This window comes from Clarias gariepinus, chromosome 21, assembly GCF_024256425.1.
Source record: "Clarias gariepinus isolate MV-2021 ecotype Netherlands chromosome 21, CGAR_prim_01v2, whole genome shotgun sequence".
Taxonomy (NCBI): domain Eukaryota; kingdom Metazoa; phylum Chordata; class Actinopteri; order Siluriformes; family Clariidae; genus Clarias; species Clarias gariepinus.
In genome coordinates, this window is record NC_071120.1 from 22,658,215 (window position 1) to 22,715,713 (window position 57,499).

The 57,499-nt window shown below is 38.7% G+C and overlaps 3 protein-coding genes and 1 pseudogene across 3 annotated transcripts; all 4 read left to right on the forward strand.

Annotated features, from left to right (window-relative positions):
- The window catches only part of LOC128509084 (plasma serine protease inhibitor-like), a 12,283-nt pseudogene extending 9,480 nt beyond the window's left edge, over positions 1-2,803 (forward strand).
- Positions 2,804-9,488: 6,685 nt separating this feature from the next.
- On the forward strand, positions 9,489-16,158 carry LOC128509678 (alpha-1-antiproteinase-like). Its single transcript, XM_053481502.1, has 4 exons — positions 9,489-10,104; positions 10,188-10,455; positions 11,089-11,233; positions 15,927-16,158. Exons 1-4 carry the CDS (start codon positions 9,489-9,491, stop codon positions 16,137-16,139), a joined length of 1,242 nt encoding a protein of 413 aa, XP_053337477.1. The 3' UTR covers positions 16,140-16,158.
- Positions 16,159-44,886: 28,728 nt separating this feature from the next.
- Positions 44,887-49,737, forward strand: LOC128509677 (alpha-1-antiproteinase-like). The gene is made up of 5 exons (XM_053481501.1): positions 44,887-44,974; positions 45,771-46,393; positions 46,477-46,744; positions 47,402-47,546; positions 48,277-49,737. Exons 2-5 carry the CDS (start codon positions 45,778-45,780, stop codon positions 48,487-48,489), a joined length of 1,242 nt encoding a protein of 413 aa, XP_053337476.1. The 5' UTR covers positions 44,887-44,974; positions 45,771-45,777; the 3' UTR covers positions 48,490-49,737.
- A 1,659-nt stretch (positions 49,738-51,396) lies between these two features.
- Positions 51,397-53,510, forward strand: LOC128509536 (serine protease inhibitor A3M-like; the record flags this gene model as incomplete). The annotated part of the gene is made up of 4 exons (XM_053481308.1): positions 51,397-51,904; positions 51,978-52,245; positions 52,624-52,768; positions 52,906-53,510. Coding segments are annotated over 4 exons (1,131 nt in total), but the record flags the coding sequence as incomplete, so codon positions are not given.
- Between the last annotated feature and the right edge of the window lie 3,989 nt (positions 53,511-57,499).

The window sequence follows — 57,499 nt, forward strand, 5'->3', positions numbered from 1 at the left end:
GGAAACTTTCTATCTCTTGCATTCCAGTGATTAAAAAATGGAAACAATGTCAGTTTTAGAATCCACAGAATCTCAGTGGTCCGAACACAACCTCTCGCTTTTTTTTGAATACTCTGTTCACGGAGGTGGGGCTAAGAAACACGAATTTTGTTTTATTAATCCACACCTTCGGTTTAGATTTAGTATTCAGTGCGCCCTGTTTGTTTTGTTTGTATATCTGTCACAGCTATAATATAACACTCAAAAAGACCTTTTATTTGTGGTAAAGTGACTGATGTGCCTAACTTTTTTCAGCAGAACCTCTGTTTTACTACATAATCCACAACTTTTCATGAATATGTAAGACTTATTGACACTTCTCAGGTGACACTACACACACAGACACACAAATCTTCATTTCTTCTATTCCAGGGATTAAAACAGTAACAATGTCAATTTTAGAATTTAGTGCATTTCAGTTTTTCTGAATGTATAGGTAAAAACAGCTGATTCACACCTGGGGAGGGTGAATTATTTGCATCTGAATGTTGTCTGACATTGTAAAGCACACAACTCTAAAAGAACAACAACCCAGGATAGATAAGAATAAGAGGCCCTTATTATACTGCATAAATATTTAGTACAACAAAATTCCTCCACACTCTGGAAAACTTTATGCGTGAAGTTGATCACTGATTAGACTACGTAGGAAATTAAAGAGGAGGAAGTAAACAACAATATAGCCTACGTTTAGAAAAGCACTATTATTTAGACTATAAAAAATAATCCTGCATCTATTTTTAGGCGTGCCAGCTGCCACTTTTTAGTTAGAAATTTTCAATACAAATCTTACAATGCTCACATGACATCAAACATTCCCTTTTTTATTTTAATTATTTAAACCATTAAACAATTTATTTGACTATTTTAGCTCTTACTGTTTTATTTACCTAAAATAACATTAAAAACAAGATCAATAAAACATTTTTTAATATTATTGATTACATTTTGATAACTGTTGTCCTCAAAAATGTAACAGATGAGGACTCCATAAATCTGATATAAGTCCATAAATCTGATATACAGTGCGCTGGAGAAACTTCCAGGTGGGAAGACACTGCTTTGTGTAGTTTAAAGACAAGAAAACCTTTAAAACAAACAGCCTCCACCAAAGAGTCTGGAATGCAGAGTACAGGATGCATCACACAGCCATGATATATTATACCATAAGCATATTATACTAAAGAATACCCTTAAATAAAATACCTATATAATAAAGCTATATAAGCTACATAGACTTTATAAGACTCTTTTTTTATTTAAGTGCATTTACAATGACGAAATAATGTTATGATTTTGTAAAATAACGAAAGCAAACAGTAAATCAGTAAAAAACAGCAAATTGTGCAATCCTGTATTGTTTTCGCTGAACTTGAGCGCGTCAGAAAATGAATCGAAACTCATGTATACTCACAGACGTGAAAAATATATGCTTATAGGAAGCAAAATTAAAAGCTTTTAAACTACTGGAAAACAAATATGAGATAATGTAATTCGTATGAAAAGTGAATTATATGTGCATCCACCGCTTCAGAGACGGCGAGATGACATAATTAACTCCATCGCTACAGCCGAAACCAAAAAAAATCACTAATTTATCAAAGAATTATTAAAAAGGTCAGTCTCCTTGCTGTTTTTCCCCCCGACGCATTTTTTTAACCTTATGCGTGCGGTTGAGCACTGATTAGACTAGTAAAAAGTTAAAGAGGAGGATCACGATGCCAAAACAAAATCCCGACCCTAAACCTCATTTAAATTAACAAATATTGTAAGTAAACAACAATAGACCACGTTTAGAAAACGTTTAGAAATCCTTTTTGAGATGAGGGTGTGTTTGGCCGATGTTATGTGCAGAGCGCCGGGGAATTTCCTGAAGCTCCGAAATCATTGGGGCATTGTTTTTAAATAGATGCTATCTGAAATAACCGATGGAGGTTTTGAGCTGTACACACACATGCAGTCTCGCCTAAACAACTCTTAAAACTACACCTGTGACACAATAACAGAATATTTCTAACATTTTGCAGGCTGCCGTTTGGAAAAACCAGAGAATAAAGAATAAACCAGTTGTTGGGTCAAAATAACCCAACCAGGTGTTCATTTGTAAATGACTCATTACAGATATCTAGATTTGAATAATGGCCTGCGGTAGTCCGCCCTGTTCTCCGCAGAGAAGTACTCGGACCACCTTACTGACTCCCTGACAAGTGCACAGGCCCCGGTATTACACTTACTACAGAGTTAGGAGCCTCAGGACCCCCAATAACTGTGGTCCCCTCGTTAGCATTTACAAGCCTACTAGGTGACCTAATAGTATCCCGGGAAACCTGTACCTGGGGAACTTGTACCGGAGGAAATTCTGGCACCACAATAAACAGATTAGTTTCATCCCCTTAAACTTTTGGTGCCGGCACCTTGTTCTCCAAAGAGGGGGAACAGGTGGAGACTAAAACCGGACTATCCTTCCGGATCCGGGCCTTCAAGGAAGACCGATGGACACATCTAACCTTCCCCAAATCATCCACTGGTGCGATGGCAATATACTGCCCCACCCTCCTTGGGGGCCTCCTTATTACCTGATACACCACAGGGCTTCACAGATCCTGATTCTTATGACGACCTCTGGTGCCATATTTGCGCAGATAAACCAACTGACCCTCCCCCAGTGGTGTATCATGGACATGGGCATCATGTTGTGCCTTACGACGGCCTGCAGCAGCTTCCAGTCGCCCCTGTGCCCCTTCAAATGCCACGCGAAGCCTAGCCTGGTGTTCCCTCACCCACTCATGCACACCACCAACTCCAACCTCCTGGGCTCTACCCAAGAGGAAGTCCACAAGGAGCCTGGGTTCTTGCCCAAACATTAAAAAGAATGGGAATTCACTAGTTGTCTGATGAGGGGTAGTGTTATAATAAAACAGCACTTGTGGGGGGCATGAGGCCCAGTCCCTTTTTCTGGACACCGGCAGGGCACGCAAAAGGTTGTGCAACATCCTATTAAAATGCTCGCACTTACCGGATGGTAAGGAGTGGTATGCGATTTTTCCACCTTATACAGTGCACAAAGCTGCTGTACCAAGAAAGACTCAAAATTACGGCCCTGATCTGGATGGATCCAACTAGGGATACCAAATCTGTAGAACCACTCCCCCACCAAAACCTGGGCCACTGTCTCTGCCCGTTGGCCTCGTGTAGATACCGCCAAGGTATACTTTGTAAAAACATCCGTTATTACCAGCACGTTTTTCAATCCTGATCGTGTGGGTTTTAACACAGTAAAATTAAGGGCTAGTATTTCATTTGGCCTCGAGGCCAACTAATGGCCCATAAATCTATTGGGAAGATGTTGTGTATCCTTTGAAGGCTGACACCTTTCACACTCTTGACACCATTGCACCACATCGGCTGTCAGGCCGGGCCGAAAACAACGCTGTCGTACCAACTCAGTGGCGCGTTCCACCCCCTGGTGCCCGTGCTCCTGGTGTAACTGTGTCAGTACCTCATGATGCAATAGTGCTGGTAACACCACTTGCAACACCTCTTCTCCCCCATCAGAACAAAACACTCGGCGGTACAATACCCCGTCCTCCTCACACAGCCGACCCCATTGTCGCAAAAGAGTCACCACAGCCTTGGGTAACTGTCGACGTTCCAAAACCTTAACACTTCACCTATAACAGGGTCCTCATCCTGTAATGACTGCATATCCACAGCCAAACCAGGCAGCACCGTGACTGCTGCTTGAGAACCCATCCCCATCTCACCAGCCTGCTGTACCACAGTGGGAAGCGCTGTACCAGGTAGTACCCCCGCCAAATCACCCTGACTGGAAGGACCCTGTCGCGAAAGAGCATCCACATTCGGGTTGCTCCTCCCAGAACAATACCTTAGCTCAAAATCAAAAGAGGCCAACTGCGCAGCCCACCGCTGCTCTGTAGCCCCAAGCTTAGCAGTAGCCAGGTGGCTAAGGGGGTTATTATCAGTAAAGACGACACACCCCTGCCCCAGCAAATATTCTCTAAACTTCTCAGTCATGGCCCACTTGAGCGCCAAAAATTCCAACTTCATGGAACTATAGTTTGACGTTGCGCTCGGTGGGCCTAAGGCTGCAACTAGCATAGGCTAAAGGCCGCACCTTCCCTTCCTGTTCCTGCGACAGAACTGCTCCCAAACCTCCATGACTAGCATCTACCTCCAAGATAAAGGGAAGGGAGAAATTATCATACGCCAATACTGGGGCAGTTCCTCAAAGTTCACCTGGCACTGCTCTGTCCAAGCCACTCCAAACCTCGACTCTGCTCGACCCCTGGACTTACGACCCGCAAATTCAGCTACCGGACGGTGTAGAGGAGCTGCCAATTTGGCAAAGCCTTCTACAAACCGCCGATAATAACTGGCAAACCCCAGGAACGATCGAAGCTCTGCCACCACCGTCCACTATTCATTTAAACAGACCAAAAGGTGTACAAAAGGCAGTCTTATGTCTATCCGCCTCAGTAACAAAAACCTGATTATAACCACTGGCGAGGTCCATGGTGAAAAACCACCGGGCCCCCGTCAGTGAATCCAAGGTTTCCTCTATCCGTGGCAAGGTAAAGGCGTCTTTTCGAGTTTTTGCATTCAGCTGATGGGAATCAGAATCAGAATCAGAAAGAGTTTTATTGCCAAGTACGCTTACACGTAAAAGGAATTTGTTTTAGTGACAGAGCTTCCAGAACAGAAAACAAATGACAAGACAAAAACAGCACGACAAAAAACAAACAAAAAAACATTTGACATCAAATGGAGTAGGGTGTGAGATACTTTTTAAATAATATATATAAATATCTGAAATCTGTGGTATTATACAGTATATTGCACTGTGATACTGTACACAATATTGCACATATATTTATTGACAGTTGATGTTTAACTGTTCATGAGGGAGATTGCCTGGGGAAAAAAACTGTTTTTGTGCCTGACTGTCCTAGTGTTAGGTGCTCTATAGCGTTCAAAAAGTTCAAATAAAAGGTGGCCTGGGTGTGTGGGGTCCAAAGTGATATTCCGAGCCCTTTTCCTCACTCTGGATGTGTACAGTTCTTGTGGCGTGGGCAGGGCAGTGCCAATAATTCTTTCAGCAGTCCGAACCATCCTTTGTAGACTTCTGATGTCTGTTTTCGTAGCTGAGCCAAACCAGACAGTTATTGAAGTGCACAGGACGGATTCAATGACGGCTGAGTAGAACTGTGTGAGCAGCTCCTGTGGCAGGTTGAATTTCTTTAGCTGGCGAAGGAAATACAACCTCTGGTGGGCCTTTTTAACAATAGAGTCAATGTGAATGTCCCACTTCAGGTCCTGAGAGATGGTCGTGCCCAGGAACCGGAATGACTCTACTGCTGTCACAGTGCTGTTCATGATGGTGAGTGGGGGAAGTGCAGGTGGGTTCCTCCTGAAGTCCACAATCATCTCCACTGTTTTGAGCGTGTTCAGCTCCAGGTTGTTGAGACGGCACCAGACAGCCAGCTGCTCAACCTCACTTCTGTAAGCAGACTCGTCACCGTCCTGAATGAGGCCGATGATTGTGGTGTCATCTGCAAATTTCAGGAGCTTGACAGTGGGGTCTGTAGAGGTGCAGTCATTGGTGTACAGGGAGAAAAGCAGTGGGGAGAGAATGCATCCCTGAGGTGCTCCAGTATTGGTGGTGTGGCTGTTGGACATGAATTCCCCCAGTCTCACTAGCTGCTGCCTGTCTGTCAGAAAGCTGGTGATCCAGTGACAGATAGAGCTAGGAACAGAGAGCTGGTTTAGTTTGGTCTGAAGCAGTGCTGGGATGATCGTATTAAAAGCTGATGAAAAGTCTATAAACAAGACCCTTGCATAAGCCCCTGGTTTGTCCAGATGTTGGAGGATGAAGTGCAGTCCCATGTTGACTGCATCATCAACAGACCTGTTTGCTCTATAGGCAAACTGCAGGGGGTCCAGTAAGGGTCCTGTGATGTCCCTCAGATAGGCCAACACCAGTCTTTCAAATGACTTCATGACCACAGATGTTAGGGCGACTGGTCTGTAGTCATTAAGTCCTGTGATTTTAGGTTTTTTTGGAATGGGGATGATTGTGGAACGTTTAAAGCACAAAGGCACTTCACATTGTTCCAGTGATCTGTTGAAGATCTGTGTGAAGATGGGAGCCAGCTGGTCAGCACAGGATTTCAGACAGGCTAATCTACACACATGCGCAATGTCCCATCCTTCTTTTTGACCAACACAATAGGAGAGGCATACGGACTACAACTTTCTCTAATAATGTTATTTTCTGGGAGCTTGTTTATGTGCGTTTTTACCACATCATACTCTGATAGTGGTATCCGTCGATACCGTTGACGATGTCATGAGAAAGCAGCTGGGTACATCCCAAATCACCTTTGTGTGCCGAAAAAACTGTATGAAATTTCAACAACAGAGATCTTACCTGATCCTGTTCAGACTCTGACAACACAGACAGATCAAGACTCTTAAATTTGGTCCACTACTGAAGGAAGAACTACAGAAGTCTGTAAATTCATGGACACAGAAACGGAATTACATTCAGAAACACCACGGGGCAAGCTTACAATGAATGCATGATGCAAGGTGCCCAAAACGGAGTTCAGAAAAAGCATTACGTCAGTCTCACCTACATTGACAACCGGTACATAAACTGTATCACGGGTCACTCGCAGTAAGGCGGCAGATGCCAAAAGCCCGGCAGGCAGACCTCATGATAATGTTGTAATGCTTGGACCACCAACTGAGAGGCCCCTGAAACCGATGGTGCATCAAAAAGGGCAGCCCCGTGCAACCCAAAGAGCTCCTACTATTCATCCCTAAAATACCTGGGACTTGAGCACCGGTGCCCCTAGGGGGATCTCTGACAACCAGCACACCACCCCCTGGAATTACCTGACCGCAAAGTTTAACGTTCAACTCAACATAACCAACGTACGGAATTAATGACCAAGTGGCCGCCTGAAGCTGCAACCAATGACATGCCCTAAGATGATCCTGGCCCAGTGGTACAAATAGTTCCACAAAACAACTTTCCGTAATCGTAGATACCATAGAGCCAGTATCGATCAAACAGGGTACCTGTACACCTCCCATACAAACAACAAGGTGCGGACATTACGCCATTAAATGTGGCAAGGGAGCTAATGTCATTGAGTCATGATCTTTTCCTACCGAACAGTATAGTACAGACTCTGTAGGACCTAGTTTTACGACGGCTGAGCAAAAGTCTGTCCCACCCTCGTCGAAGAAGGTCGTCGAGCTAGGGATGGAGCACGTTCCCCATCACATTCACTGGCAAAGTGACCTGGTTTTTGGCACTGGTGACAAAGTAACACTTCAGCATGAGCGTGCTGGCGAGCCCACTGAGGAAACCGCATATCTGCAACACTCCAAGTAAGTTAATCCAACTGCCGCTGCTGCAATTTCAACATCTCTCGCAACTCTCTCAGCTCTGATTGAGAATGCCCTAGCACCTTGCCCTTGCTATCGGCAACATACTCTACAAACTGATCTTGCAACACAACGTCGGAATTAGGAATAGCATCGGGCGACTGTTGTTTAACCCTCTCCAAGAGGGACATCAAGACCAGAGAAAACTCTAACGAAGATTCCCCATCCTGTTGTTTCCTGGAGAAAAAGGCTTCTTGGAGAGCTACATACGACTGAGAGCACCCATACAGCTCATGTAAGATCGCAATAATCTTGTCCGGATCCCCCCGTTCCCCACTGGGACGGTGTCGAATCTCCTCCAGGGCTTCACCTTCCAAGTGGTCAAAGAGGAAAAATGCCTTATCAGCTTTAGACAAACAACGAACCCGCATACATGCGTCAGCTTCTTCCACCCACTCCTCAATGCCTATGCCCGATTTTCCACTAAATTTGGGACACCGTCGATCTCTAGGCACAAAAACAAACCATTCCGGTACAACCGAATCAACCTCCACTGGCTGGGATGGGCCAGGTGCGGTTACAGTGGCAATAGGGACAGTATTGGAACCAGAAAACTCACGCTCACGACGCAAACGGTCATTGTCCGTCCTCAACTGGGCCACCAGTTCTCGCAACTCCTGCATCTCATCCTCCATACTTGCCCACAAAATCTAAACGCACACTGCAGTTTTGCTTATGGAGGAGACAAGAAAAACTCTAAAAAAAAAAAAATTACCAAATATAAATTCCTTGCCTAACCAGGTGGATCCTGCCGATTACGCCAAAATGTGGCAACCGGTCTTTCTCCCTCTCTCCCTCTCTCCCTCTCCCCCTAACTCGAGCCAACATCTTGTGATCTGTCTATGGACGGACACCTCTCTATCTTCCTCTCCTTTAATTCTTCAGGATCTCACCAGGACATTTACAATGGTTCATGTTCTTTGTAGTAACATATGTCTATGGCACAGGCGTTTGGTCAAACATATAAAAAACCCATCTTTTGCTGTTAATAAACAAAGACCTTTCTGACAGACAATGTGTGTGTGTGTTTGACTGAGTCTCTCCTGGCGCCAGAGAAGCTTAACGAAGCACAGCGGCAGAGTGAGCAACTCGCTTCTTTTACTACGCAACTTTAGAAAAACTTTACACTCACTTTACTTTATGTGTGTTTAAAATTACACATTATGTTTCATAATTTGTTAATGTAATAATGCAATGTACTAAAGCTAGGAAAGTAACTTGAGTGGTGTAAAACAGGGTTACTCCGGGTTCAAAACTGGATTTGAACCTTTAGGTAATCGATTTGGGCTCATGTCCACTGCCCAGAGACTGTTTCAAAGCAGTTAATGATTTAAGATAAATAAATTGAACAGGTTAAAGGGTGGTGTCTATGCATATTTAGTGTTGTGGACATTTTGGCCACATTTTGGTAACGCGACAAGACTTTGCAGAAGGTGGATACAGTTGAGTAAGTTTTTTATTATCATTTATTATATGTCACATTTTTTATTGCACTTTCTTCTCCACCTTGGCCAAACATAAAATCCTTTGCCATCTCTTGTCTTATGTGATGTTGCATGTTATGTGATTTTGACTTTTGATTTGGATCAATAAGGTACACAGAGAAAAGGACTTTTTGGCATTTTGATAAATTATGAAAAAGGTTAAACAGTGGCATAGTGGTTAGCACTGTCACCTTGCACTTCGGATTCCTGCAGATGAAGTGATATAAATGATAAGTGAGTTGAAATTTGGAGATCTTAGAAAGCAGTCATTGGAAAAGTCTAGTGCTTGCCAACCAGTGCAAACTTGCAGTATAAAGTGTCCTGCCATAAAAACTTCCCCAAAAGGTTAAAGCATCATTTATTAATTCTATGCAAAGGATTAGACAGTTTAGAAACTCTTATAACCTTGCAAATTAATTACTTACTTATTGTTTATAAATATTTATTTTTCCATTAAAACCTGTTATTTGCTTTCCTCTTAGAACTGCCATGGCGTGGAGAGTTCTGTGTTTGAGGTGTTGTCTTTCCTTGGCATTAATTTACACCAGCATACACGGAAGTCCAGAACAACAATCTGTCTCTGATGGCGATAAAAGTAAAATACAGGCACTGAGCGAAGTGAACAGCGATTTTGCTTTCCGTCTGTACAAAAGCGTTGTGTCTGGTGCTCAGTCCCAGAACGTGTTCTTCTCTCCACTGAGTGTGTCCACAGCATTGGCTGCAGTGTCTTTAGGAGCAGGTGGTGAGACTCATCAACAGCTTCTCAGTGGCCTCGGCTTTGAGGGTTCTGCCTTCATGAATCAGGAGATGCACCAAGCCTTCCTCGATCTCCTGCAAAACCTCAATCAGAGGTCAGGGGTTGACCTGGATGTGGGCACTGCTGTCTATGTGAATGACACCTTTAAACCGTATCCTGAATTTCTGGAGAAACTTAAACGTTTTTATCTCTCTGATGGCTTCTCTGTTGATTTTACAAAGACCACTGAGACCACTAATCAGATCAACAAATATTTAAATGAAAAAACACATGGCAAAATCAGCAATTTTATTGAAAATCTGGATTCAAGTACCATCATGAGTCTGCTCAGCTACATATATTTTAAAAGTAAGATCATTCAGTTATGTTGGGTTCTCTCCATGGGAATTGATTATGTTTTCAATAACTATACAACATTTTGTCTCATTAAGGTAAATGGTCCATCCCATTTGACCCCCAAGACACTAGAGAAGACCAGTTCCATGTGGATAAAGAAACAACCGTTCCTGTTCAAATGATGTCTATGTGGGGATATTTCGACAGCTACTATGATCAGAAACTGTCTGTCAGAGTCCTTCGTCTAGATTATAAAGATTCATTCTCCATGATTCTGGCTCTTCCTGATACAAACATTACCCATTTGGAAGAGACTTTGCATCCACACCACCTAACCAAGTGGCAAAAATTGATGTCAGTAAGGTAATTCTTAAGGTGTTTTTTTTTACCAAGTACATAATTTGTTAAATAAAACATCTTTGTTAATCTGTAAACTGTTCAGATTCAGAGTGACTCTCAGACCTGTTGGACAGCAGCTGAGCTTATTGAATCTTTTTTGTTTGTTTGTTTGTTTAAAAACAAACACTGAGGGCTTTTGATTACTAAATCACTTACTTATCTTCTATACCGCTTTATCCTGTATTTAGGGTCGTGGGGGCCTGGAGCCTATCCCAGGAGACTTTGGGCGCGAGGCGGGATACATCCTGGAAAGGGTGCCATCCATTGCAGGGGGAGTTTTGATTATGATATTTAATTAGTTTCTAAATGTTTTAAAATGAATATTTTAAAGCCATTTATAATCATATGCAGAGCTATAATGCTCCTTTAGGAATGGGAATTAATATTCCATAGCATATTTTATTGACCTTACATCACCTTACATTTTGCTTCATCGTTTGTTCATGTAATATCTACAGTATGGACATCAATTATTCAGAAAAAGTACATAAAATTACTTGTTTAAAATATGTATTTTGATTTAGAAATATACAAAATGTTTTTAACTGACTATTATCCAATGTAAAACAACATTTTTTGATGTTTCTCTTTTTCTAGCGAGCATGACATCTATCTCCCTAAACTGTCCCTAAAAACTTCATATTCTCTAATCAACATTCTGGCTGAAATGGGGTGTAAGGATATGTTCACTGCTAAAGCTAACTTCTCAGGGATTTCTGATGAAAATCTGTTAGTTTCTGAGGTAAGAACATTACTTATACTGAATGTAGCAGATGTGTCGTAATCAGTGTTGGGTGAAACTTGATACAAAGTAACATTAGAGTGCTCAGATTACTATTTTGATGTAACGAGTAATATAACGCATTAAGTCCGCCATTTAAGTACTCAGTTATTTAGTTACTTTTTCAAAAATGTAATACATTATTCCGAGAATTTATGCAATCTGTGAGCCAGACAGCAGTCAAGGACCAGAAAGATGGAAACCTAATCAAAGCGCCAAAACTCACATTGAATCATGAACCGTACTTACGGCCACCATGCAAAACCGCGTAGGTGAAATAGGGGTATTAGCAGTTAACAGATTATGGGACAAACTTCGCTAAGTGATGATGGTAGTATAATTATAAAGGTCTGGACTAAAACAACATGCATTAGGAATCACAAAGAAGTTTTCATTTTCTACAATGAAAATTTTTTTCTTTCTGATAAAAGTAACTCTAACTAGTTACTTTTATCAGAAAGTAACGCTGTAATGTAACTGATTACTTTTTAATGACAGTAATTTTGTAATGTAATTAGTTCAATTCAATTCAATTCAATTTTATTTGTATAGCGCTTTTAGCAATTTTCATTGCCGCAAAGCAGCTTTACATAGTCAAAAGAATTATTTAGGTTTGTATGAAATGTGAATTTGTATGAATCAAAATGGTCAGTTTGTCCCTGGTGAGCAAGCCGAGGGCGACAGTGGCAAGGAAAAACTCCCTGAGATGGTAAGAGGAAGAAACCTTGAGAGGAACCAGACTCAACAGGGAACCCATCCTCATTTGGGTGAAACAAAAAGCAGTAAATGATCTGCATTTATACAGTGTGTAGGGTGGGAGGCAGTTCAGCTATAATAGCTGATGTTAATTGATGTTAATATGGAGTCCAGGTAGTTATTGAAGACCCAGGTAGACTTGTAAGAAGTTCCAGTCATGAACTATCGAACTGTCAAGTCCCCAGAGAAACAGTTGCCAACACCAGTCAAGGCCAGAACCATTTTCTAGGTAGAGAGAATCATTCCCAGACACCAGACGCATCCCAGAGAGACACACGGGGCATCCATGTGACGAGATCTTCAGCCAGAAGCGGGGCACCAGGATGGGTCAGACAGGTCTGGAGGGCAGAGGGAGTCTGGATCACTGGCAGCTCAGGAACGACATGTGTAGCTCGACAGAGAGAGAGAGAAAGAGTGAAAGGGGGGGACAGGAGGAGAGAGGAAAAAGAAAGAGGGGGGAAAGAGAAGAAGAGGAGAGATGGCAGTTAGGTATGGTCACAGTCACACAATGTATAATGTGAATGTATATTAACTGTAGCGTGCAAGCAGAGACTCCGGCAGGACTAACTATGACAGCATAACTAAAAGGGAGGAGCCAGACGGAAACACAAACATGAGGGCTTCCTGACATGTAAAGCAAACAATCACCTCACCATCAGCAAACATGAGTGATCAATGAGAGTGAGGAAGACAGCATCCAAACATACCAGTTTACCATAATACTCTACGTCCATGAGTCCCCCAGATCTGCTCCTTTACCTATGGCAAATCTATTTATAAAAATGCTCGGCTAAATAAATAGGTTTTTAGCCTGGACTTAAACACTGAGACTGTGTCTGAGTCCCGAACACTATTTGGAAGACTATTCCATAACTTTGGGGCTTTGTAAGAAAAAGCTCTGCCCCCAGCTGTATTTTTCATAATACGCGGTACTGACAAGCAGCCTGCATCCTTTGATCGAAGTAGGCGTGGCGGATCGTAAGACACTAGCAGTTCGCTCAGGTACTGCGGCGCGAGACCATTTAATGCTTTATATGTCAAGAGTAGTATTTTAAAATCAATGCGAAATTTCACAGGGAGCCAATGGAGTGAAGATAAGATAGGGGTGATGTGCTCATATCTTCTGGTTCTGGTGAGGACTCTCGCTGCTGCATTTTGGACTAGCTGAAGCTTATTTATGCATCTAGCTGAACAACCAGACAGTAAGGCATTACAATAGTCCAACCTAGAGGTGATAAAAGCATGAACTAGTTTTTCTGCGTCGTTTAGCGACAATAAATTTCTTATTCTGGCAATATTTCTGAGGTGAAAGAATGCTATCCTGGTAATATTATCTACATGTGCTTCAAATGAAAGGCTGGAATCAATAATCACACCAAGGTCTTTCACTGTTGCATTTGATGGAACAGAAAGGCCATCTAAAGTTACGGTATGATCTAAAATTTTACTCCTAGCTGTATGCGGTCCTATGACTAGAACTTCTGTCTTATCCGGATTTAGCAGAAGGAAGTTAGTTAGCATCCAATTTCTTATGTCCTGCACACATTGCTCAATTTTAGTAAGCTGTTTTTTCTCATCAGGTTTTGCTGAGACATATAACTGTGTATCATCAGCATAACAATGAAAACTAATACCATGCTTACGGATTATGTTGCCCAGAGGAAGCATGTAAAGGGAAAAAAGCAGTGGACCTAAAACTGAACCCTGCGGAACGCCAAACTCCACTAGAGAACATGCAGAATAATCACCATTTAAGTCTACATACTGATAACGATGGGTCAGATAGGATCTGAGCCAGGAGAGGGCTGTACCCTTAATTCCCACTACATTTTCTAATCTGTGAAGAAGAATAGCGTGATCAACAGTGTCAAAAGCTGCACTGAGGTCAAGTAATACAAGCATAGTTACACAACCCTGATCAGAGGCCAATAGAATGTCATTTACTACTTTAACGAGCGCCGTCTCTGTACTGTGATGAGGCCTAAATCCTGACTGATACAGTTCATGTATGCCATTCCTATGTATATATGAGCATAGCTGCTCCGCTACTATCTTTTCCAGGATCTTAGAGATAAAGGGGAGGTTTGATATTGGTCTGTAACTGGACAGCTGACAGGGGTCGAGGTCAGGTTTCTTAATTATTGGTTTGATAACTGCTAATTTAAAAGATTTTGGAACATATCCAATGCTGAGTGAAGAATTAATTATTCTCAACAGGGGTTCTATTATTGCTGGTACTATCTGTTTAAGAAAATGTGTCGGTACAGGATCTAATATACAGGTTGATGAATTTGAAGAAGAGATGAGTGAAATTAGTTCATTCTCTTCAAGGGGAGTGAAGTATTCTAGGTTCTGGTCTGACATGGCTAGATTAACATCTGCATCAATTACATTGTTCGGTTTCAAAACCTCAATTTTATGCCTAATATTTACAATTTTATTATTAAAAAAGTTCATGAAGTCCTCACTATTGCATGATGTTGTTGTGGAGATTTCTGCAGTGGTCTTATTTCTGGTTAATTTGGCTACAGCATTAAATAAGAATCTAGGATTATTTTTATTTTCTTCTATAAGAGTGGAGAGATATGTTGATCTAGCTACACTAAGAGCTTTTCTATAGTTCAGGATGCTCTCCTTCCATGCTATTTGAAATACTAGTAATTTAGTTTGACGCCATTTACGTTCTAATTTCCGAGCGGTCTGTTTTAAAGTGCGCGTGTGATCGTTATACCAGGGAGCAAGTTTTTTATCTCTAATAATTTTTCTTTTGACTGGAGCTACATTATCTAGGGTATAGCGAAATGTCGACTCTAAATATTCAGTCGCCTGATCGAGTTCTGTGGGGTCAGACGGTGATCTAATCGAAGTTGGGAACTCTGGGAGATTACTGATAAAACTCTGTTTGGTAGTTGATGTGAATGTACGTTTCATACGGTAGCGCGGCGCTGTGTGTACATTATTATTGTGACACACTTGCAATGAGACAAGATAGTGATCTGAGATAACTTCAGATAGTGGTATTGTGAATAAATTTCTTATACTTAATCCAAATAATATTATTAAATCTAAAGTGTGACCTGCTTTATGAGTGGGTCCTACTACACACTGATTTACTCCTACCGAGTCCAGTATAGACATAAATGCAGTTCTCAGAGGGTCTTCTGGGTTTTCAAAATGAATATTAAAATCTCCAGCAATTAACACTTTGTCTACAGAAATGACTAGGTTTGAGAGGAAATCTGCAAATTCACTAAGAAATTCCGAGTACGGCCCTGGAGGTCTGTAAATGACAATTAGCGGGATCGACTGAGCTGACTTAATATAGTTAAATACACTTATGTTACTATAAAGAATTTCAAATGAATTAAATTTGTGTCCGTGTTTTTGTACAATAGTCAAATTATCATTGTGAATAACTGCGACGCCTCCTCCTCTACCAGTTAACCGAGGCTGGTGTATGTAGCTGTATCCAGGAGGACTAGCTTCATTTAGAGCTACATACTCGTCCTGTTTAATCCAGGTTTCTGTTAAACAGAGTATATCAAACTCCTGATCTGTGATAATTTCATTAACTATAACTGCTTTAGATGCGAGAGATCTAATATTTAACAGTCCTAGCTTCAGATCAGAGGTGCCGGCTGCGCATTCAGTCTGATCCAAGTTTGTGGTCTTTATGCTAATTAAATTACTAAAACAGACTTTCTGAGTCTTTCTAAATTTGTTTTTAGTCACTTTAAAAAGTAATGTCCCCCAATATTGGTCATAATGGATGTTGCTATTGCTTTTATTTAATCAAAAGACATTGCATTAATGTAATTATTCACTGTGTTTTAGCTAGATGTGAAAAAACATCTAGGAAACGTAAAGATTAGACTCACTACCCTCTTTTTTTCCTCAGGTTGTACATAAAGCTACTCTAGATGTGGATGAAGCCGGAACCGAAGCAACAGCGGTGACTGAGATAGATTCAATCATAGGTTCTTCTGGACTAACTGTAACACTGAAATTTGATCACCCATTTATGAGCTTTATAGTTGACCAAAAAACAAACAATGTCCTCTTCATGGGGAAAATTGTAAATCCAGCTAATTCCGGGGTCAAACAGCAATAAATGTTTCTCTGCATCTACAGTGAATAGTATTTATATCCCTTGAACTCCACATTCTGTCAAGTTACAACCACCAATGTTCTTGTTTTTTGTTTTTGTTTTTACAAATTTGAAAAGTGCATTTTATTCAGCACCCTTTACTCTGATACCCCTAACTAAAATCCAGTGAAAACAATTGCCTTCAGAAGTTACCTAAGTAGGAAAGTCCAGCTGTGTGTAATTTAATCTCAGTACAAATGCACATGTTCTGTGAAGCCCTCAGAAGTTTGTTAGAGAACGTTAGTGAACAAACAGCATCACAAAGTCCAAGGAAAACACCAGGTCAGGGATAAAGTTGTGGAGAAGTTTAGAGCAAGGTTAGGTTATAATAAAATATCCCCAGGTTTAAACATCTCATGGAGTACTGTTTAATTCATCGTCCGAAAATGTAAAGAGTATGGCACAACAGCAAACCTATTAAGACATGACCATCCACCTAAACTGACACTGGGAGGAGAGCATTAATCAGAGAAGCAGCCAAGAGGCCCATGGTAATCCTGGAGGAGCTGCTGAGATCCACAGCTCAGGTGGTAGAATCTGTTCACAGAACAACTATTAGTCAAGCTCTCCACAAATCTGCCCTTAATGGAAGATTGGCAGGAAGAAAGCCAAAGGATTCTTGTCTGCAGTTCCACATGGCTTGTCACAAAGTGCAAATTGGGCTTCATAATTATGTGCCACTTTGTGTTTGTCTATCACATACAATTCGAGTAAAATACATTCATGTTTGTGGTTGTAATGTGGAAAAGTTTAAGGGGTATGAATGCTTTTCCAAGGCATTGTAGTTTTCTAGTTTAGCATACAGGGTTGAAGTGATAAAAAGGGTGCTATTAAATTAAATTGAATTGAATTCAGATTTATTTGCATAGCACTTTTAACAATGGATTTTGTCACCAAGCAGCTTTACAGAAATAAACATTTTGAGTATAAATTAAAAAATGCATAATTCCTAAACTTTGTCAGTTTTGCCCTAATGGGCAAGCTCGAGGTGACAATGCAAAGGAACTCCCTGAGACAACACGAGGAAGAAACTTTACAAGGAACCAGTTTCAAAACAAAACCCCCTTTCTCATTTGGAGAGCAGAAGGGGTCAGCACCAGTGGTATCTCAGGAGTGCCATGTGCAGATAGACAGAGAGAGAAAGGTATGCATTGACGGACCTTATGACAAAAATATGAAAAAACAGATATATAAACATATGTATTATTTTTATTTCAATAGGAAAATAAAATCTATATTGCAAGCAAGGTTTCAAGTATTGCAGTTGCCCTTTTTGAAATAAATACATAAATTAATAAATGACATATTAGGAATGGCAGATAAGTGCTTATACACTACCAGTCTGTTAGTTCTTTAGGTATTTGCTAAGGATTTAAAATAGCTGCATACGTAAAAATGCTTTGTACTGTGGGTAGTTGCACAGGTCACAGGAGCATCAGTGAAAACAATGTGTGCAAATAAACGAAATTTTATTTCATTTTAATAATTACTTAATTAGTTAGACCATTGGTTACATTCAGTTTATTTAATCGAGTTCATCAGTGTGGGAAAAAAAATATAAGTAGTCAATTAAACATTTTGATAGGATGCCCTAAGTAAAGACGCATATTTTGGGGAAAATAAAAAATAACTTGTTAAGATATGTTTTTTTTAACTGCTAACATAAACTAGCTTTTAAAATTAGTTATTCTATTTTGTTTGTTAACGCCAGGTTGGACTAGCATCCAATAACTAACATATTTGGTTAGACCATATGTCAAAATCTACCTGTTTTAATTATTGCTTATTTATGTAATATTTCACTTTTGATTATACATCATATTAAATCATATTATATTTTAAAATATAAGCAGAAGTAAAATATGAGCATATCAAAACAATTGGGGTACAGCTGAACCTTTGCTTCATTTTTTTCAATTCAATATTATCTGTATAGCGCTTTTAACAATTGTCATTGTCGCAAAGCAGCTTTACACAATTAAAAAAATGATTTAAGTCTGTATGGAATGTAAGTGTGCATGAATCAAGATGAGCAGATCGTCCCTGGTGAGCAAGCTGCGGGCAACAGTGGCAAGGAAAAACTCCCTGAGGTGGTAAAAGGAAAAAACCTTGAGAAGAACCAGACTCAACAGGGAACCCATCCTCATTTGGGTAAAACAGAAAGCAGAAATAGATCTGCATTTATACAGTGTCTTAGGTGGCAGGCAGTTCAGCTATAACAGTTAATGTTAATTGATGTAAATATGGAGTCCAGGTCGTTATTGGAGACAATTGCAATCTTGAACTATCGAGCAACCGCAGCCAAGTCAAGTCCACAGAGAAACAGCTGTCAACACCAATCGAGGCCAGAACCGTCTTTATGGTAAAGTGAAACCATCCCCAGACACCAAACGCATTCCAAAGAGACACAGAGAGAGAAAAGAGAGAGAGGGCGAGATAGGGGGAGGGAGAGCAGAAGAGGGAAGAGCAGAAGAGGAGAAATAACAGTTTACATATGGTCGCAGTCACATGATGTATAATGTGATTGTATATTTAGTGTAGAGTGCAAGCAGAGACTCCCGCAGGACTAACTATAACGGCATAACTAAAAGGGGAGAGCCAGAAGGAAACAAAGACATGAGGGCTCCCTAAGATGTAAAGCAAACAATCACCTCACTGTCAACAAACTTGATGAGATGAGAGTGGGGAAGACATCTAAACATACCAGTTCACCATAATACTCTACGTCCATGAGTCCCCTAGATCTGCCCCTTTACCCAAGACAAAACTATTTATAAAAATGCTTGATTAAAGGTCCTACATATCCCATTTTTCATTAAATGTTAATATGATCTTAAGGGTCCTAATGAAAAGTTTGTATTATACGTTAATTAAAAATTCAAAAGGATTGTGTAAAAAAAACACTACTTTTACCTGGTAAAAACTAGCTCTGTTCTCAGCAACCTGTTTCAGTACATGCTAATTTAAATGCTCATGACCTCTGCTGAGCCCGCCCCCCCAGTTCTGTGTCTTCACAACACACGTGGGGTATAGCCACGGAAGTGTAGTCCAGTGCGGGCAATGCTTTGGACTGCATTACCCACAAAGCATTGCCCACAACGCAGTGCTTTGTGGGTAATGCAGTCCAAACTGGAAAACGCTGGAATAGGGAGCCTGAGCCTGTTTTCTTCAGTCGTTTTTGGTTTGATTTAAGTAAGGAACCTACGCGGAAGCTTTAAAAACTAAATTTAGCCACTGCGTCCTCAGTGGCTCAGATACCTAACCCTAGGTAGGTACCCTAGGTCACTAACCCTAGGTAGTGAATGATGACTGCTGTGTTCGCTATTACACCCAACAACTGTACACAGCACTCGCTTAGGCGCCATTTTGCTCCAGCGGCGAAAAACAGTGGCCGACAGCTTCTTCTTACTCAGGCCGGGTCTTTGCTAAAACACCAGTGTCAATCAACTAGTGTAGGAGCGGCCTCTTGTGGTGTGGCGTCACATCGACAGGCATTTGCGATTGGCCTGATTTCAGAAGGGGCATGTTATTGTAATAAATAAAAAGAAAACCACTGGGCGGCTCTTTATCATCGTAGAGTGGTTGTGTACGCACTCTGTTCAGTCCAAACAGCTTAAAAAAGTGCATGTAGGCCTGTATGACCCCTTTAAATAAATAGGTTTTTAGTCTGGACTTAAACACTGAGACTGTGTCTGAGTCCCGAACATTATTTGGAAGACTATTCCATAATTTTTGGGCTTTGTAAGAAAAAGCTCTGCCCCCAGCTGTAGTTTTCATAATACGTGGTACTGACAAGCAGCCTGCATCCTTTGATCGAAGTAGGCGTGGCAGATCGTAAGACACTATCAGCTCGCTCAGATACCGTGGGGCAAGACCATTTAATGCTTTATATGTCAAGAGTAGTATTTTAAAATCAATGCGAAATTTCACGGGGAGCTAATGAAGTGAAGATAAGGTAGGTGTGATATGCTCGTATCTTCTGGTTCTAGTGAGAATTCTCGCTGCTGCATTCTGGACTAGCTGAAGCTTGTTTATGCATCTAGTTGAACAACCAGACAGTAAGGCATTACAATAGTAAAACCCAGAGGTGATAAAAGCATGAACTAGTTTTTCTGCATCGTTTAGCGACAGTATATTTCTTATCTTGGCAATATTTCTGAGGTGAAAGAATGCTATCCTGGTAACATTATCTACATGTGCTTCAAATGAAAGGCTGGAATCTATAATTACACCGAGGTCTTTTACTGTTGTACTCTATGGAACAGAAATGCCATCTAAAGTTACAGTGTGATCTAAAATCTTACTTCTAGCTAAATGTGGTCCTATGACTAGAACTTCTGTCTTATCAGGATTTGTTTGTTCTTATTTACATTTACATTTACATTTAGGCATTTGGCAGACGCTCTTATCCAGAGCGACTTACAAAAAGTGCTTTAATGTTTACAACATTGGATACATACTTACACTGGGTTAACTAGGTTAATAATTAAGTACCATTAGTCCAACACATCTGAGAAGAGTTTTTTTTTTTCTTTTTTCTTTTCGGGGGGGGGGGGGGGGGGTTAGTCCAAGTACTGGAGAAACAGATGCGTCTTGAGTCGTCGTTTAAAGATAGTCAAAGTCTCTGATGTATGGACATCTAGAGAAAGTTCATTCCATCACCTAGGTGCCAGAACAGAAAAGAGCCTGGATGAATGCCGCCCTCGATCCCTGAGAGATGGTGGGATGAGGCGAGCAGTGCTGGAGGATCGGAGGGAACGTGGTGCAGTGCGTGGTGTAATTAGCGCAGAGAGGTAAGTGGGTGCTGGGCCATTTTTAGCTTTGTAGGCAAGCATCAGTGTTTTGAATTTGATGCGGGCAGCTACAGGAAGCCAGTGCAGGGAGCGGAGGAGTGGGGTGGTGTGGGAGAACTTGGGAAGGTTAAAAACGAGTCGTGCTGCTGCATTCTGGATCAGTTGCAGAGGACGAATCGTGGACAAAGGCAGGCCTGCCAGGAGTGAGTTGCAGTAGTCCAGTCTTGAAATAACAAGGGACTGAACAAGCACCTGAGTAGCTTGTGAAGAAAGAAATGGGCGAATTCTTCTGATATTGTAAAGAAGAAATCGACAAGAGCGAGTAAGGTTAGCGATGTGTGGGGAAAATGACAGATGATTGTCCACGGTTACCCCAAGATTGCGGGCAGTGGTCTTATGTAACATATATGTAGGCTACACATCATAAATAAAAATACTTATGTTTAAATTTAATCCAATAAACACAAAAATATGACAAAATGGTCATCTCTAAGCTTTTATTTTTTATTGATCATATGATTTGTTTTCTTTTTGTGGCATTAGATTTCAGTCTGTTCACGCTGTAAGGTGTACATATGTAAATTTAACTAAGGTAAAGGAAGCATGTCTTGAAACATAATGCAATAATGCAGATCAAACATAATACACCTGTCCATAAATAAAAAGAAAAATTTAGACCTTTATGCAAACTATATTTCTCTTAAATACACAGATTAAAATGAAAGAATACGAGGAATGAATGGTGATGTGGACAAATGGAAGGAGGAAGGAAATCAGTTTTCATTATTTTACAAAAATCTGAAGATATTCAGTAAATGTATGAATTATACTCAAAGTATCAAATCCAACTATGAAGCCTGATTTAATTGGTACCATCTAACATTTTATTTTTTTATTTATTTTATGTTTTGCTGGCGAAATACATTTTAGGCAGAGACGTCAGCTCGGTCTTGTTATTTTGTTTGAAAACCCCCAATACAGCCAATTCCCCCATCAGCAAAACCGGTTTGATGACTTCACACCTATCGTGGATGAAAGCATTACAGTAATGGGGGGGCTGCGGGTGTTCGGCTCAGAGCGAGCTGTTGCATTTTATTCAGCGAGTAGAGTGTCTGTAGTTTTATCGATAAATCTGCTCATATCTGCGTGCACGTTTATCAGCCTTTTGATCAACGGCACTCATTTTCACTTTGCAAAAGGCAGTGTTTATTGTTTACTTTATATTTAAAGTGCATACACACACTCAACATGAAACATTTTTTACCTGAAATTTACCTAAAACTCTATGAGGCGCTGTATAGGGCTTAAATCAAACTTCAGTCATGCACACACACATGAAACACTTGCATACACATATATGAAACAGTCACACATACATATATACTACTAACTGCTTACTGTAGCGAACTGTGGTGCTGTAGGGAACTAGTAAACAACGGATCTTCACTTTAGCGGAAAAGGGATTGAAAATTTGTCATTATATATCGCTGGAGCGTGAAAAAAATTAATTTAGAAACATTATTTATATATTTATTATAATCATTATCGATGACATCATAAATAGGACACAATAATTTACATTTCAACTTAATTTGGAAACCCTCAGCATTACTGTTGTTGGTCACTGGCTGGGAATCGAACACGGGTCTTCCACATTTCCACATTCCCGAATAGGCGCGTGGTCCGTTGCCAAGCAGCAACACCGAACGAAACGAGGCATAATTGTAGTGTTTGCTTCGGTTATGACATACCATAGTTTATTATCTGCTGTGGTAGATCTAATTTATTCAAACACAATAATAAAGCTTTATATCCTCAGGAGGGGTCATTACATTGTTTTAGCGATAATTTCACGGAAGCGAGTTCAGAACTAATCTAAAGCACTGTCACACTAAGAAAACATCCGAGAAGTTCAAAAGCTTTACATAAAATGAATGAACTAATTAATTTTTTAAAAACGTTATAAAATCAAGTAGAGACTTAGTGACTCCCCTCTACTCTGTAGTAGGTTTTCTCAGTTGAATATGAAAAAAAAAATACAGCTGATTATCAACGCGGGAATAAAAGGCGCATTGCCCAAGTGCAAAATAATCTTGGAGCTAAACTATTTGCTTTGGGTGAAAGCACCATCTAGAAATTATTGTTTGTCAGCAACAGCTTCCCATTCAAAACAATAGGCGGTCAAAATGACCGGTGAACCGCGTTATAAGTAGGTCACACTGGTGCGGCGCTTCTAGTGTTAAGCAGAAGGAAGTAAATTAGTATCCAATCTCTTTTGTCCTGCACACATTGCTCAACTTTAGTAAACTGTTTTTTCTCATCTGGTTTTGCTGAGACATATAACTATGTGTCATCAGCATAACAATGAAAACTAATACCATGTTTACGGATTATGTTGCCTAGAGGAAGCATGTATTGGGAAAAAAGCAGTGGGCCTAAAACTGAACCTTGTGGAACACCAAAGTCCACTAGTGACCATGCAGAATAAACACCATTTAAGTCTACATACTAATAACGTGGAAGAATGCCATGATCAATGGTGTCAAACGCTGCACTGAGGTCGAGTAACATCACATTCTGTGATGAGGCCTAAATCCTGACTGATACAGTTCATGTATGCTACTTCTATGTAGATATGCGCATAGCTGCTCCACTACTATCTTTTCGAGAATCTTAGAGATGAAACCTCCCGTTCATGTCCTGTAATTGGACAGCTGACAGGGGTCAAGTTCAGGTTTCTTAATAATTGGTTCAATAACTGGTAATTTAAAAGATTTTGGAACATACCCAATGCTGAGTGAGGAATTAATTATTCTCAACAGGGGTTCTGTTATTGCTGGTACTATCTGTTTAAGAAAATGTGTCAGTATAGTTCAGTATAGTTCATTCACTTCAAGGGGAGTAAAGTATAGTGATCTGATATAACTTCAGATAGTGGAGTTGTGACAAAATTTCTTATGCTTAATCCGAAAGATATTATTAAATCTAAAGTGTGACTTTATGAGTGGGTCAGCTACACACTGATTTACTCCTACTGAGTCGAATATGGACATAAGTCCAGTCTCATCAACTAAATAAATTTTTTTATGAACATGTGCAGGAAATGCAGTGTGGTTAAATTTATTTAAAAATTACAACCTGTTTCAGAATTTGCTACTATAATGTATCTACTGTAGAGCTAAGAAAGTACCTTGACTGGTGCAACCCAGGGAAGTTAATGATTTAAGATAAATAAAATTAACAGGTACAATAATGAGTTAAAGAAAAAAAACATTGGTTAAATATTGTTTAGACAGACGATCAAGTTCACTGGCTGACAATTTTATTTGTACAAAGAATGAACTGTTATATAGTGTATCTCTATTTGTATCTGTTTATTGTTATTATTTAAAAGAAGTTACATTTAAAGACATCAAACTTTGCAAATGGTGTCAAACTTAATTTTTAGTATTCCAAATAGCATGGAAGGAGAGCATCCTGAAATATAAAAAAGCTCTCAGTGCTGCTAGATCATTGTATCTCTCCACTCTTATTGAAAATATCAAAAATAATCCTAGATTTTTAAACCGTAGCTAAATTAACTAGAAACACGACCACTGCAGAAATCTCCACAACAACAACATACAGTAGTGAGGACTTCATGAACTTTTTCAATAACTAAGTCATAAATATTAGGCAAAAAATTCAGGCTTTGAAACCAGACAATCTACGTGATACAGATGATAAACTTACCACACCACATCAATTCCTAGAATACTTTACTCCCCTTGAAGAAAGTAAACTAATTCCACTCATCTCTTCTTCAAAATTGTCAACCTGTGTATTAGATCCTATACCGACACATGAGTCCACAGCTGTCAAAATGGTACTACTCGCATGTTTACAGGCCACAAGTGAAATAGCTGAGGTTCACCATTCTCACACAAAATTATGGCTAGAATTGTAATTGCCACATATTTCTGTCCCTTATGTTATCTTTGTCTCTCTTTATTGTTCTCTCTCTCATTTTCATTTCTGCAAATGTTCCAGCATGGTTGGAACAGCCTCTTAAGTACCATGACCAACTGTGTAAAAGTGAACCTAAAACATTTTATTTCTTTATGTAAATAAATAAATAAATACAGTACAACGAGTTATTGCATTCTGTTTCAAGACATTCTTTCATTAACTTTAGTATAGTATATATCCACAAATATTTTGACAGCATACACTTATCAGAAACAACATTCACACCACATAACGGTAAAACACATTTCCATTGATTACCAATTATACTTCACTTAATTGGTAACAGGATCATTGGCACCCAAGGGTCACACATGCCTGGGGTCCAAAGGCCACACCATCTAGAACAGTCCTACAGAAAAGCTATTGCAACCAACATCCCACCTCGGGTGATTGATTCTAAGTTAATATTTAGAATACAAACAAACTAAATTAAGTACAATATTTCAATAATATGTCTTAAGATATAAGAGGTACTCAAGAGGAACGGTGAGGCTACATGGAGCAGAGGTAAAGAAGGTGCAGAATTTTAAGTACTTAGGGTCAACGGTCCAGAGCAACGGAGAGTGTGAAAAGGAGGTGAATATTATTATTAATATTGTTGGTTTTTTATTTAAAAAACAAAAGGAGTTAAAATTGTTAAAATTATTTGAACATTTTCGTTATTTTCATTAATTGCCACACACTTACCCGCAATTCTTCGCAAACGACACATGGATGAATTTAGAGTAATTAACAACTTTAGTTTGGAAGAAGTAGCTGGGCAGTGAACATTCAACGTTTTGACTTCTCAATCTCTAAAGGTACATAAACCTACATAGCTAGAAAGTATTACCTCTCGTTGCATGACTTTTTTTAGAAAGTCTAGCTAATTATGGTATTTATTTCCCCTGATAGACAAATGGATCCTGGGTTGTATGAAGAACTTGAAAATTATATAGCACGTGGGACCTATCCAGAGGGTGCAACTAAATCCCAAAAAAATGTTATAAGAAGGAGGGCATCAGACTTTAAGTTTGACGGTAAGTTAAAAGAGAATGTATTGCTAAGGCAGGCACGTGCACACATAGACATCAAAGAGGTGCTGGAGCACCTGCCTTTTTTCTGGGGATGTTTTTCTTTTTGCGCAAAGATTCCCCTGTCAAACAAATAAAAAAAATCTGGTCAGGTCGTGTGTTTGTCTTAGTGTGGAGGTGAGTGTGTATGTGATGTAAAATAAAACAACATGAAGAATTGGTGAGTGTAAGGAAATTTAAAGAAATTGGTAAGTAAGCCAGGGTTGTGTTAATATATTTAACGTATTGTTTGGAAAAAATATATATGAGAAGTGCCCTTCTTTCCACTTGAGCCCCTGCCCATCAAATTGTCTGTGCACGTCCTTGGTAATAGATTTTACTTACTGTATTTGTATACAAGTGTCCTGACAATTAAATTCATCTCGCAAGCGAGTGGAAACTAGTAGGTCGCATACAGCTTTTCTCCAAGCATGCTTGTTGTTTTGATTTGTCATGTTAGAGCTCAGCGCAAAATAAGAACGAAATGTGCTACTTCTAATAAAGATTTCAGGTTTTGGTCAGTAATAAATGTCAGTGGGTGTTGCAACCGCACCGGTAAATAAAAATCAGCTGGTATGACACGAAAGTTTTTGTCCATTTTTTTGTGCTTAGCTATTACTTTTAAATTTCACATTGGTTAAGTTATTTTACAAACACATATTACAAGTTTTTCTAAGCACTTGTTCCCTAAGAATGTTGTATGAATGGCCGGGTCTGCATAATAAACACACATCAACACAATTACTGATCATGTGGAATATTAAAACTTTTTGACACACGAATATAATTAACATTACGCCTGGTCATATTAATTTGGTACTTAATATTCATTTGGTACGTTAATAGCAAACTTTGCCAACAGATGGGTCATTATATTATATAAAGGGGAACCCTGGGGAGAAGAGTAAATCGGTTTGCGGCACAGAAGAAGCGAATGAAATTTTCCAGGAATTTCATGACAGTGCGTTTGGGGCCCACTGTGGAATTGTTAAAACAAGAGATGCAGTGCGGAAAGAATCTTACTGGCCTGGAATGATCTGTGACATTGATAAATGGGTAAGTAAATAGAGTTACAACACATACACATAACAGCATTATTTTAAGCCAACCCCCTCAGCGGCGATGTGACTGTCACAGTTCTCACCCCTTCCGCTGTGGACCTCAGTGCGCTATGCGTTTGTCAGCCGCTTAGATTGGTGACATTTTAGCGCGTGTGTTTGTTTTTATTCTTGTTCCTCCTCTTCATAACGCAGTGATTGAGGTGCGTCGGATCTTCTTGCGTTTAAAAATGCACGTATAGGCATTGGAGCATGGCTCCTATAATGAGTAACGTGGTCAGTGAGCAGTAAATGGTTTTATGGACTTTTATACTCCTGCTTATTTTCGGGATGCGTGTGAAGTGGTGAGCGCCGCTAGTACAAAGTATGCTGGAGTGCAAGAATTTAAGTTGTGGTCGCGCGCTACATGTTGTTTGATCCTGTTGTTTCGTTCCCTTGTTTCAAGTAACTGTTGTTTGTTGCTTGCTTTAGATGTGTCGTATATTAATTGTATGTTGTTTTACTGGTTTATTCGTGCGGCTGACTAATTAAGGCATCGCTGCATGGATGCCATTGTTTACTGAGTGTTATAAAACGTTTTTTGTTTTGCTTTATTGTAAAAGTCTTAATGGTTAATCGATGATATTGTTAAATTTGTAGACCCTTTTACATAATATTCTGTAGGTTGGACAATGTCCAGAATGCCAGGCCAGTGCTGCAAATATTAAACACAAGCAGGAACAAAGACCTATACAGGTGATTCCAAACTTGGGCCCTACACTTTGATCATACATTTAAAAATATATATTTATTTAATGCTGGTTTATAAATGCAACTTGTACTGTATGTTTGCTTTTTTTTATTATTCTGCTTCATTAAGGTTACACGACAATTCGAGCTTGTGGGGATGGACCTCATACATTTTAAACAAGTTAAAACAGATCAAGGCAGTATGTATATATGTGTTATGGTTGACTATTTTACAAAATGGTCTAAAGCATTTGCCCCCCCATCCAAATAGGCTGAAAATGTGGGCAAATGCATTATTCAGTTCTTTTACCATTGAGCACGACCAACCACAGCGCATCCTCACAGACCAGGGACGGGAGTTTGTGAATGAGGTTTGTGGAATTGTTACAGCATGTGAATACATATTAGGTAGAATTACACATTTACTGTAGTTGTAAGTCATGTTGGAATAGGTCATATATTTCTACAACGAATATATATATATATTTTTTTTTGCAAGCTGTTTTTTATAAAATATAATACACTTATCCTTACTTTTTTCAACAGTTAAATCAAAAACTGTACCAGACCCTTGGTATTAAGTGCAGCCTTTGTGCTCTATACCATCCACAGACAAATGGTCTTGTGGAAAAAATGAACGGGACTATACAAAGATAATAGACGTGTAATTGTATTTCTCCTAGAAATGTTTACTGAGTGTTAAAGGTTCAGTATGATCTAAAATCTTGTTTTTGTAAAACATTTGTTAGTATAATTAACAGTAAAGTACATATATTAAAAATAAATAAATAAATAAATAAATGTAAGTCGCTCTGGATAAGAGCGTCTGCCAAATGCCTAAATGTAAATGTAATGTAAATATATTAATGGCAGTATAGTGCATATATTAATGATCACATATAAAGATGAACAGAGGATGGCTTGGTTGTTGATATATACTTTTCAGATCACTGTGCAAACTTGTCCAAGAACGGCCAGAGAAGAGGGATGTCTATCTGGAATCAGTGATGTTTGGGTTGAGGACCAAAAAACAGCTAACAGCCAAGTTCTCCCCTTTCTTCCTGATGTTCGGCACAAAGGCAAGATATCCATGTGAGGTACCAGACAAATATAAGGTTGGTTGAAAATGTTAACTGTATTAGTTGGAAAAAGGGGGTTGATTCAATATTGCTTATCAAATCATTGTTTACACTGTTTTGGTGTGTAAGAAGTCAGCAAGCGTTTATTTAATTCCTATACAAAAAGCTCTTGATAACACACACACTTGCTTCTGTTTATGGTACTACTTGATATCTGTGATTCCATAAAAATGCTGTGTTATAGCCTCTTTAGGAAGCTATATAAGATCATAGTGGCCTAAAAAAAGTATTACAAAGTGCCTTAAGCATTGACATGCCCATTTTACAACTGTAAATTGTTCTGATGGTGATATAAGAGGAAGGAAATAACACAACATAACTGCAGTATTGATCATGGTTACTGGTCTGTTTATCTGTGAGACAATATGCAAGTTTTCATAATGCAACAAACTTTTGTAAAGCTATTTTACCAATTGGTATCAAATTGGATGTGTTAATACTTCAGATTAAGTATTGTGATAAATATGTAACAGTGATTATGGTGATCAATAATGCTATAACTGACTAAGTGTTATGACAATGTTCACAGATAAAAACCATCAGCAATTTATAACCGAAAGTTTTGTTTTGCCAAACAGATAGACAGCAATGTGGAGAAAGCTGTAGGGCTGGAGGTGGTGGCGGAGGCCATTCAAAGACAGGAGTCAATTTTTAGTGTTGTCCAGAAGAATATTAAACGGTTGGGAAGATGTTTCCATGATGATATGCAGTACCCTGATACAGTACATGTGAGGTGCTGTGTTCTTTCCAATTAGTAAAATCCTAGTTTCATCAATGTGCATTGTGCAAATACCACTGTGGAGTGTCAATGTGCTCTTTCGCAAACTTCAGGTTTGCAGCAAAGTAATTTTTAGTAACCAGCGGATTCCTTTGTGCTCTCCTGCCATAGACACCCTACTTATTCAATGTTTTACATACTCATAAACACAGATGTTAGCTAGTTACAATGATACCTTTAAATCATTGGCAGTCACTCTGGGTTGTTTCTTTACCTCATTGACTTTTGGAGTCATTTTGACTGTGCGCCCACTTTTTGCAAGAGTAGCCTCAGTCCCAAAGTGTTTCCATTTGCCTAACTGTAGAGTGGTAAACTTACTTTGTAACTAACCCTTTCCTAATTTATGTAAATCACCAACGCTTGATCATAGATCCTCTGATCTCTTGTTGACGAGCAATGGCTCACATTAGCGTATTCTCCTGATGCGCAGCAAAGTCAAGACGTTTAAGTGGTTTTTAGCAGTCAAAGTAGCTCTAGTCCACACCTTTAAACTCTCTTTCTAAACAAGATCTCAGGTATGCTACCTGACTCCAAGTAGCCTATTTAAAGTTATTCACTTAAGGATTACCATACTTTTTCCACTAGCACTATGAGTTGTTCTCAATAAAGACATGAAAGATAAGAATTTTCGTGTTACTATTTTAGGCACATATTTTTCAAGGAATAATTGCAGAAAACCATGAAATTCCAAAAGGTTCACATACTTTTTTTTTGCCATTGTATATGTTTGTATCCTAAAGGTTGAGTATTAAATTTTACTACTAGAAGAAACAGTGCTCCCAAACATCAAGTTTTTATGCATTAATTAAATGCCCTTTTTTCATGTAGATGTGAAAGATGCTTGGAATGGTTTAAATGCCCATGTCCTGCTTTCCAAAATTGGGCCATATAAAATTATTCTACTGGGACATTTAGTAAATTAAAGCCTGGGTTGGAGCTAGAAAGTGAGATGAAATTCAAATTAAAATTTTATTTGTCACATACACAGTCCGATATGCAGTGAAATGCTTATACGACCGCCGGTGACCTTAAAAATAAAATAAAATTAACATGGTCTTTTACTTTTTCAAATATAAAGAGCAAATAAATGTTTCTTTAAAACAATTAACTTGTAATATGTTATTAATGAAAAGTCAATATCACCAGGTCATCAATGCCTACCTGGCCATGCTTGAACAGCAGCACAATAAAACATCAATTGAGAAGGTCTTTTATATTGATAGTTTTGCGATATCTGTATGGACTGGGAAAATTCCACGATTTAGGGTTAGTAGTCTTGTCACAAACAAATATCTGTAATTTGATGTAGATGGTCATAATTCTGAGTTCTAAGATTATTTATCCACCTTTAATTAGTGGGATCCCAAAAACTACAAGCTGCTGTTTGGTTAATGAACACCATCACTGGTTTCTGGTTGTAAGTGTTGGTTTCTCTGACATATATAAATTGACATATTACTGTGTATTTAATTAAATGACTTATTTTACATTAGGTTTACATTAAGTACTTTAAAGTACTATTTAGTGTGGATTCTATTATTCACAATTTTTTTTTTTTTTTTTCTGTTGTGCAAAGGTAATATATCCATTGGAAAGGAGGACATTTCTGCTGGATCCATTGGGTGAAACACCTAACAAATTTAAAAAGTGTGAGGATACAACCAGGTAGGCTGTAGTTACAGCTCAGTTATAAAGCTGTAGTTAGCACATTGCCAAATTGCACCAGATAATTTGCAGGTAAACAGAATATTTTGAATTGTTGAAAAGTCATGTAGGGGTCACATTTGTGAAACTGAATAAAATTAGGTACTTATGACCTGTACTTGGATATAATTGTCCAGTCATGATGCATGTTATTAAAATTTAAATACATTCTTTGTATTTTAGTGTAAACATTTTAAGCATGAGGCATTTCTCACTACATCTATTCACTATTAAGTTCATCCATCCTCTTATAGTCAGTGGAAAAACAGATTTAATTAACTGAGCTTGTTATTTTATAGTTATGCATTAAACTTATATGACTTTAAAATGACTTAAAGATTTATTTTTAAGGGACCAGATACAGGTTTCATACATTTATAAATCTACATCTGTTCATGGGCAGTATTGTCTCGAGTGGGGGTGTATTGGCGGATGTTGATCGGCGTAGGCGGAGAGAGCAGGCAAAAAGGCAGAGGGGTAGTTGAACAAAAAGTGTCTTTTAATGAGAGTTGTCACAGAAATAATACACAAAAAAAAAAAAAAAAAAAAGGAACAAACTTAAACAATACTTAATAGAATGGGGTTAAGCATGGGCTCTCTGGCAGGACACAGACAAAGGGACACTACCAGGCACTAATACCTGTTACACTAGGTTTGAGATTGGTAGTGAAACACAGGCTAAAGGGTGCCTAACACGTTCTGTGGCGAGACACAGGCAGACAGACGACTAACACTTAACAGCACACACAAACTACACATGGAGCTGAAACTGGACACAAGACAAGACGGGAGACACGTAGAGACTAGGGACAAAGAGAGAGACAGGACTAGGGCTAAAGACATGGCAATCAGCTAAGCATGGCTTTTAGCTAAACATGGTTAAGCAGTACTTAACCATGGCAGTCAGCTACACATTCAACTAGCTTAGCATGTCTTTAGCCCCAACATGCACCAAGCTACACTTAGCTCAACACACTAGGGAACTGGGGTACAGAAACACAGACAGAGGATACCCAGTGGCTAGGCAACACTCAAAGGCTAGGCGAGGCGACACTAGGGAGGCAGGAAACACAGCAAAGCTAGAGACACAAAGGGGCTATGGCTAGAAGCCAAACACACACCTAGCTACTTACCTGTCTCTAGCTAAACACACTAGAAAACAGGGGGACACAAACCACAATACTCACACCGCACAGGACATGACTGCCTCAGCTCCACAAACACAGACACACAGAACATATATAGAAACATTGCCAATATGAGAGCCCAAGTCAACAGAACTTAAATCAAAATATAAACTGAAAGAACTAAACACAAAATGCCCACACAAAGGACAGTAGTTTAACTAATAATGCTCGACCCAGTTTCCCAGACTTAACAGCTATTTATAGTTGGCTTAATGGCTACCTAGGCTCAGGTGTGCACTCGCATCACCTGACCGAGGTGCCCTCTGGGAAACTGAGTCAGCTAACAAAAAACTAGAAATAGAAAACAGTGACCTTAAGTGGTGGTCCCTTACAAGTATAAAAATTTAATACATTTTACTATAAGAAAAATGTCATATTAACTTAATTTGCAGTGTAGAAAGAGATTCATACAAATAACACTTAACATGTATTTACTGTTTAGAGCATTGATGAGGAAGAAAGGCATCAATGTGTTGAGGTGGAATTGTGACACAGTGCCTCATATTTATTTTATTTAGATATAACAAACAAAGGGGTGCTTGCTCATTGAAATCTATTTGTGCTTGTAAATTTTTGCTTTAAAATCAGTTTGCAGAGAAAATATTGGGGCAAGAAAACCTCTCATTTCCAGCTACACATAAAGATGTGGAAAATTATCGGTGGCAGATTGCCACAAGTCTTATTAGAAACTCTGGTATGTTTTGTAATACAATCTACAAACCAAATATAAATGTCTGTCATCTCAGATTTGCTTTAACATAAGCTACAATATATAAATGAAGTTGGGCTGAAAATTAAAGATGATCTGGTCTGGAATGTTATCTTATATGACATTATTTTATTATTTAAACAGATGACCTAACAGACCTCTGTCATCAAGGTGGGGGGGGCAGTGTGGATGACTGCACAGATGAGAAGCTGACATGGATATGTATGTAATCTAAAGTTAATCTAAAGAATAAAAACACCCCACATATGATAAACACATATAATGATAGTAATAATTATATATAGTAGAAAAGTAACTTCTCCTATTAACCTTCGCTTCTGTTGTCTTACAGAAACAGCTAATGTTCTTATGAAAAATGTTTTTATATAATAACAATGGATAAAATATTTTCACTATATAGATCTCCTGTGATCAACGTGAAAGATGGTTCCACCATCTTTGTGTTGGCCAGCCCAAGACAATGGAAAAGTATTTTTGCGCAGCTTGCTCAAGAGCTGAATTTTAGTCTGAAGAAACAGTTGTTTGGTTAAATTTTGTTTCCCTTTAGTTTATTTATTTTCAAATTTGTTAAATGTACATATGTACATATGTACATAATACACGTTAATTAAATGCAATATGTTAATTTTTCCCTTATTAAAATGTTTGTGTATTTAACCGTACGTGGACTTGATATTTTATTGTGGATATTTGATAATTGTCCGCATTACCTAACAGTGACAATTCCAGTGATCAGAATGTGTTTTTGTTGCTATAATAAACATAAAAGAAAAAGTATTTGACCATGACTTGTCACTTGTGAAAAGTAGAGGGGGAACCTTACCTGATAGCAAGAATTCTTGCCAACTCTTGCCATCAGGATGTGTTTCCATTGCTATCATAGTCATATTTCAGATGATAACCCTTTGCTGAGTCACTTGTAGGCTGTAAACATGCCAGTAGTACCATTTTGACAGCTGTGGACAGATTATCCGATAACATGAATTCTTGCCATCAGGATGTGTTTACCTTGCTATCATGGACATATTTCGAGTGATGAACTTCGGCTGAGTCACTTGTAGGCTGTAAGCATGTGAGTAGTACCATTTTGACAGCTGTGGACACATCTGTATGTGAAAAGTAGAGGGGGAACCTTATCTGATAGCATGTACTCTAGGCATCAGAATGTGTTTCCGATGCTATAAAGGACATATTAAAATGCTCAAACTTCACTAAATCAGCTGTTTCACTTTTGCTGTGTAAACAGGTGCAGTAACAGAACTTCTACCGTTTACTTAGAACATGGACATGTGAACATACTGTACTTAGTTTTAGAACGATGAAAGTCGGAGAACTGAGTCTGAGAGAACAGTCTGATACATAAGGGAAGTTATTTACTTACAATGAACACATTTGGAAGGATAATTCACCTGTGGTGTGGAAATAAATCAGTAGCAACAGTCTGATATGTATGATAAGGTAAACAGTATCTGACAGTGGCAAAGCACAATGTACAGACTTACCCTGTGGTCGGAAAACAAGTCAGCAGTTACACTGGTGATATTTTTTCTCAGCCATGTCTTTTTAGCAAAACCATAATGCCAAAATAGAGACCCGTCAGATACAGTCTCAAGATGATAATAATAATAATAATAATGCAAAATAATTAGCATTTTATCCACGTGATGTCAACTAGGTAGCATCTATCTGAATAAACCCAAACTGCATATGAAAGAAATAAGCACTGGTATTGGTCCATTTTATTTATTTTTATTAAATATATATATATAAAATATTCATATATGTTAATAAAATAGCATGAATAAATCATGGGTACCGTATACCAGTAATAATAAAAAAAAAATACAATGCATGTTTTGATAAGTTTCGTTTTCAAGGCGCGTTTTAATAAGTTGCCGTCTTTTCCGTTTCAGGGATTTAAAAACGCTGACAATGTCATTTTTGGCCTTTACCCCGCTCCGCAGAATTTTAGTGGTACGCGCATAACCCTCTGCAGGCGTGCCTTCTCCTAAATGCACGTTCCCTGTGCCGTTTTCTCGGGGGTGGGGCAAAAAATACGCATCCTGATGGGGGAACCAACTTCGACACAACACCGGTGTTTAATCAAAAAATGCTACCTATCGAGTTGTGCTACATACCGTATCTGCGCATGCGCAATCCCACAAGTTTGCACTGTTTCCACGCCCACAAATCAATGCTACCTTTGTGCTGAGAATTCGATTGACAGTGAGTTTAAACTGTTTTCCTTACTTACTTTGACCGAAACATTTGAGTTTCTGCATAAATTGTCATGAATGAGCCTTAACGTTGAGGGAAAATAAAAACTTGGAGCAGAAACCTATCGTGGTTTTCTATATACTAAAAGCTTTATTACTCAAATTTAAACACCTACATTAACATCTTTTTGTATACTTGAAGCTCTTCTAATAACATTGAACGTCCATAGTGTAGTTTTTCAATAATTTCGTTCAGCATTTATTAATTTACAAAAACATTAGTAACAAAAATGTTAGTAACAGTTTTGTAAGTGCGAATGAACTCCTAACTAACTTCTGCGCCATTAACCCGGTGAAAAGGTTTTCCATACGAATTACGGTAGCGTAAATCTATAGACTCTGCTATAGATTTGTGCTACGGTAACATTTTTCGACAAGGCAGCAAAAATCGACAGAACACCGGTTCCGGCTTTATGCCGGTACACGTGACCCAACTCCGCTTCCGGGTTCCCTCGCGCTGCGATCACGCATGCTCGCGAGAGCTTAACCCTGTGACCAACATTGTCTATTGGGACAGGTTAAAACCAGATCGGGTACATTTCCTTGTGCATGTAAGCAATATTAGCTCCTTAATTATTCTCCTGCTATTTAAAATGCCCATTTATGTGGCTGCGCGTATAGGGTCTTGTCATCTTATATTTTGTGTTCTTTAAATTTGTAGTAGATTTATTTACTGAAATAAGTGAAACTAAATGACCATAAAATGAAAACATTGTCAGGACGTGCTACTGCGTTTACAGATGTCTAGCTTACAGAATGCTAGCGGCGCTAACGGCTGCAGACAGGAAGTCACTGCCAGCACCGGAAGCGCGTTCATTATCACCGAGCATGACGTGAGGAGAGCCTTCAAGAGAGTGAACACCAGGAAAGCAGCAGGACCAGACGGCATCTCAGGCCGTATTCTCAGAGCCTGCGCAGACCAGCTAGCACCTGTGTTTACAGAGATATTCAACATCTCTTTATCTCAGTCGGTGATCCCCACATGCTTCAAAGAGTCCATTATTGTTTCTTTCCCAAAGAAACCACATCCTGCTTCCCTCAATGACTATCGCCCTGTAGCCCTCACTTCAATAGTGATGAAGTGCTTTGAACGCCTGGTCAGAGACTTCATCATTTCTTCACTACCAGACACACTGGACTCACTACAGTTTGCATACTGTCCAAACCGTTCCACGGACGATGCAATCTCACATCTCCTCCATACATCTCTCACTCACCTGGACACTCGGAGGGGGAATTATGTGAAAATGCTCTTCATCGACTACAGCTCTGCATTTAATAACATAATTCCCTCCACACTCACCACCAAGCTGGAGCACCTGGGACTCAGCTCATCCATGTGTCGGTGGATCTCCAATTTTCTGACTGGCGGACCACAGGCAGTAAGGATGGGCGGACATGTCTTAGCCTCCATCACTTTCAGTACTGGAGCCCCCCAGGGTTGTGTTCTGAGCCCCCTGCTGTACTCTCTGTACACCTCTGACTGCGTGGCCACTACCAACTCCACCACCGTCATCAAGCTTGCTGACGACACTGTCGTGGTGGGCCTGATTACCAACAACGATGAGACGGCCTACCTGGAGGAGGTTGGAAATCTGGAGAACTGGTGCCAGAGAAACAATCTCCTCCTGAACGTCAGCAAGACAAAGGAGCTGATAGTGGACTTTAGTACAAAGCAGGTGAGGAACTACCAGACCCCCATCATCAACAGGAGCCCAGTGGAGAGAGTAAACAGCTTCAGATACCTCGGTGTTCACATCACGCAGGACCTGACATGGTCCTGTCACATTAACACCGTGGTAAAAAAGGCCCGGCAGCGTCTGTACCACCTCAGACGCTTGAGAGACTTTAGACTGCCCTCCAAGGTGCTCAGGAATTTCTACTCCTGCACCATAGAGAGCATCCTGACGGGAAACATCACGACCTGGTTCGGGAACAGCACCATGCAGGACAGACGAGCTCTACAGAGGGTGGTGCGATCAGCTGAGCGCATCATCCGCATCGAGCTCCCTGACCTGCACTCGATCTACAGCAAGCGGTGCTTGACCAAGGCCAGGAAGATCGTGAAGGACCTCAGCCACCCCAATAACGGACTGTTTACTCTGTTGCGGTCTGGGAAGCGATTCCGCTCCTTGAAGGCCATCACAGAGAGACTGAGGAGGAGCTTCTTCCCGCAGGCGATAAGGTCTCTCAACCACAACCACACCACTATGCAGAACTAACACAATCTTTTCATAATTGATCAAATCTATCAATCTTTTTACAGCCATGAACACTATGGACAATTACACGCTCACCTTCCTTCATATCTACACTACATGTTGTACGTTTACATCCTGGACCATTGCACAAAGTCACTTTAATAACCTCTGCACAAAGACACTTTGTTCTATGCATATTTGCACACCCAGTACAGTATATTTCAATTTGTACAGTATATTTCTATTTTTATGCACATCATATTTTTATTTTTATTTTTAGTTCTATTTTTCCTAGCACATTTCTATTTTTATTTTTAGTTCTATTTTTTCCTAGTTTAATTTATATTTATTTCTTATTTGTAAACTTTAATTCTCTTTTAGGGTCAATGGCAGTCGTATAATGCATTTCACTACATTTCGTACTGTGTATGTTTGTGTATGTGACAAATAAAATTTGAATTTATTTACTTTATTTAATAAGTAATTGGGATAGATCCGGCAGATTACTCGTGAATCTGTCTTTAGTAGTCGGATTCATATTTCTAACAAATCGCTAACGTGGGAAAGCACAGCTAATCTGTTCTACGGGTAGAGTATATATCAGGAGGTGATGATCAGATTGTTTCGGCTGGATATAACGAATTTATTCTTTTTTCTCACTATTTGGGGAACAGACACAGTTTCTATAGGACAAGCTATGTGTGTGTGTCTATTAGTATGGCGAGTTGTATTGTGGCTGATATCTAAAGAATTTAAGGTATGACTTACCGCAAGTCAGATGGTTCTTAATTTCCTGGAGGTGTTGTCTGAAAGGACCGCTGCTCCAGCTCTGCTAGGGTGCAGGCCATCTGTGTGGTAGAGCCTAGGACGCTCCCAGAAAACATTCCAGTTATCAACAAAGGGGAATCTCTGTTGTTGACACCAAGATTGTAACCATTCATTAAAGGCAAATAATCCACTGAACCTCTCGATTCCTCACTGAAATGTGGGAAGTGGTCCAGATACGACGATTTTTGTCGTGGGGCTCCTAATCGACCAGGCTCCTAAAGTTCTTCTTTAGGATCTCCGTCTGCCTCAGCCTGGTCTCGTTCGTACCAGCATGAAGAACCACAGCTTAAATGTTCTTCCTCAGGGCCGCAGGCACCTGTGCAGCAGCATCAAGAACACGTGCACCAGGTAAACAGCGAGTATACGCCTTACCTTTAGCCGTGGTAGCAGGCACGTGCCTGGCGATGGAGTCTCCGATGACCAGCGCGTCGTGTGCCATCTCGCGGAGAGGAGCGAAGCGGTTTCGGGTCGAGATCTCGAAGACGAGTGGTGGCGGAGGAGGAGAGGTCCTCGCCCGGGGATTGGCGCGCGTCTTTCGCTGCTGCAGTATCTAGGCCTCGTGGTATCCCGGCGCCAGGGTGAAGGAAACCTGGGCGGGCTGCATCCTCGGTGCGTTGGACCTGGGCAGAAAAACACACAGGGTAGAGGTTGTAGGACAATTCTCACGCCGAGAATTTACGTGGGACAGGTGAGTGTCGGATCTGCTTCTCCACGGCCTCCAGCTCCAAGTCCACGAGTGCAGCTCCAATGTCTCCGCACCTGCACACAGAGGCAGAGACACAACCGACATGGTGTATAGAAACGTAGATAACCGGTGTGAAAGAGCGAAAACAAACTTGTGGTAGCCGGGCTAACGGGCTAGCAATGCTAATGCCGGTTAAAAGCGGCGAAAAAAAGGGGAGAGCCAGAAGGAAACAGAGACATGAGGGCTCCCTGAGATGTAAAGCAAACAATCACCTCACCGTCAACAAACCTGAGTGATCAATGAAGGGGGGAAGACAGCATCTAAACATACCAGTTCACCATAATACTCTATGTCCATGAGTCCCCTAGATCTGCCCTTTACCCAAGACAAATCTATTTTTAAAAATGCTTGATTAAAAAAATAGGTTTTTAGCCTGGACTTAAACACTGAGACTGTATCTGAGTCCCAAACATTATTTGAAAGACTATTCCATAATTTTGGGGCTTTGTAAGAAAAAGCTCTGCCCCCAGCTGTAGTTTTCATAATACGCGGTACTGACAAGCAGCCTGCATCCTTTGATCGAAGTAGGCGTGGCGGATCGTAAGACACTAGCAGTTCGCTCAGATACTCTCGCTGCTGCATTCTGGACTAGCTGAAGCTTCTTTATCGACCTAGTTGAACAACCAGACAGTAAGGCTTTACAATAGTCCAACCTATAGGTGATAAAAGCATAAACTAGTTTTTCTGCATCGTTTAGCGAAAGTATATTTCTTGGCAATATTTCTGAGGTGAAAGAATGCTATCCTGGTAATATTTTCTACATGTGCTTCAAATGAAAGGCTGGCATCTATAATCACAGCGAGGTCTTTTACTGTTGCACTCGATGGAACAGAAAGGCCAGGGGTAGCTCAGTGGTTAAGGCATTGGACTACGGTTCGGAAGATCCCAGGTTCAAACCCCACAACCACCAAGTTTCCACTGTTGGGCCCTTGAGCAAGGCCCTTAATCCTCAACTGCATAGATGTATAATGACATAAAAATGTAAGTCGCTCTGGATAAGAGCGTCTGCTAAATGTAAATCTAAAGTTACAGTGTGATCTTAAATCTTACTTCTAGCTGAATGCCGTCCTATGACTAGAACTTCTGTCTTATCAGGATTAAGCAGAAGGAAGTTAATTAGCATCCAATCTATTATGTCCTGCACACATTGCTCAACTTTAGTAAGCTGGTTTTTCTCATCTGGTTTTGCTGAGACACATAACTGTGTGTCGTCAGCATAACAATGAAAACTAAAACCATGTTTACCGATTATGTTGCCAAGAGGAAGCATGTATAGGGAAAAAAGCAGTGGGCCTAAAACTGAACCTTGTGGAACACCAAACTCCACTAGAGAGCATGCAGAATAATCACCATTTAAGTCTACATACTGATAACGATCAGTCATATAGGATCTGAGCCAGGAGAGGGCTGTACCCTTAATTCCTACTACATTTTCTAATCTGTGAAGAAGAATCCCATGATCAATGGTGTCAAACGCTGCACTGAGGTCGAGTAAAACAAGCATAGTTACACAACCCTGATCAGAGGCCAATAGGAGGTCATTTACTACTTTAACGAGTGCTGTTTCTCTGCTGTGATGAGGTCTTAATCCTGACTAATACAGTTCATGTATGCTATTTCTATGTAGATATGAGCATAGCTGCTCCGCTACTATCTTTTCGATAATCTTCGAGATGAACGGGAGGTTTGATATTGGCCTGTAATTGGCCAGCTGACAGGGGTCGAGGTCAGGTTTCTTAATAATCGGTTCAATAACTGCTAATTTAAAAGATTTTGGAACATACCCAATGCTGAGTGAGGAATTAATTATTCTCAACAGGGGTTCTGTTATTGCTGGTACTATCTGTTTAAGAAAATGTGTCGGTATAGAATCTTATATACAAGTTGATGAATTTGCAGAAGAGATGGGTAAAATTAGTTTATTCTCTTCAAAGGGAATAAAATATTCTAGGTTCCGATTTGACATAATAAGTTTAATATCTGCATCATTTGACCCAACATGAGCAACACAACAATGTGTTTAAAGTACCCGAAATAACCCAGAATTTTGACCCAGCATAAACCACCCAACAATGTGTTAGCAGAAACAACAAAGCATTTTTAGGGAGTCTTTTTTTTTTTTTAGTTATTTTAATGTTTTATTCGACTTAAAGTGTATTATTGTTATATTTTAAAGTCTATTTTACCTGTTATTTCTATTCTTAAAGTTTGATGTCTTTGAATGTATTTTTTTAAAATAACAATAACAGATAGAAACATAGATAGACTATATAACAGTTCATTCTTTGTACAAATGAAATTATCAGCTAGTGAACTTGATCGTCTGTCTAAACAACATTTAACCAATGTTTGATTTTTTGACTCATTATTGTACAATAAATATAGCTCAATATAACAACTATAACAATAGCTCTTGTTATAGTTGTTTAAAGTACTCAGATGTGGAAATTACCATAACTGTAGTATTTCTTTGATACAACATATTGTTATGACTTTTTTATGACTTAATTATATTTTAAAACTGCGGCAAGTGAAAATGACCTGGCGGTCATTTCACGAATGACTTTTTAACTGATTAATTTTGGCCGCTGTTGTTTTGCCGCGGCGGTAACCACAGAAGTAATAGGCATTCTGGTTGTCTACCTACTGTAAGTGAGAAAGCCTCTCATTTTGATGGCGCATTATTAGCCTAAGCAAAAAAAAAAATAAACATTACCTTTTCTTGTCTTATGTGATGTTTTATATTATGTTGTAGCCAGGGGCCAACTGGCCATCGGGAGCACCGGGACATTTCCCGGTGGCCTGACGGTCGTTCTGGCCTGCCGGCTGCCGCTGTGCAGACGATCAGCCTGGCATGTGATAGGCTGGTGTATAACTACGAATTAATTAACGGATCTCTCAATCTACGAATCAGGCAATGGAAAGGGAGGGGAAGATTAGAAGATCAGGAGGGAAAATTACACTCCCACATCACATGACCCAACGTCAGCGACGCACTGCCTAATATCTGGCTATATCCAGAGACAGGGTATATCTGACTAAATCGTTCAAAAAATGGAGCGTAAACGCAAAGGAGGAGCAGAGAGTCAGCGTAAAAAAAAAAAAAAAAAGCCCTGGCCGCAGACGCAGCAAGCTGCTGCAAAATCCCAGCCATGTTCGCCAGTAAGGGAACAGGTCGGTCAAGATTACATCTACATTATATTTATAATAATTTGGCAGACGAACACTTTCATCCAAATCACTTACGTAGATCATTACAATCGATAAAACTAAACCAACAAACGAGCAACAATATGTAAGTGCTGCTGTGCTGTGTCAAGTCTCGTTTCGTCTGAAAAGGTGACGAAGGAAGCAGCAGCAGTAGCACTAGTGCTGTAAATGCTCCTGCTGTTGAGCTAGAGGTGGTGGACAGTTCAGCGTTTGAGTCAGAGCAGGGACCTTCAGGTAAAGTTAAAGATAAGCAAAACTAAACATGCAGGCAGCAGGCTATACTTTTTAAACAACATGCGCTTTTTTATGATTTATAAGATCAGTAGTAGGACTGTGATTTTGGGGACATACAACTGATGGCTGCACAATTATAAGTACAGATTATTGAACACGCTTATTTCATATTGCAGAACAACTAGATGTGCAGAGTGAGAGAGAGAAGAATTCAGGGAAAGATTAAGGAGACAGTGAAAGCCTTTATATCTCTTTTGATTATTTTGCCTGTCCACAGTCTAAGGATTAAGATTTTTTTTTTTTAAGTATCACCCAATTCAAACGCCTACTGGTGTACTAGTAGTGCTAATTACTTACTGTTTACTCTTACTGGTCTGTTCCACATAATGCCATAATTGAGTAAACATTGTTATCTGTTACTTACGCTGTTATAGGTTTTGTTAAGTTTATTTGTGTTTGTGTTTCTGATGCATTTGATATACTAGAGTTGAGCACTGAAAATACATAAAATGTAAATATTTCAACATGTGAATGTGTCTCTTATTATCTCTTTTTAAAAGCCAATTTTCTATTTGTCATTGGTTTGGTAGTATAAATGGTGTATTCCTAGTGAGTTGTTAAGGGCTATTTTTTTATTCATTTATATTGCATCTGGTAGTCTACAAGTTTATCAGTCCAGTAGATTACATGAATAGGGTGGTGGTGACTGCAGCAGCAGAGGTGGCCTGGGAGTGGAGTCAAATTCCCGGCCTAAATTATTGTCCCAGTCCGCCACTGGTTGTAGCTCAGCCACATATTGGAATGTTATTATGAATGAGCCATGGGGGTCAGGACTTCTGAAACCAAGCCTTGGTGGACTTCGAAGTATGCTTGAGATCATTGTCCTTTTGGAAGGTCCAATAACACCAAAGTTTCAGCTTTCTTACACATGGAATGGGTTTTCTTCAAAGATAATTGTTTGAATTCATCTTGGCAAAGCAAAGCATCAGAGTCCAGAGTCACCACGACGCATCACTGTAGACAGGGTGGACTTTCCTGCATACCTGCATTCTTTCTCCTCTAAACATGCCGCTGATTCATAGGCCCAAAAATGTAAAGTTTAGTTTAATCAGTCATAGAACAGAATTCCCAAACTTATGTCTTTTTATATGGTTGTTAGCATGTTGGAGTAAACCTTTCTTTGTGTTTTAGGGTCAGTAGCAGGGTACATCTTTGGGTGACCTTCAGTGTCCAGTATGCACTTTAGTGCATGGGGATAGCTTCGTCTTTCTGCCATGTCCAGGTAGTGTAGCCACAAGTGTTATCATTAAACTTAAGAAGTAGGCTTCCTACAGTATTTCTAGGAACATTTAGTACCTTTTCTTTTTTTATATTTTTGTCCTTGTTTGTGCAAGGCAATGATCTCTTCTCTTATGGACAAATCTCTTGACTAAGCCATTTCTGATTTAGAGTCAAGCACCTTTTTGATATGTTCTAAATCAAGTACACGCGAGACATCTAATCTGTGCTTGACACAACACCTGATTTACAAATTTGTGCTCTAGTGCAGGATTTTAATAACGGAGTTGAATAGTTCTGAATCAGCGGTAATCATTAAGAAGGGACATTTGTGTTGAATTTGGAGAAATCACTGTTAATACACATGTCAACAATACGCTGATTTTGACACAAAAAACTAATTTTCAATGGGGGTTGAATAATTTTGAGTGCAACTGTAAGTAGAAGAGCAAAGATGATTGTCTTCTTAAAACATTTAGGTTGTTTTAATAAAAAAAAAAAACCTTGAAACCTGGTAAAGGTTGAGTAATGTATGCCTCATTTTACTCTGTGTGTTTAAAATTACACATTATGTTTCAGAATTTGTTGTGCAATAAACTAAAGCTACAGTAAGAAAATAAACTAATGTGGTGTAACCCAGGGTTACTCCAGGTTTAAAATTGGATTTGAACCTTTAGGTAATCGATTTGCGCTCATGTCCACTGCCCAGAGACTGTTTAAAAGCAGTTAATGATTTAAGATAAATAAATTAAACAGGGTAAAGGGTGGTGTCTATGCATATTTAGTGTTGGACATTTTTGCCACATTTTGGTAATGCGACAAGACTTTGCAGAAGGTGGATACAGTTGGGTAAGTTTTTATTATTATTATTATTATTATTATTATTATTATGCACATAAGGTTTTTCCAGTATGAACTTGAGAGTATGAAACAATTACACAAAGAAATGAAAAAAAAAAAAACAGTGGCTGGCAAAATTAAAATGCAAATATAAAGTCTATGAGACATTCAATCGTCAGTGTCTAAACCAGTGATTCCCTTGTGGAGAATCCCTTGTCAGAAATGTGCAAGGCAGGAGGATCTCCAAGTTGAGGGTTAAGAAGGCACTGGTCATCTAATATGATTCTGCCATGTTAAAAAAAAGTAATAGAAGTCTTCACATTTTTTATTGCACTTTCTTTTCCACCTTGGCCAAAAGTAAAATCTTTTGCCATCTCTTGTCTTATGTGATGTTGCATGTTATGTAATTTTGACTTTTGATTTGGATCAATAAGGTAAGGACTTTTTGGCATTTTGATTAATTATAAAAAGGTTAAACAGTGGCATAGTGGTTAGCACTGTCGCCTTGCACTTCTGGATTCCTGCAGATGAAGTGATATAAATGATAAGTGAGTTAAAATATGGGGATCATAGAAAGCAGTCATTGGTAAAGTCTAGTGCTTGCCAATCAGTGCAAACTTGCAGTATAAAGTGTCCTGCCATAAAAACTTCCCTAAAAGGTTAAAGCATCATTTATTAATTCTATGCAACAGATTAGACAGCTCAGAAACTCTTATAAACTTGCCAATTATTCCTTAATTACTTATTACTTATTGTCTTTAAATATTTATTTTTCCATAAGACCTGTTATTTTTTCTCCTCTTAGAACTGCCATGGAGTGGAGAGTCCTGTGTTTGTGGTGTTGCCTTTACTTGGCATTAATTTACACCGGTGCAAACGGATGTTTAGAACAACAGTCTGTCTTTGATGGCGATAAAAGTAAAATACAGGCATTGAGCAAAGTGAACAGCGATTTTGCTTTCCGTCTGTACAAAATCGTTGTGTCTGGTGGTCAGTCCCAGAACGTGTTCTTCTCTCCACTGAGTGTGTCCACAGCACTGGCTGCACTGTCTTTAGGAGCAGGTGGCGAGACTCATCAACAGCTTTTCAGTGGCCTCGGCTTTAATGGTTCTGTTTTCACGAGTCAGGAGATGCATCTAGCTTTCCATGATCTCATGCAAAACCTCAATCAGAGGTCAGGGGTTGACCTGGATGTGGGCACTGCCATCTATGTGAATGACACCTTTAAACTGTATCCTGAATTTCTGGAGAACCTTAAACGTTTTTATCTCTCTGATGGCTTCTCTGTTGATTTTACAAAGACCACTGAGACCACTAATCAGATCAACAAATATTTAAATGAAAAAACACACGGCAAAATTAGCAATTTTATTGAAAATCTGGATTCAAGTACCATCATGAGTCTGCTCAGCTATATATATTTTAAAAGTAAGTTCATTCAGTTATGTTGGGTTCTCTCCATGGGAATTGATTATGTTTTCAATAACTATACAACATTTTTTCCCATTAAGGTAAATGGTCCATCCCATTTAACCCTGAAAACACTAGAGAAGACCAGTTCCATGTGGATAAAGAAACAACCGTTCCTGTTCAAATGATGTCTATGTGGGGATATTTCAACAGCTACTATGATCAGGAACTGTCTGTCAGAGTCCTTCGTCTAGATTATAAAGATTCATTCTCCATGATACTGGCTCTGCCTGATACAAACATTACCCATTTGGAAGAGACTTTGCGTCCACAGCACCTAACCAAGTGGCAAAAATTGATGTCAGTAAGGTAATTCTTAAGGTTGTTCTTTCACCAAGTACATTATTCGTTAAATAAAACATCTTTGTTCATCTGGTAATCTGTAAACTGTTTAGTTTCAGAGTGATTCTCAGACCTGTTGGACAGCAGCTGAGCTTATTGAATCTTTTTTTGTCTAGAAGCAAACACTAAGGGGTTTTGATTACTCACTTACTCACTTATCTTTTATACCGCTTTATACTGTATTTAGGGTCGCGGGGGCCTGGAGCCTGTCCCAGGAGACTTAGGGCACAAGGCGGGATACATCCTGGAAAGGGTGCCAATCCATCGCAGGGGGGTTTTGATTATGATATTTAATTAGTTTCTAAATGTTTTAAAATGAATATTGATTTAAGCCATTTATAATCAGATGCAGAGCTTTATTGCTCCTTTAGAAATGGAAATTAGTTTATTAGAAATTAGTAATATTCTTTGAGTTCCATAGCATATTTTATTGACCATACATCACCTTACATTTTGCTTCATCATTTGTTTATGTAATATCTACAGTATGCACATCAATAATTCAGAAAAAGTACATAAAATAACTTATTTACAATATGTATTTTAATTTAGAAATATACAAAATGTTATCAACTGACTATTATCCAATTTAAAACAAATTTCTTTACATTTCTCTTTCTCTAGCGAGCACAGAATCTATCTCCCTAAACTGTCCCTTAAAACTTCATATTCTCTAATCAACATTCTGGCTGGAATGGGGTGTAAGGATATGTTCACAGCTAAAGCTAACTTCTCAGGGATTTCTGATAAAAATCTGTTAGTTTCTGAGGTAAGAACATTACTTATACTGAATGTAGCAGATGTGTCGTAGTCAGTGTTGGGTGTAACGTGATACAAAGTGATATTAGAATACTCGGATTACTTTTTTGATGTAACGAGTAATCTAATGCTTTAAGCCCTCAGTTATTTAGTTACTTTTTCAAAAATGTAATACATTGTTCCGATTCCCAATCCGTTATTGTGTGTGTGTGTGAAAGTTATCCTACAAGCCCCGCCCCCTTTGTTATTCCTGATGTTATACCCCTATCTCATTTATGTGGTTTGACTGTGCAAGGTCCAAAAAGATGGAAACCTAATCACAGCGCCAAAACTCGCGTAGGTGAGATAGGGGTATTAGTAGTTAATAGATTATGGGACAAACTTTGCTGAGTGATGATGGTAGAATAATTATAAAGGTCTTGACTAAAACAACATGCATGAGGAATCACAAGAGAGTTTTAATTTTCTGCAATGGAAAAGTACTCAAACTAGTTACTTTAATCAGAAAGTAACGCTGTAATGTAACTGATTACTTTTTAATGACAGTAATTTTGTAATGTAATTAGTTACTTTAAAAAGTCACGTCCCCCAACACTGGTCATAATAAATGTTGCTAATGCTTTAATTTAATCAAAAGGCATTGCATTAATGTAGTTATTCACTGTGTGTTTTAGCTAGATGTGGAAAAACAGCTAGGAAATGTAAAGATTAGACTCACTACCCTCTTTTTTTGTCCTCAGGTTGTACATAAAGCTACTTTAGATGTGGATGAGGCCGGAACCGAAGCAACAGCGGTGACTGAGATAGAAATAATCGTGGGTTCTTCTGGACGAACTGTAACACTGAAATTTGATCGCCCATTTATGAGCTTTATAGTTGACCAAAAAACAAACAATGTCCTCTTCATGGGGAAAATTGTAAATCCAGCTAATTCCAGGGTCAAACAGCAATAAATGTTTCTCTCCATCTACAGTCCCTTGCAATAGTATTTATATCCCTTGAACTTTTCCACATTCTGTCACGTTACACCCACCAATGTTCCTGTTTTTTGTTTGTTTGTTTGTTTTTTTTAACAAATTTGAAAAGTGCATTTTTATTCAGCACCCTTTATTCTGATACCCCTAACTAAAATCCAGTGAAAACAATTGCCTTCAGAAGTTACCTAAGTAGTAAATAGAGTCCACCTGTATGTAATTTAATCTCAGTACAAATGCACATGTTCTGTGAAGCCCTCAGAAGTTTGTAAGAGAACATTAGTGAACAAACAGCATCACAAAGTTCATGGAAAACACCAGGTCAGGGATAAAGTTGTGGAGAAGTTTAAAGCAAGGTTAGGTTATAAAAAAATATCCAATCTTTGTACATATAAAAAATATAATGAATATGGCAAAACAGCAAACCTATTAAGACATGGCCATCCACCTAAACTGACACACCGGGAGGAGAGCATTAATCAGAGAAGCAGCCAAGAGGCCCATGGTCATCCTGGAGAAGCTGCAGGTGGGAGAATCGGTTCACAGGACAACTATTAGTCATGCTCTCCACAAATCTGACCTTAAAGGAAGATTGGCAAGAAGAAAACCATAAGAATTCTTGTCTGCAGTTTCACATGGTTTGTCACAAAGTGCAAATGGGGCTTTACAATTATGTGCAACTCTGTGTTTGTCTATCACATACAATCCCAATAAAGTACATTAATGTTTGTGGTTGTAATGTGGAAAAGTTTAAGGGGTATGAATGCTTTTCCAAGGCATTGTCGTTTTCTAGTTTAGCATACAGGGTTGAAGTGATAAAAAAGGGGCTATTAAATTCAATTCAGATTTATTTGCATAGCACTTTTAACAATGGATTTTGTCACCAAACAGCTTTATAGAAATAAACATTTTGGGTATAAATTAAAAAATGCATCATTCCTAAACTTTGTCAGTTTTGCCCTAATGGGCAAGCTCGAGGTGACAATGCAAAGGAACTCCCTGAGAGACCATGAGGAAGAAACCTTGAAAGGAACCAGTTTCAAAAGGAAACCCTTCCTCATTTAGAGGGCAGAAGGTGTCAGAGCCACTGGTATCTCAGGAGTGCCATGTGCAGACAGAGAGAGAGAGAGAGACTATGCATTAGGGGGCCTTACTACAAAAATATGAAAAACCAGATATATAAATGCATATGTTATTTTGATTTCAATAGGGAAATAAAATCTATATTGCAAGCAAAGTTTCAAGTTTTGCAGTTGTTCTTTTTTAAATAAATAAATAAATGACATATTAGAAATGGCAGATAAGTGCTTATACACTACCAGTCCATTAGTTCTTTGGGTATTTGCTAAGGATTTAAAATAGCGGCATATGTAAAAATGCTTTGTACTGTGGGTAGTTGCACAGGTCACAAGAGCATCAGTGAAAACAATGTGTGTATATAAACTGAATTTTATTTCATTTCTATAATTACTTTTCATTTTTAACTCCTTTAGTTAAACCTTTAGAGTACTGGTTACATTCAGTTTATTCAATCGAGTCCATCAGTGTGGGGGAAAAATATAAGTAATCAATTAAACGTTTTAATAGGATGCCCTAATTAAAGACGAATATTTTTTGGGAAAAAAAGAAAACTTGTTAAGATATGTTTATTTTTTTAAACTGCTAACATGAAATATCTTTCAAAATTAGTTAGTCTATTTTGTTTGTTAACGCCAGGTTGGCCCTGCGATGTATTAGCACCCTGTCCTGGGTGTACCCCACCTTGTGCCTTAAGTCTTTGAGATAGACTCCAGGCCCTTCGTAACCCTGTATAAAGGATAAAGCAGATTGTGAGTGAGTAAATAAATAAGTGAATGAGTGTCATATTAGTTGTGTTGAGCTATTATTTTACTGATGTATTACAAAACAGTTGCAAAGTTAGTAATTTTGGCCAAAAAAAACTATTTGTGCAAAAAAGTATAACAGTATGTGGAAGAGCAAATACAGCAAAGTAAGTGATCATTGTTGTCTTATACCATAACATTTAGGTTGTTTTACTAAATGAATTCTTGAAACCTGGTAAATGTTAAGGAATTTATGCCTTACTTTACTCTATGTGTTTAAAACCACACATTATTTCAGAATGTGTTAATACAATGTACTAAAGCTGGGAAAGTAACCTGAGTTGTGTAACTTAGATTTACTCCAAGTTCAAAATCGGGTTTGAACTTAACCTTCAGGTAATCAATATGCACTCATGTCCACTGCCCAGAGTCTGTTTTGAAATCAGTTAATAATTTAGGATTGACAGTAAATGAACAGGGTGAAGGGTGGGGTCTATGCATATTTACTGTTGTACATTTTGCCCACATTTTGACAACACCACAAGACTTTGCAGAAGGTGAATACAATTGGGTGAGCTTTTATTATTATTATTTTTTTTCCACATAAGGTTTTTGCAGTATGAAAATGAGAGTATAAGACTTCATTAAAGTTTAAATGGAAAAAAATATATACAGTGGTTAGCAAAATACAAATGCTAATTCAAATATATCAGACATTTAATCATCAATGTCTAAACCAGTCATTCTCAACCCTGGTCCTGGAGAATCCCTTGTCAGAAAAGGCATATTGTATATTTGCATATTTGTTAAATCAAATGTGCTAGAAGCTGGAAAAACACTAAAGGTTCAGGGCAGGGGGAACTCCAGTGTATGTGATTTTGACTTTTGATTTGGATCAATAAGGTACCCAATGGAATTTTTTTTTTTTGCATTTTAAGAAATTTAAAAATTGGCTGTTAAAATATTGAAGGTGGAACGGTGGCATAGTGGTTTGCACAGTCACCGAGTTCTGAGTTCAATTGCTGCAGGATAAACTGATAAAGATGATGAGTAAGTTTAAATATGGAGATTCTTTTTGAGCAAAGTGAACAGCGATTTTGCTTTCCGTCTGTACAAAATCGTTGTGTCTGGTGGTCAGTCCCAGAACGTGTTCTTCTCTCCACTGAGTGTGTCCACAGCACTGGCTGCACTGTCTTTAGGAGCAGGTGGCGAGACTCATCAACAGCTTTTCAGTGGCCTCGGCTTTAATGGTTCTGTTTTTACGAGTCAGGGGATGCATCTAGCTTTCCATGATCTCATGCAAAACCTCAATCAGAGGTCAGGGGTTGACCTGGATGTGGGCACTGCCCTCTATATCCATGACACCTTTAAAACTTATCCAGAATTTCTGGAGAATCTTAAACTTTTTTATCTCTCTGATGGCTCCTCTGTTGATTTTACAAAGACAACTGAGACCATAAATCAGATCAACACATATGTAAGTGAAAAAACACACGGCAAAATCAGCAAATTCATTCAAAACCTAAGTCCAGGTACCATCATGTGTCTGCTCAGCTATATATATTTCAAAGGTAAGATCATTTAGTTATGTTGTGTTCTCTCCATGGGAATTGATTGTTTCATAATAACATTTTTCCTATTAAGGTAAATGGTCCATCCCATTTAACCCCCGAATGACTAGAGAAGACCAGTTCCATGTGGATAAAGAGACAACTGTTCCAGTTCAAATGATGTTTGTGGATGATTATTTTTACAGCTACTATGATCATCAACTGTCTGTCAGAGTCCTTCGTCTCAATTATAAGGATTCATTCTCCATGATTCTGGCTCTGCCTTATACAAACATTACTCATTTAGAGGAGACTTTGCATCCATACCACCTAACCAAGTGGCAAATATTTATGTCAGAAAGGTAATTGTGACTTTGTACCATTTTACTGAGTGCATAATTGGTTCACTAAAACATCTTTGTTTTACTCTCAGTGACTCTCAGATCTGATGGACACCTATTTAAAAAAAAAAAAAAATCTTTATTTACTGCTCCATTGTGAATGAAAATTAATATTCTATGAGGTTCCATAGCATATTTTATTGACACACATCACATTATATTTTCCTTTGTGGTTAGTTTATGTAATATCTACAGTACATTATGCACATCAATTATTTAGAAAAAGTACCTAAAATTACTTAATTACAAAATGTATTTAGATAAAGAAATATTCAAAATGTTACCAACTGACCATTATCCAACTTGAAACTAATTTATTTGACGTTTCTCTTTCTCTAGGAAGTACAATGTCTTTCTCCCTAAACTGACCCTAAAAACTTCTTATACCATGAAAGCCCTTCTGGCTAAAATGGGATTTAAGGATATGTTCACAGATGAAGCTAACTTCTCTGGGATTTCTGATGGAAATCTATCAGTTTCTGAGGTAAGAACATTAAATATACTGAATGTATAACAGATGCGTCATGATGGATGTTGCTGATGCTTTTATTTAATTAACGTACATTGCATGAATGTCATTATCCACCATAACCCCATTTGCATTTTTTGGGGGGTCCTCAGGTTATACATAAAGCCACTCTAGATGTGGATGAAGTTGGAACTGAAGCAACAGCAGTGACTGGGATATTTGGTTTAGGTTCTGCTCCACTTTTTCCTGAAACACTGCAGTTTAATCGCCCATTTATGATGTTTATAGTCAACCAAAAAACAAACGATGTCCTCTTCATGGGGAAAATTGTAAATCCAGCTATTTCCGAGGTCAACCAGTAATAAACCTATCTCTGCAGCAAGGTTTCTAATCTAGTATACAGTGTTAAAGTAATAGAAGACGCGCTATCTAATTTTAATGCAATACAAATTTAGTTGTGTAGCACTTTTAACAACGAATTTTGTCACCAAGCAGCTTTACAGAAATAAAAATTCTGGATTAAGCGTATAATTTTTAAGTTCTATTAGTTAGTTCCTTCTAATAGAAGGAACCTTCAAAGAACCAGGTTCAAAAGGAAACCATCCACATTTGGGTGAAACCAGCATGATTATAAAGAAATGTCCTCTGAAACTTTATTCTTCTTCAGTCCTAAAACTATTCAAGCAATTGCAGTTACAAGCTGTTGTAGAAAAAAAAAAAACTAAAAATAATAAGTGGTATTATTTTAAATGGGGAAATAAATCTATATTGCAAAAAGTTTTTGTGCATTGCAATCTTTTTTTATTATTATTTTTAAATATTAGGAATGTTAGGTAAGTGCTTACAGTATGCATTATCAGTCAGTTAGTTCTTTAGGTATTTTGCTTAGGATTCAAAAGAACTGCATAGGTAAAAATACTTTGTATCATAGGTAGTTTCAGGAGCACCAGAGAAAACAATGTGCAGATTGAATTTAATTCCATTTTAATAATAGCTTTTAATTCTTAACTCCTTTATTCAAAACATCGGAGTACTGGTTACGTTTAGTTCATTCAATCGATGTCCTCAATGTGGGGGAAAAACTGTAAGGGATGTCGATTTATCATCTGCTGATGACCTTCTCATTCAACAATTCGATTTTATTTGTATAGCACTTTTAACAATTGTCATTGATGCAAAGCAGCTTTACATAATGCTTTGAAGAAATTATGAAAGTTTGTATGAAATGTGAATGTGGATGAGATCTCCAACCAGAAGTGGGGCACCAGGACGAGTCAGACATGTCCAGGGCGCAGAAGAGGTCTGGATCACTGGCAGCTCAGCACATTTATTTCTGAATATACATAAATAAGCCATGAGACCTTTACAGACTGTACCGCAATTAACTGTTTTAATAGGATGGCATAAAAAAGACACATATAATTAAGGAAAAAAAACTCTTGGTGAGATAAGTTTCACTAAAATGCTAACATGAACTGGCTTTAAAACTTAGAGACTGTTTTGTTTGCTAATGCCAGATTGGAGTAGCATCCAGTGACTAATGTATTTGACTAGGATGCAAGTCAAATTCTACCTGCAATAATTACAATACGATTTTAATTATTGCTTATTTACATAATACTTTAGTTCTGATAATGCATCAAATTAAAACATATTCCATGTTTGAAAGTATAACCAGAAGTAAAATTTAAGCATAATAAAACAACTGTGGTATCGCCAGCCTGAACCTTCATGTTAACCATAGTTAAACATGAAAAGATAGCTTTAACGCTAATGTGTAGCATAAGAAGGTCACAGCAGAAGACAAATCAGCTGTAAAGCTGTTAGATAGGGCACGGTAGCTCAGGGTTTCCCCCTACAGTCCAAAGACATCTGTTGCAGGTGAATAGGGTTTAACGAACTGTCAGTATTGTATGATTGGGTGCTTGTGTGTGTCTAAGGCCTCCATATTAGGATAGGCTCCAGGTACCTCGTCCTCCTACACAGGATAAGCAGTATGCTTTTATATATACCATTTTAAATTCTAAGATTACACATGTATATACATACATCAAAAAGATTATTATTATTTTTTTTTTTTTAGGATTTAAATCATGTTAAGTCACATTTATTTATCTACTCATCATTCACTTTTGCACTTGCTGTCACTTTTTTATGGATACAACTCATTGCACATCTCAATCCACCAAGATTCATCTTTATCCACATATACAGTATTTGCACTAATTCATTTAATTATATATATATATATATATATATATATATATATATATATATATATATATATATATAGCTTCTATATATATACTTTATATAGTTTTTTTTATTCATTTGTGACTACACCATACACGATTGCCAATCTATAAATGCAAAACGTTTATGGTCTATTATTGTTATCTATTTATTCTGGAAGAATTTCTAAAATGGGATTTAAGGATATGTTCTCATTTACAATAACACTGACTTCTCTGGGGTTTGGAAAAAGCTGTTCGTTTTGGAGGTAAGAAAATTACTTATAGAAAATGTATGAGATGTGCCTGTGAAGGCTGTTACCACGGTGGCCGAGAATTGCAAAACATAATAACAAAACAGAAAACAGAAAACACAACAACATATCCAGATAGAAAATACCAAACGAGAAAACACAACGACAATTGAGTCAAACCGGAAACGGTAGGTATAGTTTGCGAATGAAATTCATATCGCTGATTGGATGAGACATCTGTCACTCAAGACATACAAGCAGTACTATTAAGTGAAGTCCGAATAATTTTTAAAGCACATTTAACACAACTTAGTTGACCAAAGTAATATATATAATCCTAAAATACTGAAAGGAATCCTTAAATAAAAATACATCTAAATGTCCGTGAAACTGCAGTACTTCCTGTGTATTTTGAGTGACAGATGTCTTGTCCAATCAGCGGTAAAAATCAACATGCCTATGTGTGGTTTGCGAATTAAATTCTTATTGCTGATCTTTAGTGGCAGATTTCTCGTCCAATCAGCCGTAAGAATGTCATTTGCAAACCACACCCTTTTTTGGCTTGTTGATGCTTACCTCTGATTGGACGAGACATCAGTCACTCAAAATATAATACGTACATATGAAGTACTGCAGCCACACGGATGTATTTAGATGTATTTTCATTTAAGGATGCTTGATGGGGTTTTGCAAATGCATTCGATGATACTGTTCTTGCAAGAAATGTTCCTGAACAGCTGACCTTCATGTCTTAAAATATCAACTGACTGCTGCTGTTGTTACTGAATTACCTAATGCTGTATGTTATTTTATAGTTTAAAAAATAATAATCCAGTATTGTAGAAAATAAATCCAAACTTGTGTCTAAACTTTTGACTGGTACTGTATACTGCAAGAAAGGTGAATGCAATATCTAAGTACAATATGTAAACCTGCGTGACAGATTCGTTTAGGTAGTCAGGTGTGTGTTGGATTGGGCATAACTGCAAAGGTTCCAGTTTAAAACATTTGGCTACATCATTACTTTCCCTTTTATATCCTCAAAGCACTTTTAAAGTTCAGTTTATCTAATCATATTAATCAGTGTATTTGTAATAATAATAATAACTACTATTATTATTATTACTATTATTATTATTATTATCACAAGTCATGTCATCTGCTGTGACCTTCTACTGTCTACTCAAAATCCTTATCGCTGTATCTGTTTATGTCTAAGCCAGAATAACCGCACTCTTTATCATGCCATATAGTTTAAATAACAACATATCCCAAGCGGTTTTATTGTTTACATAACACAAACTATCATGGCTATTATTAATCAAATTTACAGACTGTGTACAGTAACGTGTCAGTGTTAGTGAGCTCGGTGCTAGAGAAGAGAGTGCTGTCTGCTCAGCAAAATGTAAATTTCATTATATGTTTTTTTTTTCTTTTTTTAAGCACAAAGTTAATTAAACATCTAAAATACAATCCCTTATCTACATACAATATATCTTATTTTGCATTCTACATTAAACACAAAACTGCTTCATTTAGTATATTAGACCAAATCAGGATTTAAGTTTCTTGGTCTTAAGCAGAGCACTGTTTCCTTGCACCTCCAGGGCCCGGGTTCGATTCCCGTCTTTGTGTGCATGGAGTTTGCATGTTCTCCCCGTACTTGGTGGGTTTCCTCCGGGTACTTCGGTTTCCCCCCACATTCCAAAGACATGTAGGTAAAGTTAATTGACGTTCTCAAATGGCCCGTAGTGTGTGAATGGGTGTGTGTGTGTGTGCTCTGCGATGGATTGGCACCCTGTCCAGGGTGTACTCTGCCTTGTGCCCTAAGCCTCCTGGGATATTCTCCAGGTCCCTGCGGCCCTGAATACAGGATAAAGCGGTATAGATGATGAGTGAGCGAGTGTTTAATCTGCTTAGGCAGATTATGTCTGTGCTTTGTTCCTTTTGACCAACAGATGGCACCAAGTTGACACCATTACATCAGCTGTTTATGATTTCTCTCTCATCATCTATACTGTTTTATCCTGCATACAGGGTTACAGGGGGCCTGAAGCCTGCCCCAAGAGAGGGTATGAGGGTATGGTAAATCCCTGCACAGGGTGCCATCCATCCACACATTGCAATCTGCATGTCTTTGAAACATGCAAACTCCACGCACACTGACCCTGTGGGGGAATCGAACCTGACCAGAAATCGAACCCGGACCCTCGAGGTGCAAGGCAACAATGCTATCCACTAAGTCACTGTGCCGCCCGCTG

Excerpts from the sequence above, each read along its gene's own strand:
- LOC128509678 (XM_053481502.1), top strand. The coding sequence starts at position 9,489 with ATGGCGTGGAGAGTTCTGTGTTTGAGGTGTTGTCTTTCCTTGGCATTA. Across the intron at positions 10,105-10,187 it reads CAGCTACATATATTTTAAAA|GTAAATGGTCCATCCCATTT; the intron begins GTAAGATCATTC and ends TGTCTCATTAAG. Across the intron at positions 11,234-15,926 it reads AAAATCTGTTAGTTTCTGAG|GTTGTACATAAAGCTACTCT; the intron begins GTAAGAACATTA and ends TTTTTTCCTCAG.
- LOC128509677 (XM_053481501.1), top strand. The coding sequence starts at position 45,778 with ATGGAGTGGAGAGTCCTGTGTTTGTGGTGTTGCCTTTACTTGGCATTA. Across the intron at positions 46,394-46,476 it reads CAGCTATATATATTTTAAAA|GTAAATGGTCCATCCCATTT; the intron begins GTAAGTTCATTC and ends TTTCCCATTAAG. Across the intron at positions 47,547-48,276 it reads AAAATCTGTTAGTTTCTGAG|GTTGTACATAAAGCTACTTT; the intron begins GTAAGAACATTA and ends TTTTGTCCTCAG.